Source organism: Lithobates pipiens, unplaced genomic scaffold (assembly GCF_037356315.1).
Source record: "Lithobates pipiens isolate NorthernLeopardFrog02 unplaced genomic scaffold, aLitPip1_a1.2 Scaffold_22, whole genome shotgun sequence".
Taxonomy (NCBI): domain Eukaryota; kingdom Metazoa; phylum Chordata; class Amphibia; order Anura; family Ranidae; genus Lithobates; species Lithobates pipiens.
Window position 1 is genome coordinate 77,720,762 of NW_027507784.1, and position 72,089 is coordinate 77,792,850.

Here is a 72,089-nt window from a genome sequence, read left to right on the forward strand (position 1 = left end):
ACAACGAAAGCCTGTGGGTTTGTGTAACTAAAAGGCAAACTTGATCCACCTACTGACTTGTGTACAATTTTTGGGCAATTTTTAGGTACCTATGAAGAAACTCAGTCATCCCAGGTTGCCTGGGCACCGTGGTTGAAAAAAGGCTGAAATAGACAATGAATTCCAGGCCTTATGTTTAGCCATCATCGGCGGTTTGGTCTTCACATACAGTAACCATTTTACTGTAAGTAACAGATATCTCTCACTTTTTCTGATGCTGGCCTTTTTTTTCTATATTTTATATTTGTGACCGTTATTATAAGCTGCTTTATATTTAGAACATTGACATTTCCATTTAGACTTCCTTTAATGGTGCACTATTCTGTAAAAAAAAAAAAAAAATGCCATTTATCACACACACAAAAAATAAAAATGACATCCTATATTTACCTAAATTATATTTCATATGAACATATCCAAAGAAAGAAAATAGGAATGGAGGAGGGCAAGCTGTTTCTATCTGTCAAAGTTGAAAATTGCTGTGTATATAAAAGTATCCCTTTTAATAAGCAATCAGTGTGCTCTGTAGGGTGTATTCAGTGTCCAGGCATTGGCTCAATCATATTAATTGTTTAAATGAATAGGTTTCATTTGGCTGTCCTTTTTCTTCTATTAACCGGGTCCAATCTTCCAGCGGAAAGCAGAGAGCGCGCCTTCTTGAAATAGCTGCCTGCGGAAGAAGCCAGCTCACAATCTACGCCTGCATTGAGCTATTTCGGTGCTGCGGATGGCTCTAGTTTACTTTTAAAAGTTTTGAATGCAGAAGTTAGTTGGATATTTGTGTAGATTAACCGCTTCACCCCTGGAAGATTTTACCCCCTTTCCTGACCAGAGCACTTTTTGCGATTCGGCGTGCCATTGCTTTAACTGACAATTGCGCAATCGTGCGACCTTGCACCCAAACAAAATGGACGTCCTTTTTTTCCCATAAAAAGAGCTTTCTGTTGGTGGTATTTGATCGCCTCTGCAGTTTTAATTTTTTGCGCTATAAACAAAAAAAAGAGCGACAATTTTGAAAACTTTTTGCTATATTATTATTATACAGGATTTATATAGCGCCGACAGTTTACGCAGTGCTTTACAACATTAGGGTAGACATTACAATACAATACAATTCAAGACGGGGAATCAGAGGGCCATGCTCGTTAGAGCTTACAATCTAGGAGATTATAATAATAAATATTAAATATAATATAATAATAAATATCCTATGGCTCTATTTACTCTAACCCGATAGCTCGGGTTCGGGTTAATGGAGTTCTGTCCGAACCTTTTGAGATACACAATGGCACTCGCCAGGGATGCCCGTTGTCCCCTCTCCTTTTCGCCCTGTCGCTGGAGCCCTTTCTATGTAAGGTGCGAGCCAATCCCAACATTATGGGGATTCCAGTGGGAGATAAACAATACAAAACTGCTGCATATGCAGATGATATGCTATTTTCCCTGACTAATCCAACGATTTCTCTCCCCAATTTAATGCAGGAATTCAGGGAGTATGGTGATATCTCTAATATGAAGATTAATTTCCATAAATCTGAGGCAATGGGCATAGGTCTTCCCCAGGGTCTTATAGCAAGACTCTATCAGGACTTTAAATTCAAATGGACCACGACGGCCCTGAAATATTTGGGAACGTATATTCCGCCAACTATATCCCAAGTTTATGTTTTAAACTTCCCCCCATTACTGTTGACAATTCGTGCCCTGCTTGCTAAATGGAATAAAGGTCTGCACTCTTGGCTGGGCAGATGCAACATCGTCAAGATGTGCATCCTGCCTAAGCTCCTCTACCTTTTGCAAGCGTTGCCGGTCAAGATTCCCTCTCACTACTTTTTACAGACCAGGATGTTATTATCTAATTTTATTTGGGCTCACAAATGACCGAGACTTAACTATCGACAATTGACCCGTCCGAAACAGCAGGGAGGTTTAGCAATACCGGATCTCCGTAGCTACTATCAGGCCGTCCATCTGACCAGATTGATTGATTGGAACAGACATTATGATATCAAACTGTGGACCCAGTTGGAACAAGCCCAAATGGGAGTGGCACTGAACAGGGCTCCTTGGTGCCACAGTAGATTACCAAATAGGGTGAAAAACTATCCTCTTATAGGAATAACCTCACGCATCTGTGCGTCTCTCTTTGTGAGTGCTGGGCTTGTTTCGCGGACTTCTCCACTCTGCCCAATTTTAGGGACCCCGGAGTTTTCTCCCGGGGTCACGGAACCAGTGTTCCGTTCCCTTAGGACTTCCGGGATTTACCAGGTGTCCCACTTTTTTAAGGGGGGCAAATGGGTGACTACCACTGACCTAATGGACCCGGAGGGCCCGTATAAACTAGATTTTTGGAAAGCAATTCAATTGAATCATTTTCTGAGGTCCCTGGCTCCCCCTGACAGTTATAATCAAAGTTTGACCTCTTATGAAGTCTATTGCTCGGAGGGAGGGGCCATGCCCCATGCCTTATCTGCCACATATCACATACTTACCGTGGCACCAGACGACAGTGGTCCGAGTTGCCTGGGGGCCTGGGAGAGGGATATGCGGTGCAGATTTTCGATACGCCAAAAACAAAATATTTTATATTTTACACACAAATCTTCCATTTGCTCAAGAACACAGGAGACTAACTTTAAAATTGTAACCAGATGGTATAATACCCCGGCGAAGTTACATCGGCTTTTTCCGACATCGTCAGACAGATGTTGGAGATGTCGGAGGGAAGAGGGTACGATCCTCCACGTCTTCTGGTCATGCCCACTTTTGGAGCGGTTCTGGAAGACAGTTGGGGAAACGATCTCTAAGTTTACTGACATTCCTGTTCCGGATGGTCCTGCCTTTTATCTCCTTCATGCCACGAATATGTCCCGCAAGAAATAGCAGACCTCCGTGCTTCGGCATCTTCTAGATGCCGCCAAAGCGTGTATTCCATTGCGATGGAAGAATACCCATCCACCGACAATTGGTATGTGGCTGAGAAGGGTAGAGGACATTAAGAGAATGGAAGACTTAATTTTGACGTACAGGGGACAGAACGAGCAATTTATTAAGACATGGTCAAAATGGAATATATTTATATTTTCAAGGGAGGGCAGGGCACTTCTGGATGGGGATGCCCCGAATAGTAGAGGACATTCCTTGGGTATGAATCATTGACAGAACGTACAGATCATCACGGAGAACTTGGTGCCCGGTTTTTGCTGTTTGATACAGGGGGGCAGTCCTGCCTCCATGGACCTCATGGACCCCACCCCTCATTCTACCCTTTCCTCTTTCTTTTTCTTTATTTATATCTTTTGTCTTACATTTTCTTGTGTCTAATTTTCCAGCCATTTCTTGTTTCCCTTTTAACACTCTTTCTTTTCTCTTGTTTAAGGGTTTGGGCCTGGAGTGTACGTTAGGGTGCCCTCCACGCCCCAAAACATCTTTTCTATATATAGGTTTGAAATCTGGATGGGATTTATGGTGCTGACTAGTGTTTGTGGAGACGCCATGACGGGATAGGCTCTTTTCTTGGGAGCTATGGAAGGAGTTGCCTAGATGGGTTCGAGATGTTAGATGTTCCCGTATCTCTGTTCCGTAGGGCGAAGTACCGCAGATGTATGTTGTATGGCTACTTGTTATTATATCGATCTATCTTGTATGCCTATTGGTTCATTGTATTACTTATATGTTTTGCTCCATATTTTCTTGCCCTTTGAATAAAATATAAATTTGGAAAAAAAAATAATAAATATCCCCCCAAAAATATATTTAAAAATTTTTTTTCTCCGTTTAGGCCGATATGTATTCCTCTACATATTTTTGGTAAAAAAAAAATAAAAATCGCAATAAGCATATATTGATTGGTTTGCGCAAAAGTTATAGTGTCAACAAAATAGGGGATAGATTTATGGCATTTTTATTATTATTTTTTTTTTATTATTAGTAATGTTGGCGATCTGTGATTTTTATTGTGACTTGCGACATTATGGTAGACACATCGGACACTTTTGACACTTTTTTGGGACCATTGTCATTCATACAGCGATCAGTGCTATATAAATGCACTGATTACTGTGTAAATGACACTGGCAGGGAAAGGGTTAAACAGTAGGAGGGCGATGAAGGCGTTAAGTGTGTCCTAGGGAGTGATTTTTAACTGGGGAGGGGAATGGGCTTCCACTCACATTACAGAGATCATTGCTCCGATGACGGGGAGCAGTGATCTCTGTCATGACACAAGGCAGAACGGGGAAATGCCTTGTTTATATAGGCATCTTCCCATTCTGCGGCTCCGTGACACAATCACCAGGACACCGGCAGACATTGAGTCTGCTAGCCCCGCCAATTAAAGGTGACATACAGGTACGCCTATTTGCCCACTGCTACCATTGTGCCAAAGTCTATCGGCGTGCATTGGTCGGCGAGCGGTTAAAGAATAAATAATGGATGCATTAATGAAAACTTGAACTTGGATAGGTAGTGGTTAATTGTAGGATACTCCAGTGGCCTTCAGTAGCAACACTAAATGTTCTCCTTTAAAAATGGGAGCCAAGTCCTTGCACAAGTAAATGATGGACTAAGCTTATAAAAACATAACTTTGCCCTGACACTTTGAAGGGTAAGTTCACCTCTACAAAAAACTCTGCAAGGTGAACTTACACAGGTCCCCCTCCCGATCCCGCTAACCTGGACTGCGGTAATCTCCGGTTCTAAGCCCTGGTATATCCGTGCCAGGTGTAGGGGGCTTAGAAATTCTCTCAGCTTAATGGGGGACATTTTCGAGCATTTTATTTGGTCAGCGTCATCACATGGGTGGCGCCGACCAATCAACAGCCACATAGCCCATCCCATAAGCTATTAGTATGCCGCTTGGATGGAGAGAGGATTTATAAGCCCCGGGCTCCTGACGCTGATATACCAAAGCGGGGGGCAGGAGGGGGACCTGTGTAAGTTCACCTTATATATTTTTCTATAAAGGTGATCTTACACTTTAAATGAGGTGTAACACGCATTGGCCACTGAGAACACGGTTAATAAATGTATTGATAGATAAACACTATTGCCATCATGTTACTATGCGATGCTAGTAGTCCATTATGCTTTACCTTTTCAGGGAAATAAAGAGGAAATAAAACCCATCAGGGTTTACTTCCTCTTTAATGCATCATGTTATTAAGTTGAATTAATTTCCTTATTCCAAACTGACTTTGCTTGTTGGGTTGCGCACATCCAAATTAAACCAATGGACTTTCAAGTTCAACCCCAATCCAAAAAGAATCTTAGAATATTCACAGTAAGCTCACTAGAATAAAAGCGAATGGATCTGAATTTATTCGGATCATTCCTTATGTAGTTGCGTTATTTCGGAAGCTTCAAACATTAACAAAAGGCCCAAACTATCACATCATGTCATCCGAATGAAGCAGACGTCTGCCGTCTGGCATCCCCCTTGGGGGTACCTGTGTTCGTCTTCTCCCCCTGAGCTCCCGTGCCATAATCTGTCTGCTGCCGTCCATTTGGGGGTTCAGCGATGGAAACCCTGGTTTGGTTCATTGGTAAGTATTGGGCCGTTTTGCTCTGGCCCATTTTGCCATTGTTCTTACATTTACTACTGTGACACATCTGTTTGTCTATGTAGATACACTTGATCCGCATCCACCCCTGATGAGCGAGCAATGATCTTGCGAAACGCATGTCGGGTTATCTGATACGTGCATTGGTATATACTGCATTGCATAATGTTTGTATCATATTGATTTATTCTTTTTACTTTGTGCAAATCTATTGGCTGAGCCAGTATGTTATATTATCCATGTATTAGTTTAATAAACATTTATACTACTATTACTCGTGTTACTCAGTGGCTAACTGTGACCACCTCATTTAAAGTCCCAGGGCGACTCTCCTATTTTTGTATCCGAATGAAGGGGATCAATACAAATTAATTTGTTGTTTTTATTGTAATTTATTTAGGATTAGTTGAGATCTGTTATTATTGTGATTTGGAGATTCAAGTACATCCGAAACTCCAAATCACGCAAATACGGATTTTTAAGAAAACAAAACGCACATGTCTAGTATGCACAAAAATCGGGCGAGCCATCTTTGAAGTCTGGGCTATGTTGGTACCCAAGGAAGGAATACCTGGGTCTATTGGGAAAAGATTGTATAGTCAACAATGGTTTTTGGAAACAATGACAAAAGGAAAAGGATGCTTTAAATGAATTATATAAGAAACCCCCTGTACTGTATCTGTATATATATTGTTCACACAGATTTGTGACACTTTTTTTTAGTGCTCGACTTTACCCCTGCCATGAACGTGGTCCTCGTTATCACACCTTTATTAAAAAAATCTAGCCCTTCCTTTTTTTTTTTTTTTTTTAGAGAACTGTTTTATTCTGGGTCCGTCTGCAGCATGGATAACAAGGGCTCCCGGGCACACTGCCTGCTTTTTTGACAGCCTCTGTAAATCAAATTCACCTTGAAGACACCCATTCTTCACTTAGGCCTTTATCTCTTGCACAAATCCAACTGCTGAGGTAACTCATTTTGATGTAGTAGCAAGGAGAGGAAGAAACATTGTATCTGCTTCTGTACCGCTGTGTATTGTATCACATTTTTTTTTGTTTTATCAGTCCATCTACCATTGTCTGTTCTGCACCCTGATTGCTATAGAACAAAAAAATTAGGACGATATATTTAAAGGGAATATATGAGGTTTGTAGATTTATTTGTGAAAGAGATCACGTGCATGTAAGTATTCTAATTACTGTAGCACCCTCTAGTAGTGTGCTTGAGAGAATTGGTGCATTTAAGCAGGCCTGGCTGGTTGCTAGGCCTGTTTGTTTTCATGTTGGACTGGGAGTGGCTCAGGGTACGGCTGGGTGACTCTCAGGTGGTGTCAGCAGAACCTCCTATTACTTTCCAGAAGCTTCTAGTGCTTTCTGGAAAGAGAGGTGGGATGGGGGGTGGAGCAACCTGGGTTATTCTAGGGAGCCCTGACCAATCCCCAACTTGGATTGGTAGGGGGCAGGCCTCTTTAACCACTTTCATACCGGGTCTATTCTGGCGCTCCTCTCCCACATGTAAAAATCATAATTTTTTTGCTACAAAATTATTCAGAACCCCCTAACATTATATATGTTTTTTTTTAGCAGACACCCTAGGGCAGTGATGGCGAACCTTGGCACCCCAGATGTTTTGGAACTACATTTCCCATGATGCTTATGCATTCTGCAGTGTAGTTGAGCATCATGGGAAATGTAGTTCCAAAACATCTGGGGTGCCAAGGTTCGCCATCACTGCCCTAGGGAATAAAATAGGCGGTCATTGGAACTTTTTATCTCGCGCGGCATTTGCGCAACAATTTTTCAAACGCATTTTTGGGGGGAAAAAAAGTTGTTTCATAAATTTAAAAATAACAAAACAGTAAAGTTAGCCTATTTTGTTTTTTATATAACGTGAAAGATGACGTTACGTTGAGTAAATAGATACCCAACATGTCACGCTTTAAAATTGCACACATTCATAGAATGGCGGCAAACTTCGGTACTTAAAAATCTCCATAGGCGATGCTTTAAACTTTTTTACAGGTTACCAGTTTAGCGTTACAGAGGAGGTCTAGTGCTAGAATTGTTGCTCGTGCTCTAATGCACGCGGCGATACCTCACATGGCTTAAAAGGCGTTTACATATGTGGGTTGGACTTACATGTGCGTTCACTTCTGAGCACCAGCTCAAGGGACAGGAGCGTTTAAAAAATAAATTATTGTTTATTTTACTTTATTTTTACACTTTCTCTTTTACATTTTTCTTTTTTTTGATCACTTTTATTCCTATTACAAGGAATGTAAACATCCCTTGTAATAGGAATGGTGCTTGACAGGTCCTTTTTATGGAGAGATGTGGGTCAATAAGACCCCACATCACTCCTCCAGGCTGGAACGCACAAGATCAAAAAAAAAAAATCACAATCTCATGCTTACCAACCATGATCACGGCTTTGTTTACAATTGCAGTCCGGACGTGACATCATAATGCCACGCCCAGGCCTCTTATGGTCATAGAGATGACCAGTGACCATCTGGTCACCGGTCATCTCTATGGTCATCATCCGGTGGCGGCCGATTCTTTTTCTGGGTGCCCGATGGCACGAGAGAGGCCGGAGAAGCACCGGATGGTGGCGGGAGGGGGGATGTCCCCTCCCGTCGCCTGTAAGAATGAACTGCCACTATGATCATTCATATTGTGCACAGAATCGATGGATGAAAACGAGGATATCTGAATGATGCCTGTAGCTGCAGGCATTATTCAGATATTTCCACTGAAATTCAAGGACATCCTATGACGGCCTTGGCCTGGAAGTGGTTAAACACCCAGGGCCAGTCCAACTGGGGGTGGTTGTCGGATGGAAGACCTGAAGTGAGGGGGTGTGGTGGCTATCAGGGCCTTTGAGGGAGCTCCCCAGTACGGGGGAGGGGGGGGTCGGCCTGGGCTCGGATGCAGTTGGTGTGACTTTCAGGAATACATGAAGAGGTCCTGGACAGCAGGAGAGAGCACTGCTAAGAGACTAAACAGGGAGGACAACTGATCATAGCCAGGAGGCCTGGTGAGTGAAGCACAGTCAGGAGCACCGAGGAGGCAGGCCTGGGAGGACTGGGAGTTTGTAGTCTGAGATGTGTGCGGAACCATAAGAGTGGACCGTTATGGAAGGGGCAGTGGAAAGAGGCAGCCAGGAGGGCTGACAGGGCCTGAAGAGGGCAAACTGGGATCAATAGCCAACGTTAGGGCAGCTAGTGCAAGGACTTTTCCACTACAACATTGGGGCCCGTGGTCCCAGCCTGCAAAGGGCATTTGCTGAGGCCTAGCTAAGTCAGCGTGAGGCCTAACCAACAAATAGTGCTAGCAGTTCCTGGGGAACCAAGTCATGAGCTGGAGGTGACTAGGAGTAAAGCCCCATACACACTATCAGATTATCTGCTGAGTTTTTCCTTCAGATTTACCAATACCATATAATATGAGGACAAACCTTAGGAGTTTCAATGTGTATGCAATCAGGCAGGCCCTTCTACTACATGGTTTTGGTAAATCTGAAGGAAAAACTCATCAGATAATCTGATAGTGTGTATGGGGCTTAACAGTCTGCAGCATAGTGATGTGCTGGTGGAGTGAGTTGCTGTTTCTATTATCCATGCTGGGCATCCCATATCTGTCATCTCCACCAAGTTATACCCCTCAATAAAACAAAAAAAACAATGTTGACTGACTGCTTTATGTCTTGGAGTGCCTGGGAGCGAATGCAGGGCTGGGCAGGGCGATAGACAAACTACAGTTCTTAGCAGCCCCTGCAGGGGTATCGCTATATATGGGGGCTCGTCCAAGATGTCTGTTCACAGCTAATCTGCGAGACGTTACCCCTAGCAACTGAAGTTGACCAAGCCAGGGAACTGCACTTTGTTCCACTAATTGAGGAATTGAACTTGTAGAAGGACTAATATGCTTTTCCTGCATTCAGTACTTTAGTATTAAATGTGGTTGCTCATGGCAACCAGCAGGAGCCGATTGCCAATTATTGCTGCCTGCTCACCCAGTCGTTCTATCCGTGACACTTGTGCCTGTCCTGCAACTCAGGAACTGTTCTATTATGTGCTGTCAACCGTGGCAACCACGGCGGGTGATAGCGCCTATGGATTACAAATATGTCCAGCGTTCTGCTAATGCTGGAAATTCTAACCTTTTGCTTCAAATTCGTGCTTGTTACAGTAAAGTTTCCCTGGAACTGTCTACTGTTGCCCAGGGTGATCAGGGTAAGCCTGTGTATGCCTGTGGGTGGGATTGTGCTAAAAAAGTTTCTTGCAGTGAGACATGGCCTACTAACTTTATTGTTGCTACCAGCAACCTCAGGAGAAGTCAGTGGCCATCTGCTTTTTTTTTGGTTTGGGCAGTCAGTGCTGAAAAACATGCCTAGACAAGTTCTGCTAGTCACAGTATACCTGAAAACTTCAGTTAATCCAAAAAGGGACTACAGCAGCATTTGCAGGGAGGGGCCTGTCTATCAGTTTTACAGATGCAAGCTTGTCTAGAAGCAAGGGGGTGGTGCCACGCCCTAGAGGAGACCCAGCATTCCCTGCTAGCAACAAACACCACGAGGCAGAGGAGCAAGATGGTGAGGGTTGTTTCATACTCTCAGCGCTGACCTGGTTGCCTGATATGCAGGAGCAGACACTGGTCGACACTGGTGTTCGGTTGGAGCATCACGGGGGACTCGCCCTCAGGGTATTGATGGAATGGAGCGGCTGTACCTGCTGTGTCCAGACTGTCGGATACCGACTGCAGTGGTCAGTGTGTGGGTCCTGTTCGGTCATTGTGGCGAACCACTCACCCGGCTTACATCCAGCCAGCAGGAGCCACAGTACTAGAACATGAACCTGCACTCAGGACTGTGTCGCGTGCAGCCACAGAAATCCCGGAAGGCTGGAGCAGGCCTAGAATCATTGCCAGAAGCATACCACCCATCTTTTTGAGATGGGAATGAGGGACACCCATCAGCAAAAGTATGCAGGCATAGGACACACCCATTGCCACGCCCCCTTAAGGGGAAAATTGTACAGAAAAACAAGTTAAACCCACAAGTGCTTTTTTTACCACTACTTTTCCTTTATATTGGCTTTTGAAATTTACAAATGCAGCAATTTAGAAATCAGATGAAAGGTTTAGCACTGGGAAACACTTTTTGATGGATAAGAAGTGCATTTTATATACAACTTTATAGATCAGACCAAAATGAGGGAAAGAGGGACATTGTTCCAAATCAGGGACAGCCCCTGGAAATCAGGGACAGTTGGGAGCTATGCGAAAGGCAGGGTAGAGTCTGAGCCTGGTGACTCCACTGCGAACATCAGCGACATAAGGGAAGAGGAGTCTGTCGTGGCCTGTGGCCTGGTCGGAAACCTGGTAACTGAGTACAGCCGCGCAGGAATCAAACTGTCCCTGAATGCCGGCCGCTCCTATGTCCCCTGCTATCTCAGTCCAGAAAGAGCCAGTGCTGGGGGGGGGGGGGGGGGGTGCGCCCTCAGGTGAGCTGAACGGGGGGGGTGTGGGGGCAGGGCCATAGTTTGGGGTTTTCGCAGACTAATAGCTGAATTTGGGTCCCTGGAGAAGTTAGCGGAGTGGTCGCCTCCAAGTAGCAGCTTAGAAGAAGAATGGGAGACAGGAGGTTCCCAGGTCCAGTCTGAGGGAGGAGAAGAGCCGGACTCTATTAGGAGACCTGAAGATGCTGCAGGAACCCCCATCTATTACAGACAACTCTTTGTGAACAGACCATCCATCACCCAGACCAGAGCAGCTGAAAACTGGAAGTGGGTGAAGAGGTCCTGTCAGGAAAGGGTCCGTCCACTGGTAAGATCCATCATTTGGCGTGCAGTACTGAGGTCCACCAGCAGGTGTCTCCTGGCAGCTTGTAACTGTCAGAAGAGACTTTCCCTGCTGGTGTTATGTCACCATTGGGCCGCAGTACTAGCGTCCACCAGTGGATGAATCCTGGCAGTAGGGAGCAGGCAACACTTCCTGCACTCAGGTGTTACTTGAGGACAATTAATGCAGTCTTATAAATACCCGGCAAGCCCACACATGCTTGCCTTGGTATCTTTCTCCCTGAATCCTGACCTTGAGCCTGCTATCCTGACCTTGAGCATGTATCTGACCCCATTCTGGACCTGTCCCTCCTGTTTGCCTTGGATCCCTGCTCTACAGCCCATCCATCTGTCCTCGCCCTGTCCTGTTGGTTCCCCATCCTTAGCCATCTGCTGACCCCCCTGTGTATGACCTCGGCCTGGCTTTTGTTACGATTCTGGTATTCCCCAATATTTGTATATATCGTTGTTTGTGGTTTTGTGTTGGTTGTGCACTATTATATTCACTTATATTTCACCTATGTAAATAAACACCATTATTTTTCACTTACATGTGTTTCTGGTTTCCTCTGTGCAATCCACACAGTGCTGGTCTTATCCGATACATGACAGGTCCCCTGATGCCTTTGTCCTGCCCGGGAATGGAAACTCAAGGGAGCTGCCCAGATTTTCACGATTCCAGCGGGAAGTTCAGCATAAAGTAGCTCTGGAGTGGGGTCTGGACCATCCTTATGTCCCTCCAGCTACTGAGTTATATTTGTGAGACCCAATACACTGGAGAGTTACACCATCCGACTGTTCGAGCTTACTGCTTTTAAATCCATAAGATATCGTATGCCTATATTTGCAGACTTGGTTGCGCAGATTTTGCTATGTAAGTAACGGGAACCATATTGCTACTGCTGCTTTGTCTTTATTGACCTGCATAACTTGCTTGTTTGCCTTTTTTTCCCTAATACCCTGTCATTTGTGTCTTTCACTAGAACCCTGTTCCACAAAACTTATACTTACCCTGATGAAGGAGTGTATATTCCCTCTGAAACGCATAGGGTAACAAGTATTGGGGTGCACCTCTTTGTGCATGGGTGCTCAACTCTGCAATATTAACATTGTTTTCTTATTTTTAATTGTTTTGTACTACTTTGTGTCTACTTTTTGTGATTATGTATATATAGATTTTGTATTAATAAAAATATAGTTTTTGTACTCCATCGTATAAGTAGTACGTGCCTTTAAAGTCCACCTATAGGGATTTCCTCTTTTCTGCCTCCCGCAAACATGGACATCATTGAGAACTCACAAGGAGAGGGGGAGATTGGCCTGGTCTGGGAGTAGCTACATGTCCCCAAGCCATTGGTGGGAGTGCCCAGAAACACACATGCGCACCCGTGCAGGTAGTAATGTGAACCAAGTCTTATCCTCCCTTTCTCTATCCATCATGGAAAACCATGTTTTGCCTTTAGTTTTACTTTAAGGTTGAATTCACATTTAAAAATAATATATACGGTTGCTCAAATCCCAACAGCTTGCACTTGTATACACTAGAAATTCCAGATGAACCCTCTGCACACTGCTACACATCTTTTCTAGCAAACTGCAAAAATCAGCCAGGTTAGATACCACCTAGAACAGCTAAATTTACCAGTAGCTCCTGTTTACGACAAGGGTGCTACATGAAAAACACATGTTGTGCTTGCATTGTCATTGTTAGTGGCACTGCAAACTGGGAAAACCGTGCAGTAAAAAAAAAAAAAAAAAAAAAAAAAGCTCAATGCTCAAAAAGGTTCATAAGCTGCTTTGTCATGTTTGTCGCACATAGGGCAGCCCATTGAAATTGATGCATATGATTTTACGCACGTTTACAAAACACAAAATGTGAATGCATACTAAGAATATTAACAAACATGTTTGGGACAGACAAAAGTAAAAAAAAAAAAAAAAAAAAAAAAAAAAAAAAAAAGGGCAGATCTGATGGACGCCGTCACCCTTGTTCTTTTTTTTTTTTTTTTACATCAGCACCTGTGTATTAACAATACACAAAGTTAAAGAAAAAGAAAGAATCTCTTAGGAAATAGTACAATGAATAGAACAGGCTGCGAGCCTTTCTTAAGGCACTTGACATCGCAGCGTGACCCTCCGCTTCCATTAAATGTTGTTATCCTTTCAGTTTTGCTAGAAAAGCCAGGACATACTGGTGGGTGATTCATTAACAGACATCTACACTCCGCAACAAAATAACAAGAAAGGCTTTTGGCATGTACAAGGATAGAAAATACGGCAACGACTTTGCAAGTTTTCTCTTACATACAGATGATCCGCCTGGATTCCGGTCACCTTGACTCAACACTTTTTATAGTTTCTGTAGCTTTGGAAAATGGTCATTATGGTTAGAAAACTTAAAGTGTATGTAAACTCCAAGAATTAATTTCTATCATTTGCTCCCTTGAGGTCTGGTGAAGGGTAAATTTTACCTTTGTATGAAAAATGAAAAGGTGAGCTACTACAAATGACCTGGCCACCCCTCTGGAACCCACTGCACACAGCGGCTACGATGCCCCTTGCTGCCAGCGAAGCGATCTGTACACCGCCCTGGAGCTGGTTTCCATTATATTGCTCCCAATGGCAAGCAACCACATGACCACACTGATCAATAAAGTAAACCTGAATGAGCATAGGTGGGGTTTACTTCAAATTGGAACCAAATGGCCGTTGGGTTCTAAACCTATCCTCCGCTGGCTGGTTTATAACCCAAGATGATAGGGACAGTTTCAATTTTGATCTCAGTGAAGTGATGATGGCAGGACACTGAGAAAAATTCTTCATGACACATAGGGATCCATTTATAAAACACACATTCAACGAATGTCATAAGCATTCGTCCACACCTGCTTAATTTTCCCTATATTTTGTCAATACTGCAACTTTCTTTGATAGTCAGCTCCATCTAGTGGCCAAAATTAATATGTTTTTACTGAAATACCCCAATCAGCAAATACAGTAAAACTTTGGATTGCAAGCATAATTTGTTCCAGAAACAAGCTTGTAATCCAAAGTACTTGTATGTCAAAGCGACTTTCTCCATAAGAAATAATGGAAACCCAGATGATGCGTTCCACAACCATTTATTCATAAATCCTTCAGTTTATAATCCATATAAAAAGATTATAGCAATGTGATAGGTTGTGTAACCATAAAAGGTCCATCCACAAATGGAAGCATCCACAAGGAGATTAGAAGCAAATCCAGCAGGAGCTACAGAGTATAAAAGAGAAGAGGGGCGCCTCTAAGTGTAGTAATATGGTTACATTTAATGAAGGTATAACAATTAGCAACTCACATGGTTGATGATTAAAAGAGGCACATCTAAGTAGGCAGGCATCCGGGATAAAGCTGTCCACCGTCCTCCACACCGCCGTCTCTCACTGCTGTCAGTCTGTAATCGTGACCGGGAAGACTACCCTGCAGTAGAGCGATCTGAAAGTGAGGCTTGAACCGCCCGTGGAGCACAGCATGGAAGGGTTGATGTTGATGGAGGTGCGGAGGACGGTCTATGTGGACAGCTTTACCCCGGATTCCTGTATACTTAGATGTGCCTGTTTTAATCATCAACCATGCGAGTTGCTAAATGTTGGACCTTCATTAAATGTAACCATATTGCTACACTTAGAGGCTCCCCTCTTCTCTTTTATACTCAGTTGTGGCATGACACTACTTGTATATCAAGACATCGCTTGTTTATCAAGGTAAAATTTATTTTAAAAATGTTGCTTGTCTTGCATAACGCTCTTAAACCAAGTTACTTTTCAAACCAAGGTTTTACTGTATATTGCATTTTTGGTCACTAGCTGGATCTGATAATCATAGGAAGTAATAGTATTAGAGAAAATATGAACAAAATTCATGCAGCCTTGACGAATACTTGTGACATGCGTTCAATTAATGTTTTATCAATTATTAATAGACCCTATAGTAATTAGCAAATTAGATGACATCCAGTTACAGTTCCACCCTAATTCAAGAATTTTTTAAATGTATCATTAGGTTAATAAAAATATTACCCATTGTCTTTTTCTCATTCCAAAAATCAACAGGTTATTTAAATTTTAATCGTATGGATTGCCGAATGTCAAGGCTGGGCTCAGCCCTTCCTTCTCTGAGCTGGCTGCTCAGCTGTCAGCTAATTGCCAGCTCCTATCTCTCCACAGTTATTCAGCTGTTGATGATATCCTGCTCGGCAGTCCTACCTACTTAAGCCGTCCAGCCCAGAGGATCTCTGCCTTCGCCTTGGTTAACATCACAGAATCTCCTGAGATCCTGTTCAAGACTTGCTTTGCTGACATCCCTTCTGGCTCCAGATCCTGCTTGCTGTTCCACTACGTTGATCCATGACTCCTTGCTTGGCTGACTATCCATTCTGGTTTCTGAATATTGGCTATGTTTTGACTAAGTTTGTTCTTTTTACTTTTATTATTAAACAAGTGGGATTTAACTGTACTTCTGTCTCGGCCTGATTTCATGGTTTCTGACACAGATTAAATGGACCTTTGGCATTTCAGTCCAAAAAAAATGGAATTACACCCAAATCATGAAGGCTATGGCTGAAGGCCTGTGAAACGCAAAACGCGTTAAGATGTGGAAGATGTGAAAGGTGTGTCCCAATAAACCATGTCCTCACCTTTCTCCATTCCCAAATATAATTGCAGCACCATGGCACACTTTACCTGTTAGATTTTCTTTAGCCCAACGGAAACACACCATGAAAGAACCACTTGGTTGTAAGGCCACAAGCCCAGTCCTCCCCTGGCATAGCTGCCTGTAGTCCAACTCAAGAGTGGTGACAACATTGCAGCTGAACTGAGAAAGCGTTATCACCCTAGGAAAGGAAGCGTCTTTCTCTTAAAGCTGAGCACTTAAAAAAAAAAAAGGATTCAGCCTTTTAAAATGACAGGACCGTGTCTGGTTAAAGTGTTTGAGGTTAAGGTGCACTTTAATCTTAGAAATACAGTTATATTAAAAATTACAATTCAGTGACATGGGGACAGAGGACACAGGTTAATGAACTGCAGCATTCAAACTTTGCACCAGTTCTCATCCCTCTAGCGGTATTATCTTCAGACGTTCCAAGTTCTTAAACAGGGCAATGTGCGGGTCGGGGAATGTTCCCATTCTTCCATCCAAAATAATACGTTTTAGTAGATATCTTACAGGGTATCCTCCAGTTAAAAAAAAAAAATAATAAATTGACCAAGCTATTCACCTGGCGAAGCAACATCAAATCTTACTAGGCTATTTTCCCTACAGGTCAGATGTTCTTCATAGCGTGATTCAGCTAAATGGAGCTGATGAGCATAGGAAATAAATCCTTATTTTCTATGATCATCACCTCCATCTAGTGGCCATAACCCGTATTTTCTTGATTCATGTTATTCGGGGATGAAGAACACCCAACCTGTAGAGAAAATAGCCCAGTATTCAAACAGAACTAACGTAATGCAGTTTTGCAGGACAAATAGCTCTGTTTTGTTTTTTTTTTTATAAATATACCCTCTAAGCCTTAAAATGTATGCAGTGAACAAAGCTGTGCACCATCATACTCCATTACCTGTAATCTGCTTATCTGAAAAATGATTGCTAACTACATTCATTGCCAGCTCATTGCCCCTCTTCTATATAAAAAGTCTGAAATCAAATTTAAATCTGCCTCGGAAGGTTGAATCTGATTGGTAACAAATCAGAAAAGGAGAGAGGAAGTTGTGCACCTCAGATCCACAAAGTATATATACCCATAAACAGGGTGTTCCTTGGAAGTTGGCTTTTGTCAATTACAAAGATCTCAGATTTAAGTAATCAGAATGATTCTACTTGTTACAACTAGTTTCATTTAATACACACTAAGGAGTCTAACGGAGTCTATATTTAGAGTGTTCATTGTGCGGATGCGACAAACAGAATGAAGAAACGCCATATTTTTTCTAATTTACGTAGTTACCCATATCATCAGCCCCGCCTAGTAACTATAATGCATTTTTCCCAATTAAAGGTATTTATGGTAAAAATAAACTCATTGTGGCCAATAGGTGGCGCAAAAGATTTAGGAATTACATATATTAGAGAAAATATGGAGATTTTTAATTTGAAATGTGCAAATATTTATCACAGTCGCACAAATGTTTTATATCAAAAACATAAACCGCGCTGTGTTAAATAGTGAAAAGTTTTAAGCAGCCAGCACAGGCAAAGACAAACAGCACAAATACCCAAAAGATAAAAATGCAGTGTTTAAATATATAGAACAGTGAAAAATACTATATTGCATATTAACAATACTGAAAAATGTGTAATAAAATCCGCCACGTGAGCTGTGATACATTATAAAGAGGCCTGGTATCAAATGTCAATGGATGAGCATTTCTAGGACATCTTTAGGGAAAATAACATCAAAGAAGACATGCTGAAAAAGGAAATGTGGTGAAGAGACCACCACCAATTGCATGAAGGCTTACCGGAGATAACGGACTTAAAAAGGGTTGTAAAGGTTCATTTTTTATTTTCTAAATAGGTTCCTTTAAGCTAGTGCATTGTTGGTTCACTTACCTTTTCCTTCGATTTCCCTTCTAAATGTTTTTTTTCTTGGTTTTCTTTGTCTGAATTTCTCACTTCAGTTCCTCCTCAGTAAGCTGTTCAGTAAGCTGTTCTGGCTGACTAAACACCGCTCGGATGATGGTGTGAAGTTTACTGAGGAGAAAAAGGAAGTGAGAAATTCAGACAAAGAAAAAAAACATTATGAAGGGAAATCGAAGGAAAAGGTAAGTGAACCAACAATGCACTAGCTTAAAGGAACCTATTTAGAAAATAAAAAAAGGAAGCTTTACAACCCTAAGTCCGTTATCTCCGGTAAGCCTTCATGCAATTGGTGGTGGTCTCTTCACCACATTTCCTTTTTCAACATGTCTTCTTTGATGTTATTTGCCCTAAAGAGGTCCTAGAAATGCTCATCCATTGACATTTGATACCAGGCCTCTTGATAATGTATCACAGCTCACGTGGTGGATTTTATTACACATTTTTCAGTATTGTTGATATGCAATATAGTATTTTTCAGATAGCCACAATCACAGTAGGGACTTTGAACGGTACTGGTCAGAAGTGTGTTCTCAATGAACGGTCGGTCAAATGTGGTTCAGATGGAGAGAAGGACGGCCAGAGGAAATTCACATACTCACAAGTTGAAACCAAGAAGTGAAAAAAGGTTCCACATGGTGTGACAACGTTATGAAATAGTTTTAATAAAGGAAAGGAAACAAAGGAATTCTGCTTCACCTTGTACCGACGAAACGCATCGGATCGAGTTCTGCCATCACAACTGAGCCTTTTCATGTCCTTTTTTAAGCCTTTGACTTCTTCTGAAATGTGAGTGTCCAATTTTTACCTTTTAAAACCATTTGAAAATGTTATCACACTGTGTGGAACCTTTTTTTCACTTCTTGGTTTCAATGTGTTAGTATGTGAATCTCCTCTGGCCGTCTTTCTCTCTATCTGAGCCACATTTAACCATTTGTCGAGAACACGCTGCTGACCAGTACCGTTCAAAGTCCCTACTGTGATCATGGCTATCTGGATTGTTGAAAGTTCTATATCCTGTATGGTGTTTATCACTACAAGCCTGGTTGTACACCAAGCTATACGCCCCTTTAAGTCCATTATCTCCGGTAAGCCTTCATGCAATTGCCGGCGGTCTCTTCACAAGATTTCCTTTTTCAACATTTCTTTTCAACATGTCTTCATTGATGTTATTTAAAGATGTCCTAGAAATGCTGGTCCATTGACATTTGATACCAGGCCTCTTTATAATTTATCAAAGCTCACGTGGTGGATTTTATTAAACATTTTTCAGTATTATTGATACACAATATACTAATTTTTCATGGTTCTATATATTTGAACACAAATGTTTTATAAAATTATGATCAAAAGAGAAACAAACTATTCATATTCCAATCCAACCCTGCTACAATCTCTTCATATACTGAATGCAGGGTAATTGTTAGAAGAACATTTGCACAGAACGACCAATAAAAGGCTACAGTGCCACAAAGAAGTACTGGGAAAGTCGTTCTCAATCTGACAAAGAGAAAATCCTATCAACCTCAAATTTATGTAGATGTCGCGGGATGTTCTGTCTTAGCACAGGGGCAGTGTCTTCTCATGTAATTCGGAGTTCTTCAATCTCACTGACTGCCCAGGAATGTTTTAGCACTGAGTCTCTCCTAATTGAAATAGAGAAGGATATCATGGTTAGGGTGATGCCTCGTTGTTCTCAACCACAATCACACTAAGATTGTTATTAAAAATGACTTTGCCGTCCCATATAGAGCTGCACCCAGAGCTCTTGAGGTCTTCTATGACCGCCTCTCTAAGGTCAGCCGGGGCATTTTTCTTAAAATCACAGGTTTCCGTTAAGAAGTCCAGAAGCAGCTCTCCATTCCGGTCCCCTTCCACAAAACACTCCGAGATGTCCATATCAGATTGCAGATCATAACTTTGGTACTTGGCGCCCACTGAACTCAACATGTCCGCAACGTCGCCCGCTGTGATGTACAGGCACATATCGTTCAGAGGCAAGCGGGATCCGTATTTCTTCCACAGCGTAGACCACCCGCTGGTCCCTGGTAGCAAAAGTGAAGGCAAGTTTATACTTTTAAAGTATATGTTTTCTACTCATAAATATATACTAGACATAAAGTGGACAAACAAATGAAGGGCCAATCTACCCATAAATTATATTTCTGATTTGGATAGATGGTGGGTTAAATGCCTCAAGAATATCCACATACTGTATCTCTAAACCATGGGTAGGCAACCTTTGGGAGGCGGAGATCAACCCAAACAACATCAAATATCACCAGGGTTCGGCACCTTATTATTTATTTTTATTTTTTATTAACTAGCATAGTATATGAAAATGTAATAAAACAATGTTAGTCAGGACAGCAGTGGACAGTGTGTGGGCAGCATCAGTAGAGCAGTGGATGGTGTCACTACTATGGCAGTGTACGATGTCAATAGGGCATGAGCAGTGTCAATAAGGCAGAGGAAGCTGTCAACAGGGCAGGGAAAGGCGTCAACAGGGCAGGGGAAGGCGTCAACAGGGCAGGGGAAGGCGTCAACAGGGCAGGGGAAGGCGTCAACAGGGCAGGGGAAGGCGTCAACAGGGCAGGGGAAGGCGTCAACAGGGCAGGGGAAGGCGTCAACAGGGCAGGGAAAGGCGTCAACAGGGCAGGGGAAGGCGTCAACAGGGCAGAGGAAGGCGTCAACAGGGCAGAGGAAGGCATCAACAGGGCAGGGGAAGGTGTCAACAGGGCAGGGGAAGGCGTCAACAGGGCAGGGGAAGGCGTCAACAGGGCAGGTTGTCAGTAGGGCAGTTGAAGGTGTCCGTAGGGTTGGCAGTGGATGGTGTCAGTTGGCAGTGGACTTGTCAGTAGAGCAGTGGACAGTAACAGTAGGGGAGTGGATGGTGTCTGAAGGTTTTTATTTTTATTATTTTATTTTTTACAATATTATTTTTTATAGAAAAAAAAATTTACAATTTTTTTTTAGGAGCCTTTGGTGAAATATAAGGGATCTAATCAGACCTGTGGTGTCTCACTTTTGAGATATAAAAAGAGGACAGAGATATTCCAGTCTCTTTCTCTGCAGCCTCAGCTGCATTGGACAGCGAGTGTATAGGAAGTTCTCTCTGCTAAGTGGTTTCCTGTTCATTCACAAACTGAAGCATAGTAGACCCAGTTTACTATGCTTCAATTATAAATGAACACAGTGAGTGATTGGTACCGATTACACGCTGTGTTCATTCAGAAAAAAGCAAGTGTCTGTTAAATGGCATATTTACCAGCCCCTTCCCCCGCCCTCCATCCTCAGGGCCATCTTTAACGTGGGGCAAAAGGGGCATCTGCCCAGGGCCCTGTCATTGTTGAGCTGCCCGCCCCTTGAGCTCTGCACTGTCTGGCAGAGTGCTGGTCACATGCTGGCTGCTTGCCTACTGTTCCTTGTAAATACAGAAGCACTGCTTCTTTATTTACAAATGACAGTGCTCCTCCCCTGGCGGCCGCTCAGATCCCTCAGGTATACACCGATCTATGACAGCAGAGGAGGAAAGGAGCAGGGAATCTGCACAGGGGAAGCTGCTTCTGAAACCTGCAGGCTGCACACACATCGAACATGCTGAGAGTAGGATTTTTGAGAGGAAAACTGTGTACTTGGAATCAGGTGTTGGAAGAGAACCTTATACTTGGAGGGGGGGGGGGGGAGTGGAGCTCTATACTGGAATGGGGGGGTGGTGTTAGGAGAGCTCTGGGCTGGAATGGGGGGGGGGGTAAGGGGTGGGAGGAGAGCCATGTACTTGGAGGTGGTGGAACTCTGTACTGGGATACGGGGGAGAAGAGGCTTGCACTCTGCACCTGGCGCACCCCCAAACACCTCAATGTTAATGCAGTTTGGCCACACCCACAATTTGATGCAGAGGTAATGATGTACAGAAACCTCTAGCAACCAATCAGTGAGCAATAATGATTTGCATTAATCTCTAGAAACCAATCAGTAAACAGTAATGTTCTGTAACCTCTAGCAACCAATCAGCAAGCAGAAATGATGTGCCGTAACCTCTAGCAGCTAATCAGTGAGTGGTAATGATGTCCTGTAACCTCTAGCAATCAGTGAGCGGTAATGATATGCTGTAACCTCTGGCAACCAATCGCAATCGCTGCCTGATCTGCTGCAGTAAACTCATTATGAGTCTAGCTGCTAATTACTGTATGTCTCAGAGCGGGGGTCCAAGAAAATGTTTGCCCAGGGTCCAATCAATATTAAAGATGGCCCGCTCTATCCTGAAACATCCCCTGCAGCAGCCCATGGGATAGAAGAGGTAGAAAGCTGCCAGAGCTGCGGGGGGGGGGGGGGGAGCACACAGGGTGTAGGGCAGCTGAAAGAGGAGGAATGGTGACAGGAGGGATGGGGGGAATGTCATTTACTGATACCGATTCCCCCTGCAGCCTCTGAATGCCACCAGAGGGGTGGGAGAGGAGGTGAGGAGGCTTTTAACAGCTGCAGGAATAAAGGAGAGAAGATTCTAGTAAATGCTACTCTCACCGCCTCTCCTGCCCAGGTTCCAGGTGTCGGCAAGGAAGGATCGCGGTCTAAACGTCACCTGCCCACAAACGACGCATTGCCAACCCCCTCTTTAGACTTTTCAGATACAATGGTGGTGGCTTTAAACCTCAACTCCAGTAATTGTATAAAAATGACCCTTGCAGTGGACCAACCTGCACAGTACAAGGGTTAAATGCCCAATAAGTCTTGGAGTAAAGGAATAAGCTGTAAAAATTACTATGTACCTCACCTTGGCTGGCTTCAGCGCTGTCCTGTTCTCTCTGACACTCTGGCCTTTGCTGTCCACACATAAAGCACAGAACGATTGGCCCTCTATTGTATTTGATGACTTCAGCATGCAACCGCTGGCCTGGAGAGTCTTATGCTGTGTACACATGATCGGAATTATGGTCGGAAAAAGGTCTGATGGTTTTCCTGACGGAATTCCGCTTAAGCTGTCTTGCCTACACACGGTCACACCAAATTTCTGACCGCCAAGAACGCGGTGACGTACAACACGTACGACGGGACTATAAAAAGGAAGTTCAGTAGCCAGTAGCCAATAGCTTCTGTCTCGTAGTTGAATCTGAGCATGCATGTTTTTTTGCATGTCGGAATTGCATACACACGATCTGAATTTTTCCATCTGGAAAATTGAGAACAAGCCCTCAAATTTTTGCTGGGGGGAATTCAGCCAGCTAAATTCCGATGGAGCATACACACGGTCGCATTTTCCCATGAAAAGCTCTCATCGGTCTTTTGCTGGCCGAAATTCCGATCGTGTGTACGCGGCATAAGAGAAAAGGATTTTGGGGGCCAATAACACAGATGGAGGGAACCTACCAGAGTGAGAAATGGGGCAAGTATTACACCTTTTTCTCTCAACCCCCCCCCCCCCCAAGCTAAAATAAATGGGCAGTTTACGGTCTTTCAAACTTTAGGGGGGCAGAGTGTGGCCAGTGGGAGTAGAAAATGTCCTGACATTAGTGGCAGTAAACAATTCCCCCTCTTTGGGTGAAGGGAATATTGGCCCATTATTGTTGTCAGTGGGAGGAATAGTGGCCCATTAATGGTGTCAGTGGGAAGAAAATTGCCCCACTGTTGGTGTCAACGGCAAGAATTATGCCCTATTGTTGATTTCAGAGGAAGGAATAGTACTCCAAGGGCCAGATAATGGCAAGCAAAGGACCACATCTGGCCCTAGGCCACAGTTTGGGGACTATTGCTTCAAACCCATTGGGCTCTAATGCAAATGGAGCATTTCCTCCCATTTAGACTCTTACACAAACCTTAAAAACCTAAGCTCCTCCTTATCCTAACCTCAGAGTGTGGCCCTTTGGACCCTTAACTTTTCACACAAACCTTATAGTATATCTTAACCCAAGAATAAAAATTTATAAAATGTCAATACGCCAATCTTTAGATGTGGTGGTTGCATTCGCTTTATTTTTTAATTTTATTTTCACCTGGTGGCCCTGCCAGTAACACACTTCCTGTCGAAGGGTGACATTGCTTACTAAAGGTCATTTTTTTTTTAGTATTGGGTGGAGTGGAGGAGGATTAGGACACCTGCTAGTTTTTATTGTTGTCTGTGCTCATTAGGGAGATTCTCCCTCTCTATTTGTCCTGTTTTCCGTTATCACTGAGAGTGAAAGTAAAGGAAATCCCTAATTTAGGGTTGACATCAGTATTAATGGGGAAATCATCTAATGGGGACACTTCTGGTGACCCCTTAGGAGTCCATCCATTTGTAGGACTTCTTCTCCCTCACTGTTTTTGGGACAGCAAGTGAAGGGAAATGTCCCCAATGGGACACAGATGGCCAAAAAAAAAAAAAACTGACAGGGGTTATAGCCCTTCTTTCCTAGCCCCAAAAAAGTTTTGCCTTAAGCTATACTTTAAGGCAGAAAAATGTCCCATTGTCTGGAATGCCTCTTGAAAAATATCAGTGCACTTCTCAGTATGTGAGTGTGTCTAGGCAGTTCTGTTCTGTAGCCTCATAGATGTATAGTGAATATGCAGTGTGAGATCCAAGGCACTTATCTTGTGTTTTCCATTCTCTCAGTTGGACTATCTATGACCAGTTGGCCACTTTTAATACCAATGCCAAGGTTATTCACATAGTTGGACAATTCATGTCCAGTTGGCCACTTTTAATGCAAAGGTTGCTCAGATAGTTGGACTATTTGTCCAATAGGCCTCCTTTAATTGAAAGGTTGCTTAGATAGTTAGACAATTCATGTCCTGTTGGCCACTTTTAACCGGTTCCCGACCGCCGCATGTAGATATACGTCGACAGAATGGCATGGCTGCGCAAATGGGCGTACCTGTACGTCCCTTTGAATTTGCTCACCTGTCGGGAGCTCCGACTGTGGATACCTGTCATCGTCTCACGGAGAGGAAGAACAGGGAAATGCTAATGGAAACAAGTATCACCCCGTTCTGCCTAATGACACTGTCACTGATCACAGCTCCCTGCAATCGGAAGCAGTGATCAGTGATGTGTCACACGTAGCCCCCCCCCCCACAGTTAGAATCACTCCCTAGGACACACCTAACCCCTACAGCGCCACCTAGTCTTAACCCCTTCACTACCAGTCACATTTACACAGTAAACAATGCATTTTTAATTGCACTGATCACTGTATAAATGTGAATGGTCCCAAAAATGTGTCAAAATTGTCCGACGTGCCCGCCACAATGTCGCAGTCATGATAAAAATCACTGATCGCCGCCATTACTAGTAAAAAAAAATTATTAATAAAAATGCCATAAAACTAACCGTTTTGTAGACGCTATAACTTTTGCACAAACCAATCAATAAACGCTTATTGCGTTTTTTCTTTACCAAAAATATGTAGAAGAATACGTATCGGCCTAAATTGAGGGAAAAAAAATGTTTTAGATATTTTTTGGTGATATTTATTATAGAAAAATGTAAAAAATCGTTTTTTGTTTATAGCGCAAAAACAAACAAACGCAGAGGTGATCAAATACCACCAAAAGAAAGCTCCATTTGTGGGAAAAAAAGCACGTCAGTTTTGTTTGGGAGCCACGTCGCACGGCCGTGCAATTGTCAGTTAAATCGATGCAGTGCCGAATGGCAAAAAGTGCTCTGGTCTTTGGCCAGCCAAATGGTCCAGGGCTGAAGTGGTTAATTCCAAGGTTGTTAAGATAATTGGAATATCTATGTCCAGTTGACCACTTTTTGTGTCCAGTTGGCTGATTTAAATGCCATGGATGATTTGATAGTTGGACTATCAATGTCCTGTTTCCCACTTTTAATGCCAAGGTTGTTAAGGTAGCCATACTATCCATGTCCAGCTGGGTACGTCTCTATCCACACAAACAACCACGTTTTGCTCATATCTTACCAGATACAAGGATTATGAGAAGTTTCCCTTCTGCTGAAAGCAAGCTGGTGAAGAATTTTAAAGTAGCGGGAATATCCTTGACATAGTACAGCATCTGTAATGAAGCAAGACATTTTTATAAAGCACTGCAATTTCATTTTGAATGATCCCAAAGAACATCTCATTCAATAGGTAGACTATTGAAGTCTTAGTCTTAAAGGTAAAAGGTAAAAAATGTATAATAATTTAAAATTTTTTTGGTAAAAACCATCAGACAATGCTGGCCCCCCCAGCCCCCTCGTTTTACTTACCTGACCCCTCAAAAGTCCCGTGCTCGCCCCCAACATCCTCTTCGCCACTCAGCCTGGCCGTTGATTGGTTACAGTGGATGGATTGAAAGCAGCACAGCCATTGGCTCGCGCTGCTATCAATCGCATCCAATGATGCGGCGTGCTGGGGGTGGGGCCGAGTGATACAGTGAGCAGCTATAGCTGCCGGCTGTATCACGGGAGCGCGCCCGCAGGTGCTTCTCACCATGTGAGGGAGCTCGCATGAACGTGAGAAGTACTTGCGGGGGGGGAAGCCGAGACACCCGCCGAGGGACCCCAGAAGACCAGGTTCAGGGCCACTCTGTGCAAAACGAGCTGCACAGTGGAGGTAAGTGTAATATGTTTGTTATTTAAAAAAATTTAAATAAATACCTTTACAACCCCTTTAAGAAAACAACAAAAAAAACTTCCCAGCTCACTTACCAGCCAGCCTGCAACAAACCAAATTGTTCTGTCTATCAGTTCACGTTCAAACCAAGGGGTTTCGTTTGCACATATTTGCAAATATGTGTCAGCTGCAGTGGCCAAGTCTTCATGGCATCCCAGTGTACTGCAGTTCTAACTGTATAAGACCCCTTTCTCACTGAGCCACCACCAGCATCAGAGGTAAATTGGTGCTAGTTTTAGAGCCGCTTTACTGTAGTTTTAGCGGCGCTATTCGCCTGCTAGCGGGCTGGTTTTAACCCCCCACTAGCAGCCCAAAAGGGGTTAAATCAGCCCGCAAAATGCCGCCGGAGCGGCGTTTTGCCGCGGTATCGCAGCGATGCCCCATTGATTTTAGTGGGGGGCAGCGGGGGAGGAGCGGTGAGTTCGCTACTTCTTCACCGCTCCAAAGAAGCTACTGGCAGGACTTTTTCGAATGCCCTGCCAGCACACCGCTCCAGTGTGAAACTCCTCGGGCTTTCACATTGGAGTGAATGGAGTAGCTGTTTTAGGGCATTTTGCAACTGCTATTTTTAACGCTATAGCGCCTGCAAAATGCTCCAGTGTTAAAAGGGGTCTAATTTTGAGGGTCTCCTGAGTTGGAGCACATATATAATAATTGATAGATTGAGGGCAGTTATGCCTGGAGGGAGCCCACCCCTCCTTAAAGTTACAGGGACACACAGCACACCTTGCAATAGCACAATGGCAGCTAAAATTATAATTATATACAATTATAGTACAAACAAATGGCAACCACCCCAACCTATAACAGCAAGGAGCACATGGAAGGGTGACGCATGTCTAAAAACGACAAAGCCTTTAGGCATAATTTCGTTGACTCTGATGTCTATGTTTAAAACACAAATGTAGCTTACTTTTTCAGCAGGTGAAATTATATTCAATGCTAAACATTTTGGGTGCTTTTACATGGCCGACCAGAGGTGAGGACAGTCAAAACAGGTGGTTGAGCCATGGTTTTACCACTCCCTGACCACCCAGCTAAAATTTTACTATTGCAGCTGGATAGGCCTGTACACAGGCCTAGACACCAATCCATCCAGTTCAACCTGAGTGTGTGTCTACAATTGTCCCTATCCCTGTACATTGCACACTCACATCATTCCCTACCCTCAAGGAGCCCACAATCCAAGGTCCCCATTCATATACTAGGGCCAATTTTGGACAGAAGCCAATAAACCTACCTGCATGTCTTTGGAGTGTGGGAGGAAACCGGGGTACCTGCAGGAAACCCACGCAGGCACAGGTAGAACATGCAAACTCCAGGCAGGTAGTGTTGTGGTTGGGATTTGAACCAGCGACCCGTTTTACTGCTAGGCAAGAGTGCGAACCACTACACCACTGTGCCGCCCCCATGCCCACATGCCATGGCTATGATGGTTTGCAGCTGCAGTTATAGCAATTTTAACGCAACTTACCAGAGTTGGACAGGTGACGTCACCTAAGGCGTCAGCTAAATGCTCCCACTAAGGCCAAAGAATTGGCTTGAGGCTGTGGCACAGTAATTTAATACAAAATCAATTGACATTCAGGAGGTGGCAGAGTCACCAACTGAATGTCTGTCAGCCACCAGTTGGCACTGTCTCCCATGTGAAAGAGCCCTTCCTGTAATGTATGTACTTGGATCTGCAACCTTCGACCTCCTAAGCTTTCATGTTAGTCAATGAGACAACAAAAAAATGTGCTTGTGCAGAAGTGCCACTGCTGTTCGCTGCTATAGAACTGTGAGCGCAGGTTGCTGTAATGCACATGCCCAGGTGGGTGTGTCCATGACAGCCTAGAGACTCAGGAAGTAAGCTGAATTACAGTGGCCATTCCCTAACCCAGAACAGCAGCACCATCTAGTGGAGGAATGTATTTTCTGCACAGGACAGTGTCAGACTGAAGGAGAGTATTGCAATGAGAGGTGCTTTCCCATTTTTATAACCAGTGGGCTTTTTTTTTTTAAACTAGAGTTATTACCATCAGTTATTTTATTTTAACTCATGAATCTAGTTAGACACGGCACCAACCTGAATCATATGAATGAAATCATACTTTGCATCATGTTTCTCCCCTTTCACTTGCACCTCAAACTCTGTAGAAGTCTTTTTGTTCCAGTGGAAGGTTATATGGTCCAGGCCAGGTGTCTTGGCCACACGCTCTGCAGACACAGAACACAATGTGATGGCATTTATCTTCAGAATGAACTTTGGAAAGAATGAAGTAAATTCGTCCTGCTTTATGGCAGCTGGCTAAGTGCTAAAAGAGCAAAGGGCGGATAGCAGGCTCACCTTTGTAGCTCAACAACTGTTCAGGGCTGGGCTCAACAATATTGTTATTAATGGAGACGCCGGGATATCGGTCATGAATCTTGGAGAGCATCTGCAAGTCTATTTCACCTTAAAAAAAGAAAAACAGGTTTAAATATTCTAGTACTCCATAATACAAGTCAAAATATTCAATTTTTTTTTGTTTGTTTTTTGTTGTTTTTTTATTCTGTAGTGTGTTCCATATTTTGTAGGGCTTAAAGTGGTTGTAGACCCTTACAAACCACTTTGACCTACAGGTAAGCCTAGATTAAGGCTTACCTGTAGGTCCAAGAAATATCTCCTAAACCTATATGGTTTAGGAGATATTTGCCCGAAAACAGGCACCGCTGTCTATGGTGCATGCGCCGTAGACAGCGGCGCGCAGGCGCACTGAGCGCGGCATTCTCAACGACGGAGCTGCCGCGCGTGATGGCTCCCGTGCGCATGCGCGGGAGTGACGTCATCACGGCTTCGCCGAATGACAGCGGCGGAGCTGCGAGACCCCACCAAGAAGATGGATGCGGCGGACTACAGGGGACAGCGGCGACTTCGCTGGCTCCTGTGTCAGGTAAGTGACACATAATGGACTACTATGCGATGCATAGTAAGTAGTCCATTATGCTTTGCCTTTGCAGGGAATGAAAGAGGAAGTAAACTCATCAGGGTTTACTTCCTCTTTAAAAGATTAACTCCACTTGCATGGGGAAAAAAAAAATGAAATAATAATAATAATAATATAGCATATACAATTGCGACAAAAGTCATATTGTAATTGAATCTTATTAAAACTGACCTTTTCTTTTTAATCTGCAGTGCTGTAATTTTCTATTGCAATATGGCTACCTGGTGGTGTTCTGTACACATAATTTGTTCAGAAGCCCCCCCCCCCCCCCCCCCCCCCCCACACACACACACACACACATTTCCTGCTTGTGTGATTGGCTCACTGATTTTTACAGAAGTTAGCACTAAGATACAAGTCAGATTTTTGGTATCCCCTGCAACAAAAATGTCATTTTTGGTGAGATACTCCTAATAGGAAATCACATCTAAAGGGATGCAGACCCTACAAATTTCCTCATTAGAGCCCTGCAGGTGCAGCGACTGGTTGGTAATTATGAAACCACTCCCATTAGACTCACTCAGTACATGGGCACAGAGAAACACACATGGATTCCTTCAGAATAACAAAAAGGTAGGAATTTGCAATTTGTTAAACTCCCTATAATGTATATACATCACCCATAGGGGGATGTTTTTTTTTTGTTTTTTTTTTTCCAACAAAAGTGGAGCTACTCTTTAAAGTGTCAAAAAGCTCCAACAATAAACTTATTTTATTTACTCCCTTTGTCTGTTAAATATGTAGTAAGCAGGGGGCGGCTGGTGGTCACACACACACACCCCCCCCCCCACACCCATGTGTGCAGCAGGGCACATGCCGTTTACGCCATTATTCCTTTCTCTCGATAGAATTCACCAATTTAGCAAGCTGAATTGGAAAACCTGCCATTGGAAGGCTGATACCTACAATTCAATCCTCAAACTCAGAGCAGCCAATAATCTCATGTTGGTCATATATTCAAAGTGGACCCCATACTGAAATTTGCTCAGCCAGTGGCCCCACTCAATTTGACAAAAGCCAAATGTGCAATCAACTTTTGTAGAAGGAGCCTGCTGGAAAATTTCCAAGCATTGGCCGCTGCTGTTCTGGTCAAAGTACAATCAACCAGAAGGGAGCATTGTTCATCTGCGCTGTTTAGCCTAGATGAAGGAATGTGTTAGAAATCAAATGTATGGACAGCTTTATGGTCCATACAACCTCCTCCAGTCACCAAAACATTGTGAATCTATGAGAACCTTTAGATCAGTGGATCTAACGGAAAATGTACAGTCCTAATTGTAACGCTTATGACCAGCTTTAGCCACATAGGTCATTGAGTTGACAAACGGCCTATGTAGGCAATGTTGAACCTCAGTATTACGTAAATGGAGAAAAAAAAAAAAAAAACTTGTGAATGTTCCATTCCTTAGTACAAGGGGTCTTATCTGGCCGACCATAGCAACCCATGAGCTGCCAATCCTCTAACAGACTACCCCTACATTTTTACCAGTTGACTCAACAATGCTCCAACCTCCCCATGTTAATTCATTATCTTTAGGATTTATCAGCTTTTACCTGTAGGCCCACGTACACACGGTCAGAGATTTTGCCAACTAAATCCGTCAGATTTTGCCCGTCGGATTTAGTCCGACGGATTGTGTCCGAAACTGTTGCATACACACGGTCGGGCCAAGTTGTCGAAAAATCCGATCTTTCAGATCGTGATGACGTAATTTCGTTACGATGGGACTACATTCAGGCTAGTAGCCAATAGCTTTGATGTAGGAATTTGATCTGAGCATGCGTGGCACTTGGTCCGATGAAAATACTCTACACATGATCAGATTAGGTCCGTCCGGCCCAGTTGGTCGGGAAATATTTGCAACATGTTGGAAAATTGGGTCGGACGGAGATTCGGACGGAATCAGTCCGATGCATACCACACACAGTCGGATTATCTGACGACACGGTCCGATAAGACTCATTCCGACAGATTCTCCGACCGTGTGTACAAGGGCTAGGACCTTCTCACACTCGGGGAAACCTGTGCTCCATTCTGCACAGCTTCCAAGGTATGGAAGGTTTTACCTCCTAGGGAAAGGTAAAGCTTTTGTTGGATCTTCCATGTATTTAACCTATAACACATCTTGCATTGTCATTTTAAGTGAACCCACTCTGAGCTGCCTTTTTTCACCTTACCTACACCCCCTGGCAGCAAAGTCATTCTACAGTTTGGTATGCCCTTGTATGGGGCACACTTCCGCTATGCCCCGAGACAATGCAGTATATGAGCAGCCTATAGACGGGCCTGATGACTTTCACATGTTGATACATGTAAGGAGGAAATGGGCCTGTCCCTATGCAAAGACTTTCTGAAATTTGGCATGCTCCTATATGGAGCACATTTCCACTATGACCCCCACAGTGCAGTATATGAGCAACCAATAGGAAGGCCTGATGACTGTCACTTAGTGGTACATGGAAGATTGATGAGTGCCCATCTCTGGGCAAAGACTTTTTGAAATCTGGTATTTGCATATCATTTTTGTAGTTCTGAAGTCAAGGATGGGGTGGTGGATGATGAAGGTTAAGGCATGAGCATGCACCTTAGATTGCCTATTATGAGCTCTCAGTGTGAATTAGCATTTCATAATGTTTGGAGAAGTTTATTCTGTAATGTCTAAGAATAGATAAGGATACCTGAGCCGCTTCCTACTCCGAGCACATTGATGACCGACTTCCCATTGCCTATGCTGAGAAAGACATGACAAGAGAAAGTCAAAGCATTACAGATGAAATGGTCAGTCCATACATTCACCAAGCGAGTGTTGAACAAATTGGATGTACTTTTCACTGGCACAGTTTGTCAATAAATGAAGAAATTTCGAAAAACAACTGCCAAAAGCAGAGCAAATGCCAAAAGACATCTGCCTTGGTCCATTCATTGTATATCTTTATAGCTGCCATGCTTGAAAATCCCAACGACCCATTTTTTTGGTGGAGCTCAAACCTGCCCAACAAGCAAACTTTTACAAGGACAAAGGTCACACATTCACCCTTTCTTTGTATTTACACCTGACTAGAAGAAATGGAGGTCCTGCATGTCTCTGTTAATGCATTTCCACATATGTAAATGGAATGGGGGGGGGGGGGGGTCTTATTCCTCCTGTAAAGCTGGAGTTTCTATCCCTCTCATTGCTGGCATTGTGCATCATAATCTTTTCCTTTAAAGACATGTGCAGTTTAAGACAAAGTGCAAGTATCCTTCCATCTCATGCCCCCCTATTCCCTTCACCTAAATTATTCCCTCGCTAAATGCATACTTACCTACATTCCAAGGCCACAGGCTGTCACAATGTGTACATCCTTTGTTGTCATTTTCTCTGTGCAAGCCATGCCAGCTCATGTGATCCCTTATAGATTTATCTGGGGCCATCCTCTAGGCATCTCCTCTCTAACCCATGTACACACGGTCGGACATTCCGACAACAAAATCCATCGGATTTTGTCTGAAACTTGTGTTGCATACACACGATCGGACAAAGTTGCCAGAAAATCCGATCATTCAGAACGTGATGACGTTATTTCATTACGATGGGACAAAATTCAGGCTGGTAGCCAATAGCTTTGGTCTAGGAATTTGATCTGAGCATGCGTGGCACTTTGTCCCATCGGAATTCTCTACAAACGAACAGACAAAGTCCGATTGGATCATGTTGTCGGAAAATTTTATAGCCCAGCTCTAAAACTTGGTCCGTCGAATATTCCGACGGAAACAGTGCGATGGAGCCCACACACGGTCGGATTATCCGACAACACGGTCCATGAAGATCGACTGTGCAGGTGCCGCCATCGCATCGCAAAGATTTTACCGAAGAATGCAGACAATGAGGCTGGCCATGGGATGGATGCAAGTAAGCATCGGGGAGGCAACAAAGGACATAGGTACACTCTTAAACAAAGTACAATTATCCTTTGACCCCTTCCAGTCATTGGGAGTCAGCCCTTTAAGAGTTCATAATGTCGAAGGCATTACAGGGGATTCCTGATCATGCGATTGGTAATTGCACTGACAGCCAATCACAGTAATGATCAGGAGGATATTCTACTGGCTCCAGATTGTCAACAGTGACCTGTTGATGAGAAAGCAGTCATGGTGCTGGGGGTGCCACATATACAGTAAAATAGGTGAGAGAAGGAGAATAGATGTGGCGCTATACCTTATTAAACTCACTAAAAAAATATAAAATAATATAATATAAAATAAAATTGTACAAATTTTCCAGCTTGCTGGCTAATATTTTTTAAAACCAGCGAGAAACCTTGATGGACTGAATAGTAAAATCAATAGTAAAATCAATAGATGATAAAGTGCTGGGGGTTAATCCTTATTAAATAGTGAATGCAAAGTGAATATAAATTTTCCAGCGTGCTAGTTAGTAAATGCAATAAAACTGTACGGTCCACTCAAATTAGGTAGAGATGAATAGATAAATATTTAGATAAATAATTAGTAAAGCTATCATGAATCAATCAATACTCAATAGTGAAAACTACTAAAGGTGCTTGTGACTGTGATTGTAGCACAACCAAATGAATGGACACAAGGGGAACAATCAAAATTATATAAACGTGAATACTGGTGGGATGGTGGGTGTGAACACACTGTGTCAAATCTCAGAACATGCCAAAAATGTCACAATATGAAAATAGAAAAAATAGAAAATTAAATAAAGATAAAAAATTGAATAAAGATAAAAAATAAAAAATTAAAAAATTAAGTCCAGAAGGTAAAAAGTAAAAAAATCTTGCGGTGACAAGTCAAATGTGAAAGTCCAATTGAATAAAGTTTAAAATTAATATTTAAACATGAAACGAATATTTGATGGTGAGAAAGGTAAGTGAAGAAAGTGACTTCGATATTCGTTCGCAGTGAACGTTTGCAGTGAACGTTTATGGATTTTGCTCTCACCAGAGATATGACCCCGTCCGGGGTGGATCAGCCTCCACAGTATAAGCCACTGTGTCGCTTCTTGGGCTGTCTCTGCTGTGCTGCTGGGGAGATCCCTCGTTCTTCCGTGGGGATGTTGTACCTCGTTTACATGTGATAGAAAAGAGGACTGCCCATGGTGTAGTATGTTTGAAACTCAGTTTATTTGAAACAACCTTAAAAATACTCACATTTAGTACGAAAAAAACACGTATTGTATTAAAAGCGTTCGGAACATCCACTCGGCTGACACGCCGTTTGTGCTGAAGGTGTACGTATCTGGCCACGCCCTACGCGTTTCGTCATTCAGACGTCATCTGGAGCCTGAATGATGAAACGCGTAGGGCGTGGCCAGATACGTACACCTTCAGCACAAACGGCGTGTCAGCCGAGTGGATGTTCCGAACGCTTTTAATACAATACGTGTTTTTTTCGTACTAAATGTGAGTATTTTTAAGGTTGTTTCAAATAAACTGAGTTTCAAACATACTACACCATGGGCAGTCCTCTTTTCTATCACATGTAAACGAGGTACAACATCCCCACGGAAGAACGAGGGATCTCCCCAGCAGCACAGCAGAGACAGCCCAAGAAGCGACACAGTGGCTTATACTGTGGAGGCTGATCCACCCCGGACGGGGTCATATCTCTGGTGAGAGCAAAATCCATAAACGTTCACTGCAAACGTTCACTGTGAACGAATATCGAAGTCACTTTCTTCACTTACCTTTCTCACCATCAAATATTCGTTTCATGTTTAAATATTAATTTTAAACTTTATTCAATTGGACTTTCACATTTGACTTGTCACCGCAAGATTTTTTTACTTTTTACCTTCTGGGCTTAATTTTTTAATTTTTTATTTTTTATCTTTATTAAATTTTTTATCTTTATTTAATTTTCTATTTTTTCTATTTTCATATTGTGACATTTTAGGCATGTTCTGAGATTTGACACAGTGTGTTCACACCCACCATCCCACCAGTATTCACGTTTATATAATTTTGATTGTTCCCCTTGTGTCCATTCATTTGGTTGTGCTACAATCACAGTCACAAGCACCTTTAGTAGTTTTCACTATTGAGTATTGATTGATTCATGATAGCTTTACTAATTATTTATCTAAATATTTATCTATTCATCTCTACCTAATTTGAGTGGACCGTACAGTTTTATTGCATTTACTAACTAGCACGCTGGAAAATTTATATTCACTTTGCATTCACTATTTAATAAGGATTAACCCCCAGCACTTTATCATTTATTGATTTTACTATTGATTTTACTATTCAGTCCATCAAGGTTTCTCGCTGGTTTTAAAAAATATTAGCCAGCAAGCTGGAAAATTTGTACAATTTTATTTTATATTATATTATTTTATATTTTATATTTTTTTAGTGAGTTTAATAAGGTATAGCGCCACATCTATTCTCCTTCTCTCACCTATTTTACTGTTCCATCCATCTGGATGGAAACACAATAGAGGCTGCTCTTACCTATATTACACTACATACTCTCTGTATAACAGATTCCATAGCGCACCCTATCCCTCTGTTTTAAGTGCCACATATACAGTCCCTTGCGAAAGTATTCGGCCCCCTTGAACTTTTCAACCTTTTGCCACATTTCAGGCTTCAAACATAAAGATATAAAATTTAAATTTTTTGTGAAGAATCAGAAACAAGTGGGACACAATTATGAAGTGGAACGAAATCTATTGGATAATTTAAACTTTTTTAGCAAATAAAAAACTGAAAAGTGGTGCGTGCAAAATTATTCGGCCCCTTTACTTTCAGTGCAGCAAACTCACTCCAGAAGTTCAGCGAGGATCTCTGAATGATCCAATGTTGTCCTAAAAGACTGATGGTGATAAATAGAATCCACCTGTGTGTAATCAAGTCTCTGTATAAATGCACCTGCTCTGTGATAGTCTCAGGGTTCTGTTGAAAGCGCAGAGAGCATCATAAAGACCAAGGAACACACCAGGCAGGTCCGTAATACTGTTGTGGAGAAGTTTAAAGCCGGATTTGGATACAAAAAGATTTCCCAAGGTTTAAACATCCCAAGGAGCACTGTGCAAGCGATCATTTTGAAATGGAAGGAGTATCAGACCACTGCAAATCTACCAAGACCTGGCCATCCCTCTAAACTTTCAGCTCAGACAAGGAGAAGACTGATCTTTTAGGATCATTTTAGGACCGAAACAGGAAGTGGCTTGCAGTGACACTGGGAGGGGGATTTCAATCATCAGACTATAAAAGTAAGTGGTGCAGCAGTAGAGTGACACCCCAGACGATGTCCAAGGAGACTAAACGCGTTGGGAGGACTCTACTGCTGCCTTTTTATCTGAGAAGCGCTTAATTCACTGCTTAAATGGGAGTGTGATCTTTTCTGTGAGCATTGGCTCCGTGTCCAATTCAGTTTGAACAAGTGTGGAGTGACCTTCATCATTGAGTGTCCATCTTCTATGACCTGAGGATTTCTTACCCGTATGACAGAAAAGCGCATTGGACCCTTGGAGCGTATGCTTGCCGGGGTCATTTGGAGTCGGTAAGCTTACATCCTTCTTCTGTGTGTGGCGGTGTCAGCACCAGGGTGTTTATAATCAAACATTCTATGGACTGAATGAATATTTCCATCTCTCCATGTTTGCACCAAGGGCGAACACAATTTTGATCTTTCAGAAAAGGACTTTCTTCTGTTTATATTTATTTGTTTATAGGAATTTTGTATTAGGTATTGTTTCAGATGTTTATTAATTTTCTAAATTTGAATGGGTAAGACATTGAGTCACCATTAGTACACTTTCACACTGTACAAGTTTTCTAGCGCAACACTTTTTATACACGTAAGGAGAAGACTGATCAGAGATGCAGCCAAGAGGCCCATGATCACTCTGGATGAACTGCAGAGAACTACAGCTGAGGTGGGAGAGTCTGTCCATAGGACAACAATCAGTCGTACACTGCACAAATCTGGCCTTTATGGAAGAGTGGCAAAAAGAAAGCCATTTCTCAAAGATATCCATAAAAAGTCTTGTCTAAAGTTTACCAGAAGCCACCTGGGAGACACACCAAACATGTGGAAGAAGGTGCTCTGGTCAGATGAAACCAAAATCCAACTTTTTGCCCACAATGCAAAACGATATGTTTGGCGTAAAAGCAACACAGCTCATCACCCTCAACACACCATCCCCACTGTCAAACATGGTGGTGGCAGCATCATGGTTTGGGCCTGCTTTTCTTCAGCAGGGACAGGGAAGATGGTTAAAATTGAGGGGAAGATGGATGCAGCCAAATACAGGACCATTCTGGATGAAAACCTGAAACTGGGACGGAGATTTATCTTCCAACAAGACAATGATCCCAAACATACAGCAAAATCTACAAAGGAATGGTTCACAAGTCCAGACCTGAATCCAATCGAGAATCTGTGGAAAGAGCTGAAAACTGCTGTTCACAAACGCTCTCCATCCAACCTCACTGAGCTCGAGCTGTTTTGCAAGGAAGAATGGGCAAGAATTTCAGTCTCTCGATGTGCAAAACTGATAGAGACATACCCCAAGCGACTTGCAGCTGTAATCGCAGCAAAAGGTGGCTCTACAAAATATTAACGCAAGGGGGCCGAATAATTTTGCACGCCCCACTTTTCATTTTTTTTATTAGTTAAAAAAGTTTCAAAAATCCAATAGATTTCGTTCCACTTCACAATTGTGTCCCACTTGTTGGTGATTCTTCACAAAAAATAAAAATTTATATCTTTATGTTTGAAGTCTGAAATGTGGCAAAAGGTTGAAAAGTTCAAGGGGGCCGAATACTTTCGCAAGGCACTGTATGTGGCAGCATGGTGTTAGGGCTTACCATTGTGCAGCAACATATAAGTGTCAATGTCCTGTAAAATCATTTAACCACTACAGCCCCGGACCAATAAACACCTTAAGGACCAGAGATCTTTTTCCAATTTCGCACTGCGCTGCTTTAACTGGTAATTGCGTGGTCATGCAATATTGCACCCAAACGAAATTTGCGTCCTTTTCTTCCCACAAATAGAGCTTTCTTTTGATGGTATTTGATTGCTTCTGTGATTTTTATTTTTTGCGATATAAATGGAAAAAGAGCGAAAATTTTGAAAAAAAAAATATATTTTCTTCTTTTTGTTATAAGAAAAATCGAATAAACTCAATTTTAGTCATACATTGAGGGCAAAATTTATTCAGCCACATGTCTTTAGTAAAAAAAATGTCAATAAGCGTATATTTTTTGGTTTGCGCAAAAGTTATAGCGTCTACAAACTAGAGTACATTTTCTGGAATTTACACAGCTTTTAATTTATGACTGCCTATCTCATTTCTTGAGGTGCTAAAATGGCAGGGCAGTACAAACCCCCCCCAAATGACCCCATTTTGGAAAGTAGACACCCCAAGGAAATTGCTGATGGGTATGTTGAGCCCATTGAATATTTTTTTTTTTTGTCCTAAGGGATTGAATAATGACAAAAAAAAATAAAATTGCAAAAAGTTGTCACTAAATGATATATTGCTCACACATGCCATGGTTATATGTGGAATTGCACCCCAAAATATATTCCGCTACTTCTCCTGAGTATGGGGATACCACATGTGTGGGACTTTTTGGGAGTCTAGTCGCGCACGGCACCCCGAAAACCAATCACCACCTTCAGGATTTCTAAGGGTGCAAATTTTTGATTTCACTCCTCACTACCTATCACAGTTTCGAAGGCCATAAAATGCCAAAATAGCACAAAACCCCCCAAAATGACCCCATTTTGGAAAGTAGACACCCCAAGCTATTTACTGAGTGGCATGTTGAGTCCATGGAATATTTTATATTTTGCCACAAGTTGCGGGAATATTACAAACTTTTTTTTTTTTTGCACAAAGTTGTCACTAAATGATATATTGCTCACACATGCTATGGGCATATGTGAAATGATACCCCAAAATACATAATACATTCTGCTGCTTCTCCTGAGTACAGGGATACCACATGTGTGGGACTTTTTGGGAGCCTAGCCGCGTACGGGACCCCGAAATCCAAGCACCGCCTTCAGGATTTCTAAGGGCATACATTTTTTATTTTACTCCTCACTACCCATCACAGTTTTGAAGGCCAAAATGCCAAGATGGCACAAACCCCCCCCCCCCAAATGACCCCATTTTGGAAAGTAGACACCCCATGCTATTTGCTGAGGGCCATGTTGAGACCATTGAATATTTTTTTTTTGTCCCAAGGGATTGAATAATGACAAAAAATTAAAAAATTTTTTTTTTTTTACAAAAAGTTGTCACTAAATGATAAATGATGGAATTGCACCCCAAAATATATTCCGCTACTTCTCCCGAGTATGGGGATACCACATGTGTGGGACTTTTTGGGAGTCTAGTCGCGCACGGCACCCCGAAAACCAATCACCACCTTCAGGATTTCTAAGGGTGCAGATTTTTGATTTCACTCCTCACTACCTATCACAGTTTTGAAGGCCATAAAATGCCAAAATAGCACAAAACCCCCCAAAATGACCCCATTTTGGAAAGTAGACACCCCAAGCTATTTACTGAGAGGCATGTTGAGTCCATGGAATATTTTATATTTTGCCACAAGTTGCGGGAATATTACAAACTTTTTTTTTTTTGCACAAAGTTGTCACTAAATGATATATTGCTCACACATGCTATGGGCATAAGTCAAATTACACCCCAAAATAAATTCTGCTGCTTCTCCCGAGTACGGGGATACCACATGTGGGGGACTTTTTTGGGAGCCTAGCCATGTACGGGACCCCGAAAACCAAGCACTGCCTTCCGGATTTAAATATAAAATGCTACCAAAAAAACTGTTAGCGATCGCAGGGATCAGGCCTGACTCTGCAATCGCTGCAGTTATGTGTTTAGTGTTTTGTAAGTGACAGTGATCGATCGATACTGCACTTGGGTGGGCTGGGCAGAGGGGCAAAACGCAGGTGCCAGCAGGTATCTGGGCTGATCCCGCTAACAATGCGTTTTTTTGGAACCCTGAACTGCTGGGGACGCTAGTATAGATCTGATCAGATCATATATTGATCTGTTCAGATTCTATACCACTACAGGAGGTTTATGCTTTGCGTGTGGGTGTTAGCAGTACTGGCACTAACCTAGCGCTGCCTGGGGCGACGCAGACCCTGACCCTAAAACCTAATTGATATCACCCGCCGGGTGATCAGGGGGTTAAACCTTTATTGGGTAATAAATGGTGGGTGCCCTGATGCTATAAAAAGCAAACTAACCAGAGTCACCCGTAACACTTATACGGTGATCAGTGGTGAAATGGTTAACTAGGGGCAATCAGGGGGTTCAAATTTTTATTAGGTAGTATATGGGGGTCCCTGGCGCTATATAAAAACCTGATGGGGAACCTAAATAACTAGCTGGCTAACCAGCGTCACCAGTGACACTTATACTGTGATCGCTGGTGAAAGGGTTAACTAGGGGCAATCAGGGGGTTAAAACCATTATTGGGTAGTATATGGGGGTACCTAACGCTATAAAAACCTGGCGGTGAACCTAAAAAAATAACTAGCTACCTAACGACACTAGTGACACTAATGCAGCGATCAGAAAAACGATCGCTTAGAGACACTGGCAAAAGGGGGTGAAAGGGTTAACTAGGGGCAATCAGGGGGTTAAAACCATTATTGGGTAGTATATCGGGGTACCTAGCACTATAAAAACCTGGCGGTGAACCTAAAAAAAATACTAGCTACCTAGCGACACTAGCGACACTGATGCAGCGATCAGAAAAATGATCGCTTAGCGACACTGGCAAAAGGGGGTGAAAGGGTTAACTAGGGGCAATCAGGGGGTTAAAACCATTATTGGGTAGTATATCGGGGTACCTAGCGCTATAAAAACCTGGCAGTGAACCTAAAAAAATAACTAGCTACCTAGCGACACTAGCGACACTAATGCAGCGATCAGAAAAATGATCGCTTAGTGACAGTGGCAAAAGGGGTGAAAGGGTCAACTAGGGGCAATCAGGGGGTTAAAACCATTATTGGGTAGTATATCGGAGTACCTAGCGCTATAAAAACCTGGCAGTGAACCTAAAAAAATAACTAGCTACCTAGCGACAATAGCGACACTGATGCAGCGATCAGAAAAATGATCGCTTAGTGACACTGGCAAAAGGGGGTGAAAGGGTTAACTAGGGGCAATCAGGGGGTTAAAACCATTATTGGGTAGTATATCGGGGTACCTAGCGATATAAAAACCTGGCGGTGAACCTAAAAAAATAACTAGCTACCTAGCGACAGTAGCGACACTGATGCAGCGATCAGAAAAATGATCGCTTAGTGACACTGACAAAAGGGGGTGAAAGGGTTAACTCTAGGGGCAATCAGGGGGTTAAATCTTTATTGGGGGGTGATAGGGGGCTACCCTGGACCTAACACTAACTGCCCTGACAGTTTTAACTGTTACAACTGACACTGAATGCATTGATCAGTAAAGAAATGATCAATGCAATCAGTGACACTGTGACTGGGGGGGGAGCGGGGGGGGAAAGGGGGGGGGGGGTTGTGTGCCTGTGTGTACCTACATGTCAGTGTAGTGTTGGTGCACACTTACTTTTAGTCTTCTCCTCGTAGTCCGGTCAAAAAGACCGCCCCGAGGAGAATGACATCACTTCCTCCTTCCTGTGTAAACAATACACAGTGGGAGGAAGTTCATCATTGGCCAGGAGCGATCCAGAGGGGGTGGCCAGAAACCAACGGCCATCCCCTCATCACGGATCGCTTCTGCAGCGAACCGGACCGCCGTATCCAGCGGGAGGGGGTCCGATCGGACCCCCCACCCGCTGGAAGGCAGGCACGTACATGTACGTGCTTGTGCCTGCCTGTGCCATTGTAATGACGTACATTGGCAATACGGCGGTCCTTAAGTGGTTAAAATGTACTTCACATTTGGATCACAGGAGTGCAGATTGTTTTGCACTCCTATGACCCATTTTCAGCAAACAGCGGGCTGACGTCACAGAGTCAGTCCAGGCTCAGGAAAGATCGCGACCATATGGTCCGGATCTGCCATATGCCTGGACCCAGCAGCTCTCGCCCACTCCACAGCCCAGTGCTCCAGTGATGGTTGTGGGGGGGCGCGGGGGTTTGCACAGAAGCAGCTCTCTGCTCAGGGAGCTGTGAGAACCAAGCGATCTGCAGTGTTTGATTGCTCGGTTCTTGGCCTTAGAGCTGGCGGGGAACAGATGTAGCATCGGACCAATGCTGCATCCCCCTAGGTAATGATTAAAAAAAAATAGAAAATGAATTCCCATACTTGTCTTTTAAATGCCCATCATCTACACACCAGCTACAATTTCAGAAATAGGCGTGACCTCATAAAATGGAAGCCCAGTAGGCCTTTACGTGTTGGATGATGGACAGGTCCTCTTTAATATAGGCACTCTTGTTTAGAAAAGATTGCGTGAAACACCATTAATCATTTGCAGCAGACTGCCTTTTCCTGGGGGCCGCATTAATTTGAAGTGCAACTAGCACCCAACAAATGTGTTTGGAAAACTGTTGAAACAATAAAAACTCTTCTATTTGTAAACAGGTTTACAAAATACAATTAAAAGCAGGAAAGAAGAAGATCACATAAGCAATGAAGCAAATGTCATTGCCATATAACCTCACTTCTGATCTATGATCATCCACTGTCATAGTATATGGTCATATGGTATAAGCCGGTAGTCTCCAAACTGTGGCCCGGAGGCCAGATGCAGTCCTTTGCTTGCCTGTATCCAGCCCTTGGGACACTATTTCTCCCACTGATACAAGACACAATTTTGCCAACTGACACCAACAATGGGGCACCATTTCTCCCATTGACACCAACAACGGTGCACTACTCCTCCCAATGATACCAATAATGGGCACTATTCCTCCTCCTAATACAAAAGGGGGCAATATTTAATCCCACTGATGCCAAAAAAAAATCCAATGACACTAGCTACAGTCAGACCCCCCGAAAGACTGAAGGGCAATAAAAGTTTGGAGACAACTGGTATAAGCATTGGGTGCTAAACTTGCCTGGGCAAGTGCTGAATTTGTGCCTGGATAATGGAAATTTCTGTCATGGTAGGGTTGCCCATTCACTAGAATTACAATGTCATCTATATTCCATTTCCTTTCCTCCTTTGCTACCCTATCAGTCAATTCTACTGCACCATTACCCTCCTTCTGACACACGATCAACCCCCACCCTTTGCTGCCCTATCACCTGCTTCTATTGAACCATTAACCTCCTCCTGATTCCACCTCTCCGTCTCCCTGCTCTCAATAACCCTTGCTTTCCTGTTGCAAATGTGGATGGCAGATCTATAGGGAAAGTTAGGATGGCAGAAGCAGGTCATAGAGGTGTTGATTATCCTGAGAAGTAGCCATACATCACACTGGGTGCCAGGTTCTAGCAACCCTACTGTGTGCCTGTAGGCAGGTGCAGTCTACTTTCTCTACTGCATGGGCGGCATTGCAGAAGGAGAGGAAGTCAAGAGGAACATGTTTCCTCTATGGTTTCCTGGGTCACTGTGGAAGCTATCTGGTTGGATCTTGCAACCCCATGTGACTGTGGTGGCCATCTTGGGTCAGTTAGAGTCTATTTAAGACCCCGGCTCTCAGGTTTGTTGCGCATTTAGCATGTGGGAAGTGTAAGGACAGGTCACCAGTCTGTCAGGGACAGTGAACAGTGGTAGGGAGAGGTTCCACATCTGGGTACAGACCGGTCAGGCTGCTTTCTGCCCCACAAGAAAGACACTGTCGGCACATTCGAGTCCTGCTCTGCTACACATCGCTGTTATATCCTGTGAGTGCTCCCAGTTTGCTGTCTTCCTGCTGTGCATTGCAAAATTTAATACAAGTTCTGTTTCCTGCAACTGGACTCTTATGTCATGTACACATGGTCTGACTTTCCAGCAGAAAAAGTCAGACGGAATCATTTCATCGGATATTCCAACTGTGTGTGGGCTTCATCTGACTTTAAAAAAAAAAAAAATTCTGACGGACCTAGAAATAGAACATGTTTTAAATCTTTCCGACAGAATCAATTTCGATCGGGAAAACCTTTGTCCGTATGCTGTTCCGACAGATCAAATACGACGCAAGGGCAGCTATTGGCTACTGGCTATTGAACTTCCTTTTTCTAGTCCCGTCGTACGTCATCGCGTTCTAAATGATGTGATCGTGTGTAGGCAAGACCGTTTCAGTGGAACTCCGTCGGAAAGACCGTCAGAGTTTATTCTGATGGAAAAACTGGTCGTGTGTACGCAGCATTAGTGTTTACTTTTGCCGCACCACACTGCACCTCCCCATGCACTCCTATTCCTAAAGCTGGCAGTATATGTATTGATCTAATACAGTGGTCTCCAAACTATGACCCAAGGGCCAGATACGGCCATTTGCTAGCTTTTATTCCAGCCTTTGGGGCATTCTTCCTCTAAATAATGAGTCACTATTCCTCCCACTAACACAAACTGGGGAATAATTCCTACCACTGACACTAATGAGGGGTCATTATTCCTCCCACTAGTATCAATGATGGGGCTCTATTCCTCCCACTGACACCAACGATGTGACACTATTCCTCCCACTGATACCAATGATAGGGCATTATTCCTCCCACTGATACCAACAATGGGGCACTATTTCACCCAATGACACCAACGATGGGGCATTATTCCTCCCACTGATACCAACAATGGGGCACTATTTTACCCAATGATACCAACGATGAGGCACCATTCCTCCCACCGATACCAATGATAGGCTACTCCTCCTCCTGACCTTGTTACCTTAAGGCCATGTTTATTCCCACTGATGCTGGGCCCGGGACATTTTCTATCCCTCTGCCCACAATCTGGCCCTCCTAAAGACTGAAAGACAGTAATATGGTCCTTTGTTTGAGAAGTTTGGAGACCCCAGATGTAATCATTAGATAAAATGGTTGTTTCAATATTATGAACAGATCAATCAGTTATTAACCATTTTGATTGCTCAACTGATGGCTAGCTAATGTGTTGCTTTTGAGCTGCTTTCCTTTGCTGTTGACTTGTAAGGGAGATGAAAAGCAGCTAGCATGTATTCGCCAAAACACAATTGAAGTCAAGGCCCGGTAAGCATAGAGATAAACATAGGCTTCTCTGTCGGGTACAAGTTCAAGAGCCCAATCCTTTGTTCCCAATCCTTTGCAAATGCAGGTCAGGAGCAAAAAAAAAATTGGAGACCATCAGCATTGTCTGTCAGTTTATTGTCCAATTGTTTGTAGGCCCCTACATGACCCTAGCCGACCCATGCTTCTTAAGGGAAAGCCAGCCTAAATGGTTGAACACTATTGTTTCCCCCTAAAGGAGCCCGCATAATCCTGCTCCCCCTCCTTCTCCCATAGGCACAACTTGCATATCTATACAGAGATATTTTGTTAGAAAGATTGTTTATTGGTCAGGACATGCATGCATGGCCGCCCGCGGTCTAATGTTCAGGCCTAGGACTATGATGTAACAGTTGACCCTTTTACTGCCATGACAATAGCATAGTGTAGGTATGTGAAAATCTCACTGTCACAGAACACATGTGAGGGAAAGCACCAGCAGGCAGGACAGGAGAGCCGGGTACCGTACCTGGACACAATGGCGGCCAGTTTGGTCTCTATGAAGTCCTGCATGCACTGGTGCTCTGTGGAATTCTGTAGGAAGAGGCGGAAGGACTCGACATATCGGCTGTTGTCAGACATCAGGCTCCTCATCCCAGGCTCCATGATTTCTTCCTCCGCAGCAAGGAGAATGAAAAGCTTCTTGTGTTTGTCTTGGCCTCGGCTCGCGGCCCTGTGTGAGAAAAGACAGGATTTCAGTGCTGTGCCGGGGAGATATTAGCTGTTTACAGCTCATCCACACTTACTGCTTCCGATGTGTTAAATGTTTCTGTGCGATTGCTTCAGTCTCATTTCCTGGAGAATTATTTTTTTGTGATGCACAGAAGGAGGACTACAGTCAGCAGAAATACAAGATCATAGGTCCCCATTCACATCTATGCAATGCTACAATGCATGTGCAAGGAAGCATGTTTTTATGTGCCTTCTACATGCGTTCACGTGACTGGGCTGCCCACTGTACAGAAATAGCACTGAAGAATGCATGTATTGTTTTTTTTTTTTTTTTTTTTTTTACGCATTGCAACAAAAACACATAGAAATAGCCAAATAGGTTACCAAATGATGTGGTATGCTAAAGCATATATGCATTAACAAGGTGCTTTGGGGTGCCATTAAAAATGACATTGCATGATGTGAAATTCCTTACCTTAAAGTGATTGTTATTTTTATAAAAAAAAAAAAAAAGTGAGGGTTTACAAACGCACAGCACAGCACAGCACGTGGCACAGTGGTGTAGTGGGTAGAAATCTCACCTAGCAGTAAAAAGGGGTCGCTGGTTCGAATCCCAACCACAATACCTGCCTGGTGTTTGCATGTTCTCCCTGTGCCTGCGTGGGTTTCCTCCCACACTCCAAAGACATGCAGGTAGGTTAATTGGCTTCTGTCCAAAATTGGTCCTAGTATATGTATGGGGACCTTGGATTGTGGGCTCCTTGATGATAGGGACCGATGTGAGTGTGTGATGTACAGGGATAGGGACAATTGTAGACACTCACTCAGGATGGACTGGTGTCTTTATTCAACCTTACTATGCAACTATGTATGTTATACTTACCTGCTCTGTGCAATAGTTTTGCACAGAGCATCCCTGATAGTTTTCTTCTGGGGTGCCCCGTCATCGCTCCAGGCCCCTCCTTCTTATCTGGTTCACCCAGGTAAAGCCGCTCCTGTGCCCATTGAAACAGACAGTGAGACTTGGCCTTGCCCCCCCCGCTCCTGTGTCACAGCTTTTGATTGACAGCAGCGGGAGCCAATGGATTAGGCTGTAGTGACATCCAGATTAACTATGTGTTGCCCCTACATTTCCTATTATTTCTGTCATGGTAGGGCTGCCCATTCACTAGAATTACAAGGTCATCTATATTCCATTTCCTTTCCTCCTTTGCTATCCTATCAGTCAATTCCACTGCACCATTACCCTCCTTCTGACACACGATCAACCCCCACCCTTTGCTGCCCTATCACCTGCTTCTATTGAACCATTACCTTCCTCCCGAATCCACACCTTCGCTCCCCTGCTCTCAATAACCTTTGCTTTCCTGTTGCACATGTGGATGGCGGATCCTGTTGCACATGTGGATGGCGGATCCTGTTGCACATGTGGATGGCGGATCCTGTTGCACATGTGGATGGAGCTGCAGCACAGAAGGTTTTTCACCTTAGTGCACAGAATGCATTAAGGTGAAAAACCTTCAGGCTTTAGAACCACTTTAATCACTTCAGCTCCAGAAGGTTTTACCCCCCTTCCTGACCAGCCCATTTTTTGGGATACGGCACTGCATTATTTGAACGGACAAATGTGCAGTTGCGCGACATTGTACCCAAATAAAATTTATGTCATTTTTTTCCTCACACATATGGCTTTCTTTTGGTGGTATTTTATCACCTCGGTTTTTATTTTTTGTGCAATAAACAAAATAAGACTGACAATTTTGGAAAAAAAAAACGATATTTTTTTACTTTCTGCTATAAGACATATCCAATAAAGAAATGTAAAAAAAATAAAAAATTCTTCATCAAGTTAGGTCAATATGTATTTTGCTACATATTTTTGGTAAAAAGAAAATCCCAATAAGCCTATATTGATTGGTTTGCGCAAAAGTTATCGCGTCTACAAACGATGTGATATTTTTATGGAATTTTTATTTATTTTTGTTTACTAGTAATCGGCGATCAGCGATTTTTAATCGGGACTGTGACGTTGTGGCAGACAGGTCGGACACTGTCACCTTTGACACTTTTTGGGGACCAGGGACACCAATACAGTGATCAGTGCTAAAAAACATGCACTGCACTAATTAGACTGGCGGGGAAGGGGTTAACATCAGGAGCGATCAAAGGGTTAAGTGTGTCCCTAGGGTGTGCTTTCTAACTGTGGGGGGAGGGGTGCGATTTGGCTGGGGGAAGAAAGAGATCAGCGTTTCAGAAACACAATATCTCTCCTATTTCCCTCTCCCAGAATGGTGATCTGCCTTGTTTACATAGGCAGACCGCCATTCTGTCCCTCTACAAACAATTTCTGGGTTCCCAGAGGACATTGCAGCCCACTCATTGCTGGACCCGCACATTGGCTCACAGCGGGAGCGGGTCACCGGCGGTGCGCAGGCCCCAGACCTCGTTCACAAAATCATGTACAGGTACGTGATTTCGCGCAGCTGGGCCGCCCTGCTGCAGTATATATGCGGTGGGCGCTCCGGAAGTGGTTAAAGTGCCTCTAAAGGCAGAAGTTTTTTTTTATCTTAATACATTCTCTGCATTAAAATAAAAAACCTTCTGTGTGCAGCAGCCCCCCTAATACTTACCCAAGTCCCATCTCAATCCAGCAATGTTGCACGAGAGACTGTCCGGGACTCCCCCTTGATTGGCTGAGACACACAGCAAGCAGGCGTCTGTTTCCCTCTGCTGTCAATTAAAGTCAGTGAGCCAATGAGGAGAGAGAGGGGATGGGGCTGAACCACAGCTCCATGTCTGAATGGACACACACACAGAGCAGCGGCTCGGGTGCCCCCATAGCAAGCTACCTGCTGTGGGGGGCACTCGGCAGGAGGGAGCGGACAGGAGTGCTGGTGAGGGACCCGAGAAAAGGAAGATCGGGGCTGCTCTGAGCGAAACCATTACACAGAGCAGGTAAGTATAACCTTAGAGGGTTTGAGAAAATATGGAGGCCGTGGCTGAATGAAATAGGGTATCCACCTGATCAGCAATAGTAGTAGAGGAAAAAGGTAAATAAAGGATAAGGTAACTTAAAAACTATGGAGTACAGGTTTGTAAGTTAGCTCAGAAACAATAACGATCAACCCGGAAAGAAGGAATCTAGGGGAGGGAGGGAGGGGGGGAGGATGGGGTAAGGGGGGAGGGATGGGGTGGGAGAAGAAGAGGGAGGTAATAGAATGTGGGACAAATTAAAACAGAAAGCGCGAATTTGAATGGCTGACAAAGTTTACTGTTCTGTTTATAATCTGTTTTTATATTATGACATTTTTGTATGATGCAAAAAAAATAAAGAGAAAAGTATAACACGTTTGTTATTTAAAAAAAAAAAAAAAACAAGACTTATTATTATTATTACTACTTTAAAGTTTATGTGAATCCTTAGCTTGTAAAATAATTCACTCAGTTTAAAATAGAAGTGAAAGGCCTCTTTCACACGGGGCGGATCAGTAATGATCCGCCCCGTGATGATCCGCTCGCTCAGCGGGGATCGCTCCGTTGTCCCCGCTGAGCCGACGGCGGACAGGGTGGTCTCCGCACACTGTGCAGGGACCGCCCTGTCAGCTCTCCACTCTCCTCTATGGGGATCGGATGAGCATGGACCGTCTGTCCGTGTTCATCCGATCCGCTCTGCAGACGGACAGAAAAATAGGATTTTCCTCCGTCTGCAGAATCGGACTGTTGCGGAGGCGGACAATAGCGGGTGTCTGCGGATGCTCATCCGCAGACACCCGCTATCCCATAGGGATGAATGTATGCCCGTATTTCATCTGCAAACGGATGGATGAAATACGGACATATCGTCCGCCTGTGTGAAAGGGACCAAAGGCAAAAAATGTGTGTATAGATATGAAAAAAATAAATAAAAATGTATAATGTTTTTATAAGTGATCACATAACCTCTGTTCTCAGCTGCATAAAGAGCTGGGGGATGAGAAACAGCAGCACCCTGATCTTTCCTGTAAATGGGAGGTGGGGGGCATGTGGAGACAAGTCTAATCATTGGGAGGAGAGCAGACTGAGTTTCCAGCACAGCCAGAAAACTGACCACACTTTTCTCCCATGCTTAGTTGTTAGCTATTAATAGGAAAACAGAGGGACTGGCAGGATCACCAGGAATTTCAAAGAAAGGAAGTAATACAAAGAGAACAGGAGACTTTCTCATACAAGTACATGGTACAGCAGGCACATATCAGGAATATGAAATGTTGGGGTAACATATTCTTGAAGGAAAAAAGTGGTTTTGTGCATCTTTATTCCATATTAACTCCTGCCGACCCTAAGGGCTTTAGAATGGCAGGAGGCGGCTTATGGTCATGTGACCGCTGTGATTGACTGTCACATGATTGATTTCAGTTAGCCGCTGGTAACCGTGCCGGAAGAGCGCAGGGTGTACGCTCTTGCACAGTTCTATCAGCACTATTGCACATTTGTGTGGCCTCGGCATGAAGAGGTTAACATTGAAAAAAAATGAAATATTATATATATATATATATATATATATATATATACACATGGGCGTCCGCAGCAGGGGGCAAGGTGGGTCAAGTGCCCCCCCCCCCCCTGGAATCCCCAAGGTGTTGCAGCAGCCAGCAGGGTCTGCCGTCGCCGCCACCATGATGCATTTTTTTTACGGAGTCCGCTGGAGGCTCCATCCTCCTCTCTCTCCTGTGGATCACAGCGCTGGCTGGCTCTGTGTTTGGCGGACGCGCTGTAACACAGTCCCGCCCCCCCAGACCTGCTCGTGTGATAGTAGAGAGAATCAACGTTCCGCCTATCACATGAGCCAGTCTGGGGGGGCGGGGCCATGTCACAGAGTGGCCGCCGAACACAGAGCCAGCCAGTGCTGTGATCCAGAGGAGGAGATGCCACCCGTACAGCCCACCCTGTGTGCCACAGTGCCTGGATAGGAGGATCGGGGGGGGGGGGGCTGCAGGGGGCCCACCTGCCAATTCTCCTATCCAATTTATTTTACTGCCCCCAGTTCACCTTGTGCTCCCTGCCCTCCCCCCAGTGCTCTCCTCCACCCCCACACTCTCCTGCCCCCCCCAGTGCTCTCCTCCACCACCACACTCTCCTGCCCCCCCCCAGTGCTCTCCTCCACCACCACCACAGTTTTCTCCTCCCCTGTTCTTGCTGCTCCCCTGCTCTCCAACTCTCCCCATCCTTCTCTAGCCACCATCCCAGTGCTCTCCACTCCCGCCAATGCTCCCCCCTGTTCTCCCCCCAGTGCTCTCCCCCCTGTTCCCCCCGAGTGCTATATCCCTGTTCCCCCCATTGCTCTCCTTCCCTGTTCCCCCCAGTGCTCTCCACTCCCCCCCAGTGCCCCCCACAGTGCTCTCCACTCCCCCCAGTCCTCTCCCCTCCGTGCTCTCCCCCTGTTCTTCCCCCCAGTGCTCTCCCCCCTGTTCTTCCCCCTGTTCTTTCCCCCCAGCTGTCCCCCCCTGTTCTTTCCCCCCCAGTGCTCTCCACTCCCTCCAGTGCTCTCCCCCTGTTCTCCCCCCCTCAGTGCCCTCCACTCCCCCCAGTGCTCTCCCCCCGTTCTCCCCCCTAAGTGCCCTCCACTCCCCCCAGTGCTCTCCCCCTGTTCTTTCCCCCCCAATGCTCTCCCCCCAGTGTTCTCCTCTCCCCCCCAGTGCTCTCCCCCTGTTCTTTCCCCCCAGTGCTCTCCCCCAGTGCCTTCCACTCCCTCCAGTGCTCCCCCCCTGTTCTATCCCCCCCGTGCTCTCCCCCTGATCTTTCCCCCCCAGTGCTCCCCCCTGTTCTTTCCCCCCAGTGCTCCCCCCCGTTCTTTCCCCCCCAGTGCTCTCCCCCCGTTCTCCCCCCCCCCCCGTGCTCTCCCTCCCTGTTCTTTCCCCCCAGTGCTCTCCCCCCATTCTTCCCCCCCAGTGCTCTCCCTACTGTTCCCCCCCCCCCAGTGCTCTCCCTCCCTGTTCTTTCCCCCCCAGTGCTCTCCCTCCCTGTTCTTTCCCCCCCAGTGCTCTCCCCCCTGTTCTTTCCCCCCCGTTATTTCCCCCCCAGTGCTCTCCCCCCCTGTTCTTTCCCCCCCAGTGCTCTCCCCCCATTCTTTCCCCCCCAGTGCTCGCCCCCCATTCTTTCCCCCCCAGTGCTCTCTCTCCCTGTTCCCCCCCAGTGCTCTCCACTCCCCCAGAGTATTCTTTCTGCAGAAGGTGGTCCCCCCCACGTTCTGAGTTCCTGGGGTCCCCCTTGATGATTGATCACTTACCACTATTAACTGAAATTTGAATATATATATATATATATATATATATATATATATATATATATATATATATATATATATATAGCCCTATGTGATTTCATATCTAATACTCTCTTCATCAAATGTGCTTTAAAATGTATGGTTTTCCCTTTCATGAACAAGAAAATAATGACGTTATGCTGTTGGGCTGGTATAATAATGCTGTGAGGCTGGTATGAAATTTTTTCCAGGGCTGGTTTTTGAAAGCATGGGTGTCCACAAGGTTACTCAGGTGCAGGGCTGGACTGGGACAGAAATTTGGCACTGGACTTCATCCAGACCGGCCCACTTACATTTTGAGTGTTCCATCAGCACCCCCTTACATCAGAGTGTCCCATCAGCACCCCCTTACATCAGAGTGTCCCATCAGCACCCCCTTACATCAGAGTGTCCCATCAGCACCCCCTTACATCAGAGTGTCCCATCAGCACCCCCTTACATCAGAGTGTCCCATCAGCACCCCCTTACATCAGAGTGTCCCATCAGCACCCCCTTACATCAGAGTGTCCCATCAGCACCCCCTTACATCAGAGTGTCCCATCAGCAGCCCCTTACATCAGAGTGTCCCATCAGCACCCCCTTACATCAGAGTGTCCCATCAGCAGCCCCTTACATCAGAGTGTCCCATCAGCACCCCCTTACATCAGAGTGTCCCATCACCAGCCCCCTTACATCAGAGTGTCCCATCACCAGCCCCCTTACATCAGAGTGTCCCATCACCAGCCCCCTTACATCAGAGTGTCCCATTACCAGCCCCCTTACATCAGAGTGTCCCATCACCAGCCCCCTTACATCAGAGTGGCCCACTGAGCCATCGGCCCACCGGGAAACTCCCGGTAGTCCTGATGGCCAGTACATGCCTGCTCAGGTGGCTGCGTACCATGCCCATATAGCCTAGAGCATGTACATCTTTTTACATTGCAATACATCTGTTGTTGCCATATTTTTATCTTGATGAAAACAGCCTATACAGTGACAGTATGAGATCAAAATATGGCCACAACAGATGTATTGCAATGTAAAAAGATGTACATTCTCTAGGCTATATGGGCATGGAACACAGCCGCCAGAGTAACTTCCAATACAAAGATGAATTATCTGTTATATAACACATATGTATTACCAGTGGAAAGATTTTCATGAGATTGTCGAAAAGGGGCGGAGCATGAGTGGCCTTAAAACGATGCCCCCCCTTGGAAAAAGTTCTGCGGACGCCCATGTATATATGTATATATGTATATATATATATATATATATATAACCTCCTAACATTTTGAGATGGGGGAATGAGGGACATCTACTAGCAAATATATTTAGGCATAGAACACGCCCCCTGCCACACCCCCTTAAAGAAGAATTTACCAAAAATAAAATAAAAAAAAGGGGTTAATTAAATGCACAGGTTTTTTTTTTACCACGACTATTCCTTAATACTGGCTTTTAAAATTTACAAATGCAGCAATTTAGAATTTGTAAGAAAGGTCCAGGAATATGACACTGCTCGGGGGTTCAGGGACACGACACTGCTCGGGGGTTCAGGGACACGACACTGCTCGGGGGTTCAGGGACACGACACTGCTCGGGGGTTCAGGGACACGACACTGCTCGGGGGTTCAGGGACACGACACTGCTCGGGGGTTCAGGGACACGACACTGCTCGGGGGTTCAGGGACACGACACTGCTCGGGGGTTCAGGGACACGACACTGCTCGGGGGTTCAGGGACACGACACTGCTCGGGGGTTCAGGGACACGACACTGCTCGGGGGTTCAGGGACAGAACACTGCTTGGGGACCAGGCACAGAACATTGCACAGGCCCAGGTCCAGGGACAAGATATTGCAGTACTATATCCAGTTGTGACAACTCTGTGCTCTGTGCATAGAAAGTTCACTAGAAAGCAGAATTGTACTCACCAGACAGGGAAGTTGTGAAGTTGCAGCAAGCTGAGAGGACATGAATGAGGGATTTCATCACTCCTTCTGTACCGCCTTCACATTCCTCCCAGGTCATGTGTACAGGAAGCCATGCAGCTAATGCCTATTGGAAATGCAGAGTATGAGTTTAGGTTTGTGTCTGTCTGTGTTAGGCAATAATATTCTGACAAAAAAAAAAAAAAGGTCTCACAGACAGTTCTCAGCAGTGTTGCGGCGAGGGCACTCTATACGACTACATTCACCTTAAAGTGGATGTTATGCATTAAAAAAAAAAATGTGAGCAGACGGGCTTCTGATTTTTCTGCAATAAAACACACTGTCCTATCCGTTCACAGTCTTTGCCAGGGCTCATTCTCTCCTGCAGCAGCCCTTGCCACCTCTCTGAAAAGTGATCCCAGGTGGATAGCTTTTCAGAGGGTGGTCGATAGGTGGCTGGGAAGGGATATTTCAGCTCCTCACTGCCTGTTTTAACCCTTAAAAGACCAAAGTGCTACACTGATGGATGTAAATCATTAATATTCCTCCTGACCAGTTGACTCAGCTTGGTCGCATCTGCTTGAAATTGAGTAAATGGATCTGATGAGAACTTAAGGCTATTTGATTGTTTACAGATTTGATCATATTAATTGAATTGCACATTGATTGGATAAAATAAATCGAGTCACCTGTGGCCATCACAAGGCCTCTTCTCCTTTGTTTTCTCACCCCTGAAATTCTCAATATATGTCATGTCATGTGACAGTCTATGTCAGGGATCTCAAACTGCCAGCTGTTGCGAAACTACAAGTCACATCATGCCTCTGCCTGTAGGAGTCATGCTTGTAACTGTTAGCCTTGCAATGCCTCATGGGACGTGTAGTTTCACGATAGCTGGAGGGCTACCAGTTTGAGATCACTGGTCTACGTGAAAGCAGCAGCTTTGTGCCGCATACAAAAAAAATTATTAAATTACAGTGCAGCATTAGGGTTACCACCTTTTCTTCAAGTCAAATCCGAACACTTTAGCGGCGCACAGCAATCTTTTTTTATAGTATAAAACTATACATATATTTTGCAATTACATAACATAATCAAATGAAGTTAATCACAAGTCTTCCTTTACATCAGAGTCCACAGAGTTCCCCTTTTACATCTGAACATGCAGAGTTCCCTTTCACTGTAATACCCTGTACACACGGTTGAACATTCCGATGACAAAATCCGTCAGATTTTTTCCGATGAATTTTGGCCCAAACTTGTCTTGCATACACACGGTCGCACAAAGTTGTCGGAAAATCGGATCGTTCAGAACGAGGTGACGTAAAACACGTATGACTGGACTATAAAGGAGGCCAATAGCCAATAGCTTTCATCTCGTAATTTATTCTGAGCATGCGTGGCACTTTGTGTGTCGGAATTGTCTACACACGATTGGAATTTAAACGATCGGATTTTGTTGTCGTAAAATTTTAGATCCAGCTCTCAAACTTTGTGTGTCAGAAATTCCAACAGAATTATAACAGAATTCAACTGAAACAGGAGTTCATTAAAACACCACCTATGGAAGCATGGGAAATTCCAACAGAAAAAGTCAGATGGAGCCCACACACGATCGGAATTTCACACAATCCGATCGCACATTTTCCGTCGGATAGTCCGACCGGGTGTACCGGGCATATGACTCTGCAGACTCTGAAGAAAGGAGAATGCTGGGGACTCTGACATAAGGGATGCTCTGAGAACCCTGATCCAAGGGGGAACACTGAGAACTCTGATGTACGGAGAGGACTCTGATGTAAGGGTACACTGTGGTCTCTGATGTAAAGGGGAACTCTAATGTAAGGGGTGCTCTGAGAACCCTGATTTACCTTAGTGTACTCACTCAGAGGCAGATGAGAGAAGGGGGAGACTTCAGTCACAGACAGGGATGGGGGGTGAGCTCACTCACCCCTTGGCAGTCAGCACCTCTTATCCAGATGTAGCTGAGGCCGCTGGAGTGTGGGCAGACACAGAGTTGTAGGGGCGGGAGGAAGAGGAGCAGATCAAGCCGTTTCTCATCTTCTGTCTGTGCGCAGGGGAGGGGTAATTGTTAGTGCTGGCTTTGGGCAGTGTGAAAGAGAGTGTAACAGACACTCTTGGCTTACACAACTGTAGCCAGCAACTCCGCTGGGAAGCCATAGCCTGGTCTGAATAATGTGTCCGGGTTTCAGGCAGTCTGAAATCCGAACGCATGATTCCAAACCCGAACTGTCAGGGTGAATCCCGGACAGGTGGCAACCCTATGCAGTATCCAAGTATTGCAACTGCATTAAGTGTCTTTAAACTGTTGTAGCACTGGCTCCTGACGAGCATGCGCAATATGTTTTGAAAATTAATATTTATGAAACCACAGTTGGGTTTTAGGGCTAATTTTGCTAAATTATGGTTTCAGTACCAGTCTGGCTGGATTGCACTGAGCTCTCCTTGACCGCCGGTGTCACTGTCACCGCCGGTAAGTGGTTAGAACACAGTCTAGTTGGGTGTATTAAGTGCCACATTTTCTCGGAACCAGCCCAGTGGGAGTGTTCTCCTGCTGTGCACTCTGGGTGGTGGTATTTAAGGTATCACGTGCTTTGGGGTTTCCGGTCCAGAAGATATTTTCTGTCTGATTGGACTTGGTCCTCCTGACCAGCCCCCATGGCCCTCCTGGCCTGGGGTGCAGATCCATGCAATTCCAGTAACTGCAGGGACAGGCCTGAATGGATGTCAAGGCCTGATGATTCAAAGGTGGTCCGGTGACGTCTCATCTAAGGAGAGGCCCAGCAACTGGAGAAGCATCCAGGGGAGGACTCTTGAGGAGGAGGCCATGCACAGGGCTGGTTTCTCTGAACAGGCCTGGAGGCTCAGTTGAAGGACACTTCATGGACTTGCAATCTTTACGGTATCGCCGGACCGGCTGAGAGATACCGATACCGTATGATAGTTCTCTAAATTCGTCTATGACCCTCAGTTAAGCTCAAGTAATTCATATCCAAGTCTGTGGCAGAGACTTTGCTTAACTTAACACCCTGCCAGCTGCTAGGCCTAATGAGAGGAGGTCTAACCGGAGGTTGTGAGAATATATAGGAGAGACTTTCTATTTTTGCAGTTCAAGTACCTGAGCTTTCTCCTAACCCTCTACCCTTTATTAGGAGACTGTTTTATCCTCTAAATAAATAACCCAAAAGAAGATCCAGTGTCAGTTTATGCATTTCGTTGGGCCACCTACCTCGGGAAACCCTGGACAGAGACGAGGTCAAGAAAGGAAACGGTAAGCCCAATAAAACCAGCAGCTCCTTCAGGGGGGTCAGTGCTACACTGTTTTGACACAAACATGTTTTTATAATTTTTCCAATGGGGAACTAATCTGCCTACTAACACCAATGATGGGGCACTAATAAATGAATTTATTGTGTGTATTTATTTATCAGTTGTGACCACTATGTGGTGTTGAGTTGATATATATTTTATGTACCCTTTATGTCCTTTGCATGCGCACATATTATGTGGTGTGTATATTTATGGAACAGCATTCACTATAATATTCTTCCTCTATGTGGTTGTGCAATTGGCATATTTCATGCATTTCTTTATTTTCAATAAATATACAACTTACATTCAACTAACCCACACGTTGTCCATGACCCCCTGGACAGAGACGAGGTCAAGAAGGTAACGGTAAGCTCAATAAAACCAGCAGCTCCTTCAGGGGGTCAGTACTACACTGTTTTGACACAAACATGTTTTTCTAATTATTCCAATGGGGTACTAATCCACCCACTAACACCAATGATGGGGCACTATTCCTCCCCCTGATACCATTGTTTGGGCACTGTTCCTTCCACTGTTATTCAAAAAGGGACACTATACCTTCCACTGAAACCAACATTGGGGCACTATTGTTTTTACTGACACCAATGCTGAGGTACTACTCCTCCTGCTAACACCAACAATGGGGCACTTTTCCTTCCACTAACACCAATGATGGGGCACTATTCATCCCACTGACACCAACAATGGGGCACTGTTCCTAACGCCAACACCAATGATGGGGCACTATTCATCCCACTGACACCAACAATGGGGCACTATTCCTACCGCTAACACCAATGCTGGGGCACTATTCATCCCACTGACATGAAGAATGGGGAGTTTATTCATTCCATTAACACAAATGATGGGTTACTATTCCTCCCACTGACAACAATTATGGCGCACTAATCTTCCCATTGATTAAAAACTGAAAAGTTGGGACTTTAAATTAGGTCATGGACAACCTGATACTAAAATTGGGGCACTATTTCTCGTATTATTAATCACAGGCAGTAGGTAATTTTCTACTGCCACTGCTCACCTACCTTGAGGCATTCCCACTGACTATGGGGCATTATTACTTTCAATGGCCCCTCGAAAATCTAAAAGACAGTGAACTGGCCCTATGTTTACAAAGTTTAAGGACCCCTGCGGTAGAGGTTCCAACTTTTTTCTGTTCTTTCCAAAAGATTAGGAAAGGTTTTGGCTAGAGATACACTATACATTTTTAATAAGTTTGGTTTCTGAAGCCTTTTTTTTTTTTGCAAATGGCGCCTCAGTGACAGGAAGGATGAACATATCGTATATTTAATGCTGTTTCAATGTGTGGATAGTAACCTTAAAATGAATAAATCTGTATGATCGGATACGGATCAAGGAATGTTACCAAACGACAAGTAATACATCTTCAGGTCGGCCCACCCTTATCGGCACAATACCAGGTGCCTCTCGGCTCTGTCTTGTTACTGAAGAGATCATTCGAAAAATCCTGGATGACAGAAGTTTGGTTGTCCCCATTTTTTTTTTTTTTTTATAAAGAAATGTTACGACCTCTACATGTGACAATAAAGCTTGTAGTCAAAATCTTTCCATTTTTAAAGAAAAGTTCTCAAGCATTCAGATCTTTTCTGTACTCCATTGTTGTCAGATGCAGCTTTCTGATATTCCATCATCTCCACCATCAGGAAGAGACAACATCTGCCAAGTGTCCACTTTTATTTTAGATTTCCAGGTTAAATCAGAGATAGGAGTATCAAAAACCAGAGTAATGTCAATCCTGAGTCAATTGTCAGCATGCGTATCCGTAGAATCGTGTGATCCTCTGGTGTTTTGTTTTCTCTGTCCGTTTTATGGTAGGGATGTCAAGTTTTTCAGATAACACTCCAACATAACAATGTATATCCTAAACTTTAATAACTGAGAAAATCTTATGTCTAAAAGCTGAAATCCAGACAGATATAAAAACGCTAAATTTCACACCTCTGTATTACTTGTGCTCTGGAATGTTTTACCCCCTTCATGAGCATGGAATTTTTTGCTATTCAGCATTGCGCTACTTTAACTGGTAATTGCAGCGTCATGCAACACTGTACCCAAATTCAATTTGTAATTTTTATTTCTTATTGTGTAGCTGCTTAACCGCCTCCCATATAGACAAATGACGAGGGGCAGGATCTACTCTTGTTCTGGGCCGACATCATATAATGCCACCCAGTCTCACCGCGATAGTGCCCCACAGCAACCACAGGTGCACTGTGTCCCTGGAACATGGCATGACCCCAATCTTGGTAAAGAGCAAATGACGCTGCTCTTTAGCCATGTAATCAGCTGTGTCCAATCACAGCTGATCACATGTAAAACATGGAAATGCCATTTATCGGCTCTTCTCACCTCAGACTGACAAGGTGTGAGGAAAGGAGAGGCGATCAATGAAACCATTTTGTGCCCATCAGTGAGGCCATTCTGTGCCCATCAGCGATGCATCAGTGCCTGCTCATCAGTGTCGCCTATCCGTGCCACGTATCAGTGCTCATTGGTGTCGCCTATCAGTGATACATATTGGCGCCACCTATTAGCACCCATCATTGCTGCATATTAGTTCCTCCTCATCAGTGCCCATCGGTACCGCCTTATCAGTGCTCATCAGTACCACCTCACCGGTGCCCATCAGTACCACCTCATTGGTGCCCGTCAGTACCGCCTCATCAGTGCCCGTCAGTACTGCCTCATCAGTGCCAACAGTACCACCTCAGTGCCCATCAGTACTGCCTCATCAGTACCCATCAGTACTGCATCATCAGTACCACCTCATCAGTTCCCATCATTGCAGCCTCATCAGTACCACCTCATCAGTGCCCATCAGTACCGCCTCATCAGTACCCATCATTGCAGCCTCATCAGGACACATCAGCGAAGGAGAAAAATTACTTATTTACAACATTTTCTGACAAATTAAGAAAAAAAAAACACCTTAAAAAAATAAAAGAAAACGTTTCTGCAAAAAATAAAAAACTCAGTGGCGATTAAATACCACCAAAGGAAAGCTCTATTTGTGGGGGGGGGGGGGGGGGGGGGATTATAAAAAAAAAATGTAATTCATTTGGGTACAATGTTGCATGACTGCGCAATTGTCATTCAAAGTGTGACAGCGCTGAAAGCTGAAAATTGGCCTGGGCATTAAGGGGGTATAGGCAAGTGGTTAAATATACTTGACCCTAACGGTTGCCCTGACCTTGCAAATCTCCCGACACCTCAGAAACCCCGGGTTCAGACATTTCATCAATAGTAAATATAATGCACAGCCACAGACACCAAAACTAGGACAGATGAGTTTTTACTCAAGATTTGAGGCTAGGTTCACACTTATGCATAGCAGGAGATGGGGACCGGCTCTGTGTGGAATCGGTTCACACATTTTCGGAGCGGCTCCGGTGTGAATTCCACAGGGGTCCTGTGCGTCTTTTGGTCCATTTCAGGGCTGAAATTGGACCTGAACCGGTAAATGGAGACGCACCGGATTCCTGCTGTGAGCCGCTACGTGTTCTAGTGTGAACCCAGCCTGATACTTAACAGTCTCAACAGAAAGTGGTTTAAGCAAATATAAGGCTATGATTAACCTCCTGACACATAGGTATAAGAAATTTATGGATATAGTCCTAAGTAGAATAAAGAACAGCAACAGTAACCTGATCAAGACCTATGGCTGCCCGCCAGAAAAGGGAAGAATGACCAGTTTTATGTCAGACTACTCCTCTTTTACCTCCTGACCTCACAACCCGTTAAACACAAACACTCAACACTGATAAATTGTGCAAAGTATATGATGTGGTCTCTAAGAACGATTTCCTTGGTAATAGGGGCTTGTCAAATGCCCAACATTCCTTTCTTTGGGGGGGGGGGCGACAAAGGAGTCCTTTTGATGCAGATTTTTTTTATCTTCAGCTGACTCAAGTGAAGGAGCATGTAACCTAGTGCAGTTGTTGTAAATGTCTCCTTATAGAGCTTTTATGAGGAGAGCAAAGTAAAGGTGTCTGCATGCAGTGTCATTGGGTGTAAAGAGGGTGGGCCAATGCCCGCTCACCAGTCTGGACGACACCAGGATCAATGGATGACATGAAGATCCTGCAGCAGGCTCCTGCAGATACTGTGCTCAAAGAACAGTGCTCAGCCGCACACTCCTCTGCACTAAAGCTCAGCTGGATCTGTAATGCAGGTGATCAGGGTGACCTTCTGACTGTCACCAAGCCAGGCCAGACACTGCCGATGACTGATGTGTCCACACTTGCCCATCGGATGTTCTCTCCTGCTGCCTAGGCTGCAGCACCGGCTCGCTCTCCCCAAATCTGGGACTCTGATTCCAGTGAAGGCGATGGTCCCAAGAGACCGACTCCTCCCCAACACAGGCTACAAATACCCTCTCCCAGCATTCTGTCTTCTCCCTCCAGCCAGCTGCAATGATTAGTCTCCAGGGGGGAGTTTCAGCTCCCTGGACTACATGTCCCAAGATCCTCTGCTCTCCTGTGAGTCCTCACTCACTCTGCATTCAGGATAGGACAAAAAAAAAAAAAAAGTCTGTGCTGAGTATTAGGGCAAACAGTCTCCCTGTGGCATATATTGCAATGTCCCCCTGACACAACATGCAATTTTAGCTACATCTTTATAAATTAAAAAATACCAAAAATTTAGAAAAAATATATATTTTCTTCTGTTACAAAATATATCCAATTAAAATCAGATTTCTTCATAAATTTAGGCCAAAATGTATTCTGCTACATGTCTTTGGTAAAAACCAAACTGCATTTTTGGGGACACTATACTATTGGGGATAGTAATATAGTTCTGGTCGTGATCAAGATCTGTACAGACACTATACTAGTAATTGCGATGGTCATCAACTTATAGTGTGACTGCGATAATGTGACGGGAAATTTAGCGCTAACTGACACTGGTTGGGAGGGGCAGTTACTTATGCTAAAGTGGCTAGTGACACTAATACAGTGATCAGTGATAATACTATACTAATGACAGGCTGGGGAGGGGTTGACATCAAAGGGCAATCAAGATGTTAACTGTGTGCCCAGCATGTGTACTGTGTGTATTATGTGCTGCTTTTACTAATAGATCCGTCTGCTTTTTCTCCCTCAAATCAAAGTTGGCAGATCTGTGCAAAGAGCAATGCGTGTTTGTCAACATAGAAGTCTGTGCTGGGATTGTCAACAGCTGATCAGCAGGTTTCAGCCAAAATCATTAGCTGAAATCTGCTGATAAACTCATGCAGTTTCTAACCATAGCACTGTTCAGCAGGGGACACACACACACACACACACACACACACACACACGTGTGCCACCAAATCAGGAAGTACACCCTGAAGTACATGTAGCAAAGTCTTTTACCTCTCCCAGTCTAATGAGAACCTTCAAGGCCAAAGACAGCTGACATCCTTCAATATGTATTGGGTTGTGAGGCATAGTGAGTGCAAAGATGGTGAAAGTCATTGGGCACCGGGCACTTCTTGGATGCAAAAGAGGCTTTATTTCTTTTAACAGTCCTTTTTATATTTTGCAAGGGATAGAGGGTTAGGGCCAGGACACCCTTGAGTAGTTACAATTTCAATTGACAGACACCGAGACTTCAATAGGGAGGACAGCTGTACAGTGAAAGGCCCCAGCAAGATGTCACTTCTGCACGTGCAGGTTTGCTGTCTCCTATGGCAACAGTATCTAACAGTTCCTAATACAAAGTTGAACAGTTCTAACCCTGGCCATATCTTTACAGTGCACTCCACTAAAAGTCACGCTGATACTTATTGCACTGATCAAAGCTAGAGGATCAAAGGTCTCCCCATCGGTCTTCAGAAAATGGGAGCAGGCTTACAATCACTATTCCAGAAGTGTGAGCAAAGGTGTTCTATTGGGTTGAGGTCAGGACTCTGTGCAGGCCAATCAAGTTCCTCCACCCCAAACTCGCTCATCCGTGTCTTTATAGATCTTGCTTTGTGCACTGGTGTGCAGTCATGTTGGAACAGGAAGGGGCCATCCCCAAACTGTTCCCACAAAGTTGGAAGCATGAAATTGTCCAAAATGTCTTGGTATGCTGACAGATATGCTGAAAGATTTGCCTTCACTGGAACTAAGAGGCCAAGGCCAACCCCTGAAGAGCCCCACACCATAATCTCCCCTCCACCAAATGATGTGGATGCTTTAAATTTTTCTTTACAGGTTACTTTGTTAGAGTTAGAGGAGGTCTTGGGCTAGACTTGTTGCTCTCACGCATGTGACAATACCTCACATGTGTGATTTAATTGCCGTTTACATATGTGGGCGCAATGTACGCATGCGTTCACTTCTGTGCATGGGGACGCTTTAAAAAATAAAAATAAATACTTTTATTCCTATTACAAGTAATGTAAACATCCCTTGTAATAGGAATAGAGTGCGACAGGTCCTCTCTATAGAGAGATGTGGGGTCTTTACGACCCCAAATCTCTCCTTCAGGCTGAAAAGACCAAGATAAAAAATAAACTATCTCGGCCTTTACAGCCAAATCCCCGGCATTGTTTACATCCGCAGGCCTGGATGCGACATCATATTGTCGTGCCCGGGCCTACGAGGGTCATAGAGATGACTGGTGAGCATCCGGTCACCAGAAATCTCTATAGCTAACTTCCGGCAGCGACCGATTCCTTTTCCAGCTTGCCGATCGCATGGGCGAGACCGGAGAAGCAAATTACTTAAGATGACTAAAACTGTGCCATGCAGTCTGTTCAGCGGCCGGCCATTGTAACAAAGCCCCGCCTCTTCCTTGTCCGTGATTGAGGAACACTGATACAATGATGGGAACTGTATCAGTGTTCCACCTATCATGGATGAGGAGGAGGCGGGGCTTTGTTACAATGGCCGGCTGCCAGACTGCATGACACAGCGGGAGACACCCACTGTTTTAGTTATCAAAGGTAAGGCTGCAGATGGGCACAGTGAAGCTGCTGATGGGCACAGTGAGGCTGCAAATGGGCACAGTGAGGTTGCAAATGGGCACTGATGATACAGGTGGGCATTGTTCACCCAGTAGCTGCTGCATTTCCCACCCTAGGCTTATACTCAAGTAATACGTTTTCCCAGGTTTTTTGGTAAAATTAGGTGCCTCGGCTTATAGTCAGGGTCGGTCTATACTCGAGTATATACGGTACTTACTATAATACAGGGTATTCACGGTATACCCAATTAAATTTTTAGATATGAAGCCCACTCACATCACCACCTGGTATTGTGTATTTTCTCTTTTTTGGGGGGGGGGGGGGGAGAATCACATTGTGCGCCCGGTCCTCTTTCTGCGGGTCCCTTCCACAGCTCCCGACACAGGCAATCTGGGCAGCCTCTGACTCTTCGTCTCCCATGCTGTAGACCTATTATGATTTAAGTATGTTAGGGATGAGCAACTCTTTGCCCTTCTTTTTTTATACATATCCTCCCGCTGAGGAGTATAACATTGGATTATACTGGTCTACTCATGTTTTGTTTTATAGATGTGTGCATCCGCCCCTGAAGAGTCGTATTACCCACGAAACACATCAGACTTATTTGGATGCACTTACTCTCCTGCAGACACTTTTACTCATCTATTGATTTTGAGTTCACCTCCAACCATTATTTTAAATGTCTTCATTAAAAGTGGTTGTAAACCTTTACAAACCACTTTGACCTACAGGTAAGCCTAGATTAAGGCTTACCTGTAGGTCCAAGAAATATCTCCTAAACCTACACAGTTTAGGAGATATTTACAAAAAGACAGTCACACTGAGTGTGTCGCTGCCAACGGCGATATGCCATTAGTGGCGGCTCCCATGCACATGCGCGGGAGTGACATCATCGCTGCTCCGGCGCTGCGAGTGGCTGGAGCAGCAATACCCGGAAGAAGATGGACGCTCAGAGCTACACGGGACAGCGGCGACATCACTGGCTCCTGTGTCAGGTAAGTGATACATAATAGGCTGCTATGCGATGCATAGTAGCCCATTATGCTTTACCTTTACAGGGAGAAGAAGAGGAAGTAAACCCATCAGGGTTTACTTCCTCTTTAATAAGACCCCTTTCACACCACACCGCCCATTGCGTCGGCGGTAAAACGCCGCTATTTTTAGTGGCGTTTTACCGCCGGATTTGCGGCACATTTCGGCCGCTAGCGGGGTGCTTTACCCCCTGCTAGCGGCCGCGAAAGGGTTAAAACTGCTGGCAATATGCCACAATAGCAGCGTTTTGCCGGTGGTAATACAGCGCTGCCCCATTGATTTCAATGGGGAGCAGCGGTGGAGGAGCGGTAAACACACCGCTCCTTCACCGCTCCAAAGAAGCTGCTGGCAAGACTTTTTTCTGAAGTCCTGCCAGCGCACCGCTGTAGTGTGAAAGCCCTCGGGGCTTTCACACTACAGGCAATGGTGCAGCTTCTTTAGGGCGGATTGCAGGCGCTATTTCTAACGCTATAGCGCCTGCAAAACGCCCTGGTGTGAAAGGGATGATTTGTTCCATACCACACATTGTTCGGTTGGTGTCAGAAACAATGAATCAGACCAAGACAGAAGTACCGTTAAATCACACTTGTTTAATAATAAAAGTAAATAGAACAAACATAGTCAAAACATAGCCAAGGTTCAGTAACCGGAACAGATAGTTAAACAAGCCAGAAAGTCAGGAAGCCAGGAATCAGCATAGTGGAACAGCAAGCAGGATCTGGAGCCAGAAGGAATGTCAGCCAAGCAAGTCTTTAACAGGAGCACAGGAGATAGTCTCTGTGATGTTGACCAAGGCAAAGGCAGAGATTATCTGGGCTGGACAGCTTAAGTAAGCAGAACTGACCAGCAAGATATCATCAACAGGTGAGTCACTGTGGAGAGATAGGAGCTGGCAATTAGCTCAGAGAAGGAAGGGCTGAGCCTAGCCCTGACAGTGGTTGCTATCAATGTTTCTTTCCATATATGGTCTGTAACACGTGATTGACAATTTTATTCATTGCTGCATAGATCACGTAATTTTGCCATGTTCCTTGTTGTTTTACCAATAAAAACCTTTTTTGTGATGTCGACTCATCTTATAGCTATATGAAAATAATTCACCGCTCCAGTCGTAACTGACACGCCCACTGTAGTGCTAGCCCCGGCTCGCCTTCATAGTAAATTGTCAAAATAAAACGGCTGCACCTCACGTGGGCTCCAAGTAAAGTTTATTGGAATATGAAAATATCCAAAATGACACCAGGGGACACCAGCAGTTGTCAAGGTAGACACGTTTCACACAACAGAAATGTGCTTAATAAGTAGGCCATATGCACTGACCTCATTCAAAGTCCGAACCCCCCCCCCCCCCACCCCTTCATACATTTTCAGGGATGGAGACATGTGACCCACATGTCTCATTTAAAGTCTCAAATTTTTCAATTTTTCCTTTACTCCACATAAGAAAATCATCAAAGTATGACTGTCCAACAATCATGTCGATGGACAGCTTTCACTTCTGACCTGTATCCTATGGCCAGAAATGGATTAGCTATTCTCTACAAATACACCTAGGACAATCATTATTCAGACCCAGGCACACCGTATCCCTCAGCTGTACATGTAAGTTGTGATTCTGTAATTACATATGGATTGAACACTCTGTTTGATGAAGTGAGATAGATAGACACGGTGTAATAAAGCTTTGTGCAGGAATTGAATTAATTACTATGGGAGGACTTCATTAACATTGATTAAATCACTGAAGAGCTTTTAGCTAAAATTTTCCGTAATGGGCGTTTGTCACTCATTTGTAGAGTGTCAATTCATCTCATCATTACCTGCTGCTGATAGTTTTTACTTTCCCTATTTATAGGATCATAGAAAATGTAGAGGGGATATTAAATGAGAATGACATGTTACATCGGAATAAATATTATTAGACATACAGTATATTAGCCACTTAAGGGCCGGAAGGATTTGCCCCCTTAATGACGGGTCATTTTTTTGCGATACGGCTCTGCGTCACTTTAACTAACAATTCCGTGGGCGTGCGATGCTGTATCCAAACAAAATTGACCTCCTTTTTTCTGTGGTATTTGATCACCTCTGTGTTTTTTTTTTTTTTTTGTTTATAGCACAAAAATTAAGTGACAATTTTGAAAACCTAACTATATTTTGTACTTTTTTCTATAATAAATATCCCAACAAAAAAACACAACTGATTTCTTCATCAGTTGAGGTCAATATGTATTCTTCTACATATTTTTGGTAAAAGAAAAAAGAAAAGAATCTAATCACAATAAGAGTATATTGATTGGTTTGCGCAAAAGTTATAGCGTCTACAAAATAGGGGATTCGTTTATGGCTTTTTCGTTTTTTTAGTTTTTACTAGTATTGGCGGCGCTCTGATCTTTAGTGGAACTGCAACATTGCGGAGGACAGATCGGACACTTGACAAATTTTTGGGACCAGTGACATCTATCGATCAGTGTTATAAAAATGCAGTGATTACTGTGTAAATGTTACTGGCATGGAAGGGGTTAACACTAGGGGGCGATCAAGGGGTTAAATGTGTTCCCTGGGAGGTGTTTCTTACTGTGGGGGGCTAACTGGAGGAGGAGAGAGATTGCCGTTCCTAATCACTAGGAACAGCAGATCACTCTGCTCCCCTGTCAAAACAGGGTTCTGTCTGTTTACATTGACAGATCCCCGTTCTGGCTCTCTGTGAAGCGATCGCAGGGGGCCGCCTGACATCGCTGCTGCCGGCCATGTTCATCGGCTCCGGCGTCATGCGCACGCCCCCATCGCTCTTAAAGCGCCCGACGTACAACTACGGCATTATACTGCGGCAGGAGAGCCATCCTGCCGCAGTATAATGACGGCGGCTGGTCATTAAGTGGTTAATAAACACTAATTCTACCCATAGTTTAAAAGATAGCTAGATAGATAGGAAAAGTTTTTTCAGGAAACAAAAAATACTTAGTAGAGGATCTAACCCTTTACCACTATATTCAAAACTAATAAAATATTTTTGCTTTTACATAATCTTTAATAAATTAAAGCTTTAATGTAGGCAATGTGTTTTTGTCTTATTTTGGATAGAACATAGACTTGTTATAATGTCTCTTGTTTCTGTCTGTGAGAGATATACCTTCACTTTTTGCCATGTGACCCCCCCATCGCACTGAAACAGGGCACAGTGCAATCGGCGAGGCTACTCCCAGCACAAATGGGGTACCCTATAGCTAGAGGACCTGGTGTTTGCAATACAGCTATAAAAAGGTCTAATGAGAACAGTGGCGGCTGGTGCTCAAAATTCTTATAGGGGCGCAAACAAACAAAAAAAATTATGTTTACTTGGTGGCCTCTGTAATAGGAAGTCCCATTGTCTGGGCCGCCATTGGACCACTGTTCCATCTATCATAGGAGATTCTCACTGTATGTAATCTGTCTGCGCTCATCCCGCCCCTTCCCTGTCCCCTCTAGGCTGCAGACGGGCATCGATCAGGCTGCATTGATGGCAATGGTGAGGCTGCTGCATTGAAGGCAATGGTGAGGCTGCTGCATTGAAGGCAATGGTGAGGCTGCTGCATTGAAGGCAATGGTGAGGCTGCTGCATTGAAGGCAATGGTGAGGCTGCTGCATTGAAGGCAATGGTGAGGCTGCTGCATTGAAGGCAATGGTGAGGCTGCTGCATTGATGGCAATGGTGAGGCTGCTGCATTGATGGCAATGGTGAGGCTGCTGCATTAATGGCAATGGTGAGGCTGCAGATGGGCATTGACCCTTATTTTGCTTCAAATATCCTTATTTAAAATGTAAGTTTTTTTCCTGAAACTTCCCTCTTTAAATGAATGTGTGTGTTATATATGTATATTTATATTTATCGGCATATATATATATATATATACACATACACATATACATATACATACACATAATTATTTGTGTATTTAGCTGTTTGCTTAGAGTTCAGCTTTAAATTTTTCATGTTTTATTAATAGGTCTACTTCAGAGGCATTAATATATCTGATGTTATTTCATGTTTTAATCCTCGTATTCCTAAATTTTTAAAGTGCTTACACAAAGACTTCACAGGCCTGTAGAACAACTACAGCAAACGCTCACATGTCTGTATGATACTTGCAAACACCATAACCGACACTGAAGCATTTCTTGATAACCTTTGGAAATAAAGCGGCACCACTTTATTTAGACTGTAGGATAACAACGCAGAATATCAATGACCCGGCCCCCCCGTTTCCCCCACCATGAAAACCTTGTTTAATCACTTGGCTCCTTTGAATAAACACTTCTTACAAGCTGAACAGCCTTCTCTTTCACCGCAGATCCTTTTCATGTTGCAGGAACTCGTCCAAATGCAATTTTGTTTCAATTCACAAAAAAAAAAAAAAAAAAAAGGAAGTAGAGCCTGCCTCTTTCAGATAATGTATTCGGGTATTTCTGCAGCTTCAGAATAAAGAAACATTTTAATTTACAATAAAATCACACTTATATTCATCCCCATGAACGATCTCATGTTGCAGTCGGTTGGATAAGCTTGCATGTTCCTTCTCCTTTTGGAAAACTAATCAAAATAAACTCTATCAAAGTGAATAAGCGCCGTTACTTGCTTGTATCAGCTTGTTGTTGGCTATGTGGTTCTTTGGAATATGAATAGTGAAAGAAGGAGAAATAAAATTTTAAATATATATGATGTTTTAGAAGACAAGAGGGCTTATATATAGAGTGAGAAACAGAAAACCAAAAGTCATTTTTAAAGGGGTCTGTGTATGGTTTTCAAGAGTTAAAGCGGAGTTCCTTGCCGAAATATGACTTAAGATAAAAACACCCCTAGAATACTCATTCCTTGTGCAATGCAACAAAGGAATGATGTAAACTATGCCCAGTTTTCTATTTGTACAGCATCATTTTCTTACTTTGTGAAGTTTCTGCACAGCACGACCATCTCCAGTGTGGGCATCTGAAGCCACAGTGTCCTTTTTCCTGGATTCGGTACATGCTGGCTACCCAGCATGCACCTCACGATGTTGCGCATGTGCAGTGCAATCTTGGTCAGCTTGCCATGCAAGGCTGACCAAGATTTTCCATAGACACCAATGGTAAATGTTACTGGAGCCCTGCCATGCCAAGCTGACCAAAAATTTCCATAGCTATATAAAGTGAAAAACACAAAAGCAAAAGCAATTTTTAAAGTGGTCTGTGCGTGCGCAATGTAACAAAAGGTATGCTGTAAACTATGCAAAGTTTTCGATTTGTGCAGCACCATTTTCTTACTTTGTGAAGTGTCCTTCTTGGATTCCGTGCATGCTGGCTACCCAGCATGCACCTAACGATGTTGCGCATGTGCAGTACAATCTTGGTCAGCTTGCCATGCCAAGCTGGCCAAAATTTTCCATAGACGTCAATGGTAAATGTTACTGGAGCCCTGCCATGCCAAGCTGAACAAGATTTTCCATAGTCCATAGATGTCAATGTAACTGGAGCCCTGCCATGCCAAGCTGACCAAGATTTTCCATAAAAGCCAATGGTAAATGTTACTGGAGCCGTGCCAAGCTGGCCAAGAATTTCCATAGACGTAAATGTTACTGGAGCCCTGCCATGCCAAGCTGACCAAGATTTTCCATAGACACCAGTGTTAAATGTTAAGGGAGCCATGCCATGCCAAGCTGACCAAGATCTCCCAGGAGCCAATGCAAAACCAGAAATGATGTACGGCACCGCGGTGACTAAAAGGACGAAGGGAAGTTAGATATAGGCATAAATCAGGTAAGTGAACAGAAAAAATAAAATAAAATTGGCAATTCATTTTAACCACTTGCCGACCGCCGCACGACGATGTACGTCAACAGAATGGCACGGGCAGGCATAAGGGCTTACATGTACGTCCTTGCCTGCCCGCGGGTCGGGGGCCCGATCGGGCCCCCACCCGGTGCCTGCGGCGGTCGGTATTCGTTCGGGAGCGATCCCGGACGAGGGGACGGCCATTCATTCATGGCCACCCCCTCGCGATCGCTCCCGACGAATGAAAATGTCCCGTGACATCACTTCCTCTCCTGTAATGTAAACACAGGAGA

General features: G+C 44.1%; 1 protein-coding gene across 2 annotated transcripts; it reads right to left on the reverse strand.

The window, feature by feature from the left end:
• Positions 1-16,408: 16,408 nt before the first annotated feature.
• Positions 16,409-54,796, reverse strand: LOC143923841 (histamine N-methyltransferase A-like). 2 transcript variants are annotated; one of them, XM_077447759.1, is made up of 7 exons: positions 54,673-54,796; positions 46,254-46,457; positions 32,304-32,356; positions 28,985-29,092; positions 28,724-28,854; positions 25,960-26,053; positions 16,409-20,106 (listed from the first exon to the last, which is right to left on the reverse strand). In XM_077447759.1, the coding sequence occupies exons 2-7, from the start codon at positions 46,388-46,390 to the stop codon at positions 19,736-19,738; spliced, it is 894 nt and encodes a 297-aa protein (XP_077303885.1). In that variant the 5' UTR covers positions 46,391-46,457; positions 54,673-54,796; the 3' UTR covers positions 16,409-19,735. The 2 variants fall into 2 exon arrangements, with proteins under 2 accessions (XP_077303885.1, XP_077303886.1); XM_077447760.1 differs by lacking the exon at positions 54,673-54,796 and adding an exon at positions 46,531-46,695.
• Positions 54,797-72,089: the final 17,293 nt, after the last annotated feature.

Bases quoted from the DNA above. Each gene is read 5' to 3' on its own strand.
- LOC143923841 (XM_077447759.1), bottom strand. From the start codon at position 46,390: ATGGAGCCTGGGATGAGGAGCCTGATGTCTGACAACAGCCGATATGTC. The intron at 29,093-32,303 runs GTATCCTTATCT...TCTTTTTTTAAG, and splicing joins CGGAGTAGGAAGCGGCTCAG to GTGAAATAGACTTGCAGATG. The intron at 28,855-28,984 runs GTGAGCCTGCTA...CTGTGTCTGCAG, and splicing joins ACAGTTGTTGAGCTACAAAG to AGCGTGTGGCCAAGACACCT.